Below are 72,089 nucleotides of genomic sequence, written 5' to 3'. Positions count from 1 at the left end.
GTCATTGGATCTAATCCTGGTGTCAACGTCATTGGATCTAATCCTGGTGTCAGCGTCCCCGGATCTAATCCTGGTGTCAGAATCCCTGGATCTATCCCTGGAGTCAACATCCCTGGATCTGATCCTGGTGTCAACGTCCCTGGATCTGATCCTGGTTCCAGGTCCCTGGATCTAATCCTGGTGTCAACGTCTCTGGATCTGATCCTGGTGTCAGTGTCACTGGATCTAATACTTGTGTCAAAGTCCCTGGATCTGATCCTGGAGTCAACGTTTCTGGATCTGATCCTGGTGTCAACGTCCCTGGATCTGATCCTGGTTCCAGGTCCCTGGATCTAATCCTGGTGTCAGCGTCACTGGATCTAATCCTGGTGTCAGCGCCACTGGATCTAATCCTGGTGTCAACATCATTGGATCTAATCCTGGTGTCTGCGTCACTGGATCTAATCCTGGTGTCAGCGTCCCTGGTCTAATCCTGGTGTCAGCGTCATTGTATCTAATCCTGGTGTCAACTTCAATGGATCTAATCCTGGTGTCAACGTCCCTGGATATAATCCTTTTGTCAACGACCCTGGATCTACTGCTTGTGTCAAAGTCACTGGATCTAATCCTGGAGGCATCGTCCCTGGATCTAATCATGGTGTCAACTTCCCTGGATCTAATCCAGGTGTCAACGTCCTGGTGTCAACGTCCCTGGATCTAATCATGTTGTCAGCATCACTGGATCTAATCCTTTTGCAAGGTCCCTGGATCTAATCCTGGTGTCAACGTCCCTTGATCTAATCCTTTTGCAAGGTCCCTGGATCTAATCCTGGTGTCAACGTCCCTTGGTCTAATCCTGGTGTCAACATCACTGGACCTAATCCAGGTGTCAACGTCTCTGGATCTAATCCTGGTGTCAATGTCCCTGGATCTAATCCTGGTTTCAAAGTCCCTGGATCTGATCCTGGTGTCAACGTCCCTGGATCTAATCCTGGTGTCAATGTCCCTGGATCTAACCCTGGTGTCAGCACCACTGGATCTAATCCTGGTGTCAACATATTTGATCTAATCCTGGTGTCATCGTTCCTGGATTTAATCCTGGGGTCAACATCCCTGGATCTAATCCTAGTGTCATGGTCTCTGGATCTAATCCTGGTGTCAACGTCCCTGGATCTAATCTTCGTGTCAACGTCCCTGGATCTAAACCTGGTGTCAAGGTCCCTGGATCTAATCTGGTTTCATGGTCCCTGGATTTATCCTGGTGTCAACGTCACTGGATCTTATCCTGGTGTCAACGTCTCTGGATCTTATCCTGGTGTCAGCGTCACTGGATCTGAACCTGGTTTCAACTTCCCTGGATCTAATCCTGGTGTCAGCGTCACTGGATCTAATCCTGGTGTCAACGTCCCTGGATCTAATCCTGGTGTCAACGTCCCTGGAACTAATCTTGGTGTCATCGTCACTGGATCTAATCCTGGTGTCAACGTCATGGATCTGATCCTGGTGTAATCGTCACTGGATCTAATCCTGGTGTCAACGTCACTGGATCTAATCCTGGTGTCATGGTCCCTCGATCTAATCCTGGTGTCAACATCACTGGATCTTATCCTGGTGTCAACGTCCCTGGATCTAATCTTGGTGTCAACATCCCTGGATCTAATCCTGTTGTCAGCATCACTGGATCTAATCCTTTTGTCAAGGTCCCTGGACCTAATCTTGGTCTCAAAGTCTGGATCTAATCCTGCTGTCAACGTCCCTGGATCTAACCCTGGTTTCAACGTTCCTGGATCTAATCCTGGAGTCAACGCCCATTGGTCTAATCCCAGTGGCAATGTCACTGGATCTAATCCTGGTTTCAACGTCACTGGATCTAATCCTGGTGTCAACGTCCCTGGATCTGACCCTAGTGTCAGCGTCACTGGATCTAATCCTGGTGTCAAAGTCACTGGATCTAATTCTGGAGTCAACGTCCCTGATTCTAATCCTGGTGTCAACGTCACTGGATCTAATCCTGGTTTCAACGTCCCTGGATCTAATCCTGGTGTCAACGTCACAGGATCTGATCCTGTTGTCAACGTCCCTGGATCTGATCCTGGTTTCAACGTCCCTGGATCTGATCCTGTTGTCAGCGTCACTGGATCTAATCCTGGTGTCAACGTCAATGGATCTAATCCTGGTTTCAACGTCCCTGGATCTAAACCTTTTGTCAACGTCCCTGGATCTAATCCTGGTGTCAAAGTCACTGGATCTAATTCTGGAGTCAACGTCCCTGATTCTAATCCTGGTGTCAACGTCACTGGATCTAATCCTGGTGTCAAGGTCCCTGGATCTAATCTTGGTTCAACGTACCTGGAACTAATCTTGGTGTCATCGTCACTGGAGCTAATCCTGGTGTCAACGTCATGGATCTGATCCTGGTGTCAACGTCACTGGATCTAATCCTGGTCATGGTCCCTAGATCTAATCCTGGTGTCAACGTCACTGGATCTTATCCTGGTGTCAACGTCCCTGGATCTAATCCTGGTGTCATCGTCCCTGGATCTAATCCTAGTGTCAACGTCCCTGGATCTAATCTGGTGTCATTGTCCCTGGATCTAATCCTGGTGTCAACGTAACTGGATCTTATCCTGGTGTCAACGTCCCTGGATTTGATCCTGGTGTAAATGTCCCTGGATCTAATCCTGGTGTCAACAGCACTGGATCTAATCCTGGTGTCAACGTCCCTGGATCTAATCCTGGTGTCAACGTCCCTAGATCTAATCCTGGTGTCAACGTCCCTGGTTCTAATTTTGGTGTCAACGTCCCTGGATCTAATCTGGTGTCATGGTCCCTGGATCTAATCCTGGTGTCAACGTCACTGGATCTTATCCTGGTGTCAACGTCCCTGGATCTAATCCTGGTGTCAACGTACCAGGTTCTAATCTTGGTGTCATCGTCACTGGACCTAATCCTGGTTTCAACGTCATGGATCTGATCCTGGTGTCAGCGTCACTGGATCTAATCCTGGTGTCAACGTCACTGGATCTAATCCTGGTCATGGTCCCTAGATCTAATCCTGGTGTCAACGTATCTGGATCTAATCCTTGTGTAAACGTCCCTGGATCTAATCTGGTGTCATGGTCCCTGGATCTAATCCTGGTGTCAACGTCACTGGATCTGATCCTGGTGTCAAGGTCCCTGGATCTAATCTTGGTTCAACGTACCTAGAACTAATCTTGGTGTCATCGTCACTGGACCTAAACCTGGTGTCAACGTCATGGATCTGATCCTGGTGTCAACGTCACTGGATCTAATCCTGGTCATGGTCCCTAGATCTAATCCTGGTGTCAACGTCACTGGATCTTATCCTGGTGTCAACGTCCCTGGATCTAATCCTGGTGTCATCGTCCCTGGATCTAATCCTAGTGTCAACGTCCCTGGATCTAATCTGGTGTCATTGTCCCTGGATCTAATCCTGGTGTCAACGTAACTGGATCTTATCCTGGTGTCAACGTCCCTGGATTTGATCCTGGTGTAAATGTCCCTGGATCTAATCCTGGTGACAACAGCACTGGATCTAATCCTGGTGTCAACGTCCCTGGATCTAATCCTGGTGTCAACGTCCCTAGATCTAATCCTGGTGTCAACGTCCCTGGTTCTAATTTTGGTGTCAACGTCCCTGGATCTAATCTGGTGTCATGGTCCCTGGATCTAATCCTGGTGTCAACGTCACTGGATCTTATCCTGGTGTAAACGTCGCTGGATCTAATCCTGGTGTCAACGTCCCTGGATCTAATTCTGGTGTCCATTTCCCTGGATATAATCCTGGAGTCTACGTCCCTGGGTCTAATCCTGGTGTCAACGTCACTGGATGTTATCCTGGTGTCAACGTCTCTGGATCTGATCCTGGTGTCAGCGTAACTGGATCTGATCCTGGTGTCAAAGTCCCTGGATCTGAAACTGGTGTCAACGTCCCTGGATCTGATCCTGGTTTCAACTTCCCTGGATCTAATCCTGGTTTCATCGTCCCTACATCTAATCCTGGTGTCAACGTCCCAGGATCTGATCTGGTGTCATGGTCCCTGGATCTAATCCTGGTGTCAACGTCACTGGATCTTATCCTGGTGTCAACGTCTCTGGATCTGATCCTGTTATCAGCGTCACTGGATCTGATCCTGGTGTCAACGTCCCTGTATCTAATCCTGGTGTCAACGTCCCTGGATCAAATCCTGGTGTCAACGTCCCTGGATCTAATCTTGGTGTCAACGACCCTGGATCTAATTTTGGTGTCAACGTCCCTGGATCTAATATGGTGTCATGGTCCCTGGATATAATCCTGGTGTCAACGTCACTGGATCTTATCCTGGTGTCAGCGTCACTGGATCTAATCCTGGTGTCAACGTCCCTGGATCTGATCCTGGTGTCAACGTCATGGATCTAATCCTGGTGTCAACGTCATGGATCTGATCCTGGTGTCAGCGTCACTGGATCTAATCCTGGTGTCAACGTCCCTGGATCAAATCCAGGTGTCAACGTCCCTCGATCTAATCTTGGTGTCAACGACCCTGGATCTAATCCTGGTGTCAACATCCCTAGATCTAATCCTGTTGTCAACGTCCCTGGATCTAATCCTCGTGTCATCGTCCCTGGATATAATCTGGTTACATGGTCCCTGGATCTAATGCTGGTGTCAACGTCCCAGGATCTTGTCCTGGTGTCAACGTCACGGATCTGATCCTGGTGTCAACGTCACTGGATCTAATCCTGGTGTCAACGTCCCTGGATCTAATCATGGTGTCAACGTCCCTGGATCTTATCCTGGTGTCAACGTCATGGATCTGATCCTGGTGTCAACGACACTGGATCTGATACTGGTGTCAATGTCATGGATAAGATCCTGGTGTCAGCGTCACTGGATCTAATCTTGTTGTCATGGTCCCTGGATAGAATCATGGTGTCAGCGTCACTGGATCAAATCCTGGTGTCAACGTCCCTGGATATAATCCTGGTGTTATCGTCCCTGGATCTAATCCTGGTGTCAGCATCACTGGATCTAATCCTGGTGTCAGCGCCACTGGATCTAATCCTGGTGTCAACGTCATTGGATCTGATCCTGTGTCTGTGTCACTGGATCTAATCCTGGTGTCAGGGTCCTTGATCTAACCCTGGTGTCATCGTCCCTGGATCTAATCTTGGTGTCAACGTCCCTGGATCTAATCCTGGTGTCAACATCACTGGATCTAATCCTGGTGTCATCGTCAATGGACGTAATCCTGTTGTCAACGTCCCTGGATCTAATCCTGGTGTCGATGTCCCTGGATCTAATCCTGGTTTCAATGTCCCTGGATTAATCCTGGTGTCAACATCAGTGGATTAATCCTGGTATCAACGTCCCTGGATCTAATCCTGGTGTCAACATCACTGGATCTAATCCTGGTGTCATCGTCAATAGACGTAATCCTGGTGTCAACGTCCCTGGATCTAATCCTGGTGTCAATGTCCCTGGATCTAATCATGGTGTCAAGGTCACTGGATCTAATCATGGTGTCAACGTCATTGGATCTAATCCTGGTGTCAACGTCATTGGATCTAATCCTGGTGTCAGCGTCCCCGGATCTAATCCTGGTGTCAGAATCCCTGGATCTATCCCGGGAGTCAACATCCCTGGATCTGATCCTGGTGTCAACGTCCCTGGATCTGATCCTGGTTCCAGGTCCCTGGATCTAATCCTGGTGTCAACGTCTCTGGATCTGATCCTGGTGTCAGTGTCACTGGATCTAATACTTGTGTCAAAGTCCCTGGATCTGATCCTGGAGTCAACGTTTCTGGATCTGATCCTGGTGTCAACGTCCCTGGATCTGATCCTGTTTCCAGGTCCCTGGATCTAATCCTGGTGTCAGCGTCACTGGATCTAATCCTGGTGTCAGCGCCACTGGATCTAATCCTGGTGTCAACATCATTGGATCTAATCCTGGTGTCTGCGTCACTGGATCTAATCCTGGTGTCAGCGTCCCTGGTCTAATCCTGGTGTCAGCGTCATTGTATCTAATCCTGGTGTCAACTTCAATGGATCTAATCCTGGTGTCAACGTCCCTGGATATAATCCTTTTGTCAACGACCCTGGATCTACTGCTTGTGTCAAAGTCACTGGATCTAATCCTGGAGGCATCGTCCCTGGATCTAATCATGGTGTCAACTTCCCTGGATCTAATCCAGGTGTCAACGTCCTGGTGTCAACGTCCCTGGATCTAATCATGTTGTCAGCATCACTGGATCTAATCCTTTTGCAAGGTCCCTGGATCTAATCCTGGTGTCAACGTCCCTTGATCTAATCCTTTTGCAAGGTCCCTGGATCTAATCCTGGTGTCAACGTCCCTTGGTCTAATCCTGGTGTCAACATCACTGGACCTAATCCAGGTGTCAACGTCTCTGGATCTAATCCTGGTGTCAATGTCCCTGGATCTAATCCTGGTTTCAAAGTCCCTGGATCTGATCCTGGTGTCAACGTCCCTGGATCTAATCCTGGTGTCAATGTCCCTGGATCTAACCCTGGTGTCAGCACCACTGGATCTAATCCTGGTGTCAACATATTTGATCTAATCCTGGTGTCATCGTTCCTGGATTTAATCCTGGGGTCAACATCCCTGGATCTAATCCTGGTGTCATGGTCTCTGGATCTAATCCTGGTGTCAACGTCCCTGGATCTAATCTTCGTGTCAACGTCCCTGGATCTAAACCTGGTGTCAAGGTCCCTGGATCTAATCTGGTTTCATGGTCCCTGGATTTATCCTGGTGTCAACGTCACTGGATCTTATCCTGGTGTCAACGTCTCTGGATCTTATCCTGGTGTCAGCGTCACTGGATCTGAACCTGGTTTCAACTTCCCTGGATCTAATCCTGGTGTCAGCGTCACTGGATCTAATCCTGGTGTCAACGTCCCTGGATCTAATCCTGGTGTCAACGTCCCTGGAACTAATCTTGGTGTCATCGTCACTGGATCTAATCCTGGTGTCAACGTCATGGATCTGATCCTGGTGTAATCGTCACTGGATCTAATCCTGGTGTCAACGTCACTGGATATAATCCTGGTGTCATGGTCCCTAGATCTAATCCTGGTGTCAACATCACTGGATCTTATCCTGGTGTCAACGTCCCTGGATCTAATCTTGGTGTCAACATCCCTGGATCTAATCCTGTTGTCAGCATCACTGGATCTAATCCTTTTGTCAAGGTCCCTGGACCTAATCTTGGTCTCAAAGTCTGGATCTAATCCTGCTGTCAACGTCCCTGGATCTAACCCTGGTTTCAACGTTCCTGGATCTAATCCTGGAGTCAACGCCCATTGGTCTAATCCCAGTGGCAATGTCACTGGATCTAATCCTGGTTTCAACGTCACTGGATCTAATCCTGGTGTCAACGTCCCTGGATCTGACCCTAGTGTCAGCGTCACTGGATCTAATCCTGGTGTCAAAGTCACTGGATCTAATTCTGGAGTCAACGTCCCTGATTCTAATCCTGGTGTCAACGTCACTGGATCTAATCCTGGTTTCAACGTCCCTGGATCTAATCCTGGTGTCAACGTCACAGGATCTGATCCTGTTGTCAACGTCCCTGGATCTGATCCTGGTTTCAACGTCCCTGGATCTGATCCTGTTGTCAGCGTCACTGGATCTAATCCTGGTGTCAACGTCAATGGATCTAATCCTGGTTTCAACGTCCCTGGATCTAAACCTTTTGTCAACGTCCCTGGATCTAATCCTGGTGTCAACGTCCCTGGATTAATCCTGGTGTCAACGAAACTGGATCTATTCCTGGTATCAATGTCCCTGGATCTAATCCTGTTGTCAACGTCACTGGATCTAATCCTGGTTCAACGTCCCTGGATCTAATCCTGGTTTCAACTTCCCTGCATCTAATTCTGGTGTCAACGTCCCAGGATCAAATCTAGTGTCATGGTCCCTGTATTTAATCCTGGTGTCAACGTCTCTGGATCTGATCCTGGTGTCAGCGTCACAGTATCTGATCCTGGTGTCAAAGTCCCTGAATCTTATCCTGGTGTCAACGTCCCTGGATCTATTCCTGGCTCAACATCCCTGGATCTAATTCTTTTTCAACGTCCCTGGACCTAATCCTGGTGTCAGCGTCACTGGATCTATTCCTGCTGTCAACGTCCCTGGATATAATCCTGTAGTCAACGTTCCTGGATCTAATCCTGGTGTCAACGTCACTGGATCTTATCGTGGTATCAACGTCTCTGGATCTGATCCTTGTGTCAGCGTCACAGGATCTGATCCTGGTGTCATAGTCCCTGGATCTAATCCTGGTATCAGCGTCACTGGATCTAATTTTGGTGTCAACATCCCTGGAGTTAATCCTGTTGTCAGCATCACTGGATCAGATCCTGGTGTCAAAATCCCTGGATCTGATCCTGGTGTCAACGTCACTGGATCTGAGCCTAGTTTCAACTTCCCTGGATCTAATCCTGGTGTCAGCATCACTGGATCTAATCCTGATGTCAACGTCCCTGGATCTAATCCTGGTGTCAATGTCCCAGGATCTAATCTGGTTTCATGGTCCCTGGATCTAATCCTGGTGTCAACGTCACTGGATCTTTTCCTGGTGTCAACGTCTCTGGATCTTATCCTAGTGTCAGCGTCACTGGATCTGATCCTGGTGTCAACGTCCCTGGATCTAATCCTTATGTCAACGTCCCTGGACCGAATCCTGGTGTCAGCATCACTGGATCTATACCTGCTGTCAACGTTTCTGGATATATTCCTGGAGTCAACGTCCCTGGATCTAATCATGGTGTCAACCTCCCTGGATCTGATCATGGTGTCAACGTCACTGGATCGAATACTGGTGTCAACGTCATGGATCTGATCCTGGTGTCAGCGTCACTGGATCTTATCCTGGTGTCATGGTACCTGGATCCAATCCTGCTACAGAGTCACTGGATCTAATCCTGGTGTCAACGACCCTGGATCTAATCCTGGTGTCAACGTCCCTGGATCTAATCCTGGTGTCAGCGTCACTGGATGTAATCCTGGTTTCAACGTCACTGGATCTAATCCTGGTGTCAGCGCCACTGGATCTAATCCTGGTGTCAACGTCATTGGATCTAATCCTGGTGTCTGCGTCACTGGATCTAATCCTGGTGTCAGCGTCCCTGGTCTAATCCTGGTGTCAGCGTCAATGTATCTAATCCTGGTGTCAACTTCAATGGATCTAATCCTGGTGTCAACGTCCCTGGATATAATACTTTTGTCAACGACCCTGGGTCTACTGCTTGTGTCAAAGTCACTGGATCTAATCCTGGAGGCATCGTCCCTGGATCTAATCATGGTGTCAACTTCCCTGGATCTAATCCGGGTGTCAACGTCCTGGTGTCAACGTCCCTGGATCTAATCCTGTTGTCAGCATCACTGGATCTAATCCTTTTGTCAAGTTCCCTGGATCTAATCCTGGTGTCAAGGTCCCTGGATCTAATCCTGGTGTCATGGTCCCTGGATCTAATCCTGGTGTCAACGTCACTGGTTTTCTCCTGGTGTCAACGTCCCTGGATCAAATCCTGATGTCAACGTCCCTTGGTCTAATCCTGGTGTCAACATCACTGGATCTAATCCAGGTGTCAACGTCCCTGGATCTAATCCTGGTGTCAATGTCCCTGGATCTAATCCTGGTGTCAAAGTCCCTGGATCTGATCCTGGTGTCAACGTCCCTGGATCTAATCCTGGTGTCAACGTCCCTGGATCTAACCCTGGTGTCAGCACCACTGGATCTAATCCTGGTGTCAACATATTTGATCTAATCCTGGTGTCTTCGTTCCTGGATTTAATCGTGGGGTCAACGTCCCTGGATCTAATCCTGGTGTCATTGTCTTTGGATCTAATCCTGGTGTCAACGTCCCTGGATCTAATCTTCGTGTCAACGTCCCTGGATCTAAACCTGGTGTCAATGTCCCTGGATCTAATCCTGGTGTCAACGTCCCTTGATCTAATCTGGTGTCATGGTCCCTGGATCTAATCCTGGTGTCAGTGTCCCTGGATCTAATCCTGGTGTCAGCGTCACTGGATCTAATCCTGGTGTCAACTTCACTGGATGTTATCCTGGTGTCAACGTCTCTGGATCTGATCCTGGTGTCAGCGTCACTGGATCTGATCCTGGTATCAAAGTCCCTGGATCTGATCCTGGTGTCAACATCCCTGGATCTGATCCTGGTTTCAACTTCCCTGGATCTAATCCTGGTGTCAGCGTCACTGGATCTAATCCTGGTGTCAACGTCCCTGGATCTAATCTTGGTGTCATCGTCACTGGATCTAATCCTGGTGTCAACGTCATGGATCTGATCCTGGTGTAAGCGTCACTTGATCTAATCCTGGTGTGAACGTCACTGGAACTAATCCTGGTGTCATGGTCCCTAGATCTAATCCTGGTGTCAACATCACTGGATCTTATCCTGGTGTCAACGTCCCTGGATCTAATCTTGGTGTCAACGTCCCTTGATCTAATCCTGTTCTCAGCATCACTGGATCTAATCCTTTTGTCAAGGTTCCTGGACCTAATCTTGGTCTCAAAGTCTCTGGATCTAATCCTGCTGTCAACGTCCCTGGATCTAAGCCTGGTGTCAACGTCCCTGGATCTAATCCTGGAGTCAACGCTCATTGGTCTAATCCAAGTGGCAACGTCCCTGGATCTGACCCTAGTGTCAGCGTCACTGGATCAAATCCTGGTGTCAAAGTCACTGGATCTAATTCTGGAGTCAACGTCCCTGATTCTAATCCTGGTGTCAACGTCCCTTGGTCTAATCCTGGTGTCAACATCACTGGATCTAATCCAGGTGTCAACGTCCCTGGATCTAATCCTGGTGTCAACCTCCCTGGATTTGATCCTGGTGTCAACGTCATTGGATCTAATCCTGGTGTCAACGTCAATGGATCTAATCGTGGTTTCAACGTCCCTGGATCTAATCCTTGTGTCAACGTCCCTGGATCTAATCCTGGTGTCAACGTCCCTGGATTAATCCTGGTGTCAACGAAACTGGATCTATTCCTGGTATCAATGTCCCTGGATCTAATCCTGTTGTCAACGTCACTGGATCTAATCCTGGTTCAACGTCCCTGGATCTAATCCTGGTTTCAACGTCCCTGCATCTAATTCTAGTGTCAAAATCCCAGGATCTAATCTAGTGTCATGGTCCCTGGATTTAATCCTGGTGTCAACGTCTCTGGATCTGATCCTGGTGTCAGCGTCACAGTATCTGTTCCTGGTGTCAAAGTCCCTGGATCTTATCCTGGTTTCAACGTCGCTGGATCTAGTCCTGGCTCAACGTACCTGGATCTAATTCTTTTTCAACGTCCCTGGACCTAATACTGGTGTCAGTGTCACTGGATCTATTCCTGCTGTCAACGTCCCTGGATATAATCCTGGAGTCAATGTCCCTGGATCTAATCATGGTGTCAACGTCCCTAGATCTGATCATGGTGTCAACGTCACTGGATCTAATACTTGTGTCAACGTCATGGATCTGATCCTGGTGTCAGCGTCACTGGATCTGATCCTGGTTTCATGGTCCCTGGATCTAATCCTGGTATCAGCGTCACTGGGTCTAATCCTGGTGTCAACGTCTCTGGAACTTATCCTGGTGTCAGCGTCACTGGATCTGAACCTGGTTTCAACTTCCCTGGATCTAATCCTGGTGTCAGCGTCACTGGATCTAATCCTGGTGTCAACGTCCCTGGATCTAATCCTGGTGTCAACGTCCCTGGAACTAATCTTGGTGTCATCGTCACTGGATCTAATCCTGGTGTCAACATCATGGATCTGATCCTGGTGTAATCGTCACTGGATCTAATCCTGGTGTCAACGTCACTGGATCTAATCCTGGTGTCATGGTCCCTAGATCTAATCCTGGTGTCAACATCACTGGATCTTATCCTGGTGTCAACGTCCCTGGATCTAATCTTGGTGTCAACGTCCCTGGATCTAATCCTGTTGTCAGCATCACTGGATCTAATCCTTTTGTCAAGGTCCCTGGACCTAATCTTGGTCTCAATGTCTGGATCTAATCCTGCTGTCAACGTCCCTGGATCTAACCCTGGTGTCAACGTTCCTGGATCTAATCCTGGAGTCAACGCCCATTGGTCTAATCCCAGTGCCAATGTCACTGGATCTAATCCTGGTTTCAACGTCACTGGATCTAATCCTGGTGTCAACGTCCCTGGATCTGACCCTAGTGTCAGCGTCACTGGATCTAATCCTGGTGTCAAAGTCACTGGATCTAATTCTGGAGTCAACGTCCCTGATTCTAATCCTGGTGTCAACGTCACTGGATCTAATCCTGGTTTCAACGTCCCTGGATCTAATCCTGGTGTCAACGTCACAGGATCTGATCCTGTTGTCAACGTCCCTGGATCTGATCCTGGTTTCAACGTCCCTGGATCTGATCCTGTTGTCAGCGTCACTGGATCTAATCCTGGTGTCAACGTCAATGGATCTAATCCTGGTTTCAACGTCCCTGGATCTAATCCTTGTGTCAACGTCCCTGGATCTAATCCTGGTGTCAACGTCCCTGGATTAATCCTGGTGTCAACGAAACTGGATCTATTCCTGGTATCAATGTCCCTGGGTCTAATCCTGTTGTCAACGTCACTGGATCTAATCCTGGTTCAACGTCCCTGGATCTAATCCTGGTTTCAACGTCCCTGCATCTAATTCTGGTGTCAACGTCCCAGGATCAAATCTAGTGTCATGGTCCCTGTATTTAATCCTGGTGTCAACGTCTCTGGATCTGATCCTGGTGTCAGCGTCACAGTATCTGATCCTGGTGTCAAGGTCCCTGAATCTTATCCTGGTGTCAACGTCCCTGGATCTATTCCTGGCTCAACATCCCTGGATCTAATTCTTTTTCAACGTCCCTGGACCTAATCCTGGTGTCAGCGTCACTGGATCTATTCCTGCTGTCAACGTCCCTGGATATAATCCTGTAGTCAACGTTCCTGGATCTAATCCTGGTGTCAACGTCACTGGATCTTATCGTGGTGTCAACGTCTCTGGATCTGATCCTTGTGTCAGCGTCACAGGATCTGATCCTGGTGTCATAGTCCCTGGATCTAATCCTGGTATCAGCGTCACTGGATCTAATTTTGGTGTCAACATCCCTGGAGTTAATCCTGTTGTCAGCGTCACTGGATCTGAACCTGGTGTCAAAATCCCTGGATCTGATCCTGGTGTCAACGTCACTGGACCTGAGCCTGGTTTCAACTTCCCTGGATCTAATCCTGGTGTCAGCATCACTGGATCTAATCCTGATGTCAACGTTCCTGGATCTAATCCTGGTGTCAATGTTCCAGGATCTAATCTGGTTTCATGGTCCCTTGATCTAATCCTGGTGTCAACGTCACTGGATCTTTTCCTGGTGTCAACGTCTCTGGATCTTATCCTAGTGTCAGCGTCACTGGATCTGATCCTGGTGTCAACGTCCCTGGATCTAATCCTTATGTCAACGTCCCTGGACTTAATCCTGGTGTCAGCATCACTGGATCTATACCTGCTGTCAACGTTTCTGGATATATTCCTGGAGTCAACGTCCCTGGATCTAATCATGGTGTCAACCTCCCTGGATCTGATCATGGTGTCAACGTCACTGGATCGAATACTGGTGTCAACGTCATGGATCTGATCCTGGTGTCAGCATCACTGGATCTTATCCGGGTGTCATGGTACCTGGATCCAATCCTGCTACAGAGTCACTGGATCTAATCCTGGTGTCAACGACCCTGGATCTAATCCTGGTGTCAACGTCCCTGGATCTAATCCTGGTGTCAGCGTCACTGGATGTAATCCTGGTTTCAACGTCACTGGATCTAATCCTGGTGTCAGCGCCACTGGATCTAATCCTGGTGTCAACGTCATTGGATCTAATCCTGGTGTCTGCGTCACTGGATCTAATCCTGGTGTCAGCGTCCCTGGTCTAATCCTGGTGTCAGCGTCAATGTATCTAATCCTGGTGTCAGCGTCAATGTATCTAATCCTGGTGTCAACTTCAATGGATCTAATCCTGGTGTCAACGTCCCTGGATATAATACTTTTGTCAACGACCCTGGATCTACTGCTTTTGTCAAAGTCACTGGATCTAATCCTGGAGGCATCGTCCCTGGATCTAATCATGGTGTCAACTTCCCTGGATCTAATCCGGGTGTCAACGTCCTGGTGTCAACGTCCCTGGATCTAATCCTGTTGTCAGCATCACTGGATCTAATCCTTTTGTCAAGGTCCCTGGATCTAATCCTGGTGTCAAGGTCCCTGGATCTAATCCTGGTGTCATGGTCCCTGGATCTAATCCTGGTGTCAACGTCACTGGTTTTCTCCTGGTGTCAACGTCCCTGGATCAAATCCTGATGTCAACGTCCCTTGGTCTAATCCTGGTGTCAACATCACTGGATCTAATCCAGGTGTCAACGTCCCTGGATCTAATCCTGGTGTCAATGTCCCTGGATCTAATCCTGGTGTCAAAGTCCCTGGATCTGATCCTGGTGTCAACGTCCCTGGATCTAATCCTGGTGTCAACGTCCCTGGATCTAACCCTGGTGTCAGCACCACTGGATCTAATCCTGGTGTCAACATATTTGATCTAATCCTGGTGTCATCGTTCCTGGATTTAATCCTGGGGTCAACGTCCCTGGATCTAATCCTGGTGTCATTGTCTTTGGATCTAATCCTGGTGTCAACGTCCCTGGATCTAATCTTCGTGTCAACGTCCCTGGATCTAAACCTGGTGTCAATGTCCCTGGATCTAATCCTGGTGTCAACGTCCCTTGATCTAATCTGGTGTCATGGTCCCTGGATCTAATCCTGGTGTCAGTGTCCCTGGATCTAATCCTGGTGTCAGCGTCACTGGATCTAATCCTGGTGTCAACTTCACTGGATGTTATCCTGGTGTCAACGTCTCTGGATCTGATCCTGGTGTCAGCGTCACTGGATCTGATCCTGGTATCAAAGTCCCTTGATCTGATCCTGGTGTCAACATCCCTGGATCTGATCCTGGTTTCAACTTCCCTGGATCTAATCCTGGTGTCAGCGTCACTGGATCTAATCCTGGTGTCAACGTCCCTGGATCTAATCCTGGTGTCAACGTCCCTGGATCTAATCTTGGTGTCATCGTCACTGGATCTAATCCTGGTGTCAACGTCATGGATCTGATCCTGGTGTAAGCGTCACTTGATCTAATCCTGGTGTGAACGTCACTGGATCTAATCCTGGTGTCATGGTCCCTAGATCTAATCCTGGTGTCAACATCCCTGGATTTTATTCTGGTGTCAACGTCCCTGGATCTAATCTTGGTGTCAACGTCCCTTGATCTAATCCTGTTCTCAGCATCACTGGATCTAATCCTTTTGTCAAGGTCCTGGACCTAATCTTGGTCTCAAAGTCTCTGGATCTAATCCTGCTGTCAACGTCCCTGTATCTAAGCCTGGTGTCAACGTCCCTGGATCTAATCCTGGAGTCAACGCCCATTGGTCTAATCCCAGTGGCAATGTCCCTGGATCTAAACCTGGTTTCAACGTCACTGGATCTAATCCTGGTGTCAACGTCCCTGGATCTGACCCTAGTGTCAGCGTCACTGGATCAAATCCTGGTGTCAAAGTCACTGGATCTAATTCTGGAGTCAACGTCCCTGATTCTAATCCTGGTGTCAACGTCACTAAATCTAATCCTGGTTTCAACGTCCCTGGATTAATCCTGGTGTCAACGTCACAGGATCTGATCCTGGTGTCAACGTCATTGGATCTAATCCTGGTGTCAACGTCAATGGATCTAATCGTGGTTTCAACGTCCCTGGATCTAATCCTTTTGTCAACGTCCCTGGATCTAATCCTGGTGTCAACGTCCCTGGATTAATCCTGGTGTCAACGAAACTGGATCTATTCCTGGTATCAATGTCCCTGGATCTAATCCTGTTGTCAACGTCACTGGATCTAATCCTGGTTCAACGTCCCTGGATCTAATCCTGGTTTCAACGTCCCTGCATCTAATTCTAGTGTCAACATCCCAGGATCTAATCTAGTGTCATGGTCCCTGGATTTAATCCTGGTGTCAACGTCTCTGGATCTGATCCTGGTGTCAGCGTCACAGTATCTGATCCTGGTGTCAAAGTCCCTGGATCTTATCCTGGTTTCAACGTCCCTGGATCTAGTCCTGGCTCAACGTTCCTGGATCTAATTCTTTTTCAACGTCCCTGGACCTAATACTGGTGTCAGCGTCACTGGATCTATTCCTGCTGTCAACGTCCCTGGATATAATCCTGGAGTCAATGTCCCTGGATCTAATCATGGTGTCAACGTCCCTAGATCTGATCATGGTGTCAACGTCACTGGATCTAATACTTGTGTCAACGTGATGGATCTGATCCTGGTGTCAGCGTCACTGGATCTGATCCTGGTTTCATGGTCCCTGGATCTAATCCTGGTATCAGCGTCACTGGGTCTAATCCTGGTGTCAACGTCCCTGGAATTAATCCTGGTGTCTGCGTCACTGGATCTGATCCTGGTGTCAACGTCTCTGGATCTGATCCTGGTGTCAGCGTCACAGTATCTGATCCTGGTGTCAAAGTCCCTGGATCTGATCCTGGTGTCAGCATCACAGTATCTGATCCTGGTGTCAAAGTCCCTGGATCTTATCCTGGTGTCAACGTCCCTGGATCTATTCCTGTCTCAACATCCCTGGAACTAATTCATTTTCAACGTCTTTGGACGTTATCCTGGTGTCAGCGTCACTGGATCTATTCCTGCTGTCAACGTCACTGGATCTAATCCTGGTGTCAACGTCCCTGGATTTAATCCTGTTGTCTGCGTCACTGGATCTGATCCTGTTGTCAAAATCCCTGGACCTGATCCTGGTGTCAACGTCCCTGGATCTGATCCTGGTTTCAACTTCCCTGGATCTAATCCTGGTGTCAGCATCACTGGATCTATCCTGGTGTCAACGTCCCTGGATCTAATCCTGGTGTCAATGTCCCATGATCTAATCTGGTGTCATGGTCCCTGGATCTAATCCTTTTGTCAACGTCACTGGAACTTATCCTGGTGTCAACGTCTCTGTATCTGATCCTGGTGTCAGCGTCACTGGATCTGATCCTGGTGTCAAAGTCCCTGGATCTGATCCTGGTGTCAACGTCCCTGTATCTGATCCTGGTGTCAACGTCCCTGGACCTAATCCTGGTGTCAGCGTCACTTGATCTATTCCTGCTGTCAACGTCCCTGGATATAATCCTGTAGTCAACGTCCCTGGATCAAATCCTGGTGTCAACGTCACTGGATCTTATCGTGGTTTCAAGGTCTCTGGATCTGATCCTTGTGTCAGCGTCACAGGATCTGATCCTGGTGTCAGCGTCACTGGATCTGATCCTGGTGTCAACGTCTCTGGATCTGATCCTGGTGTCAGCGTCACAGTATCTGATCCTGGTGTCAAAGTCCCTGGATCTGATCCTGGTGTCAGCGTCACAGTATCTGATCCTGGTGTCAAAGTCCCTGGATCTTATCCTGGTGTCAACGTCCCTGGATCTATTCCTGGCTCAACGTCCCTGGATCTAATTCTTTTTCAACGTCTTTGGACCTTATCCTGGTGTCAGCGTCACTGGATCTATTCCTGCTGTCAACGTCACTGGATCTAATCCTGGTGTCAACGTCCCTGGATTTAATCCTGGTGTCTGCGTCACTGGATCTGATCCAGGTGTCACAATCCCTGGATCTGATCCTGGTGTCAACGTCCCTGGATCTGATCCTGGTTTCAACTTCCCTGGATCTAATCCTGGTGTCAACGTCACTGGATCTGATCCTGGTGTCAACGTCCCTGGACCTAATCCTGGTGTCAGCGTCACTTGATCTATTCCTGCTGTCAACGTCCCTGGATATAATCCTGTAGTCAACGTCCCTGGATCTAATCCTGGTGTCAACGTCACTGGATCTTATCGTGGTTTCAAGGTATCTGGATCTGATCCTTGTGTCAGCGTCACAGGATCTGATCCTGGTGTCATAGTCCCTGGATTTAATCCTGGTATCAGCGTCACTGGATCTAATTTTGGTGTCAACATCCCTGGAGTTAATCCTGTTGTCAGCGTCACTGGATCTGAACCTGGTGTCAAAATCCCTGGATCTGATCCTGGTGTCAACGTCACTGGATCTGAGCCTGGTTTCAACTTCCCTGGATCTAATCCTGGTGTCAGCATCACTGGATCTAATCCTGGTGTCAACGTCCCTGGATCTAATCCTGGTGTCAATGTCCCAGGATTTAATCTGGTTTCATGGTCCGTGGATCTAATCCTGGTGTCAAAGTCACTGGATCTTATCCTGGTGTCAACGTCTCTGGATCTTATCCTGGTGTCAGCGTCACTGGATCTGATCCTGGTGTCAACGTCCCTGGATCTAATCCTTATGTCAACGTCCCTGGACCTAATCCTGGTGTCAGCATCACTGGATCTATTCCTGCTGTCAACGTTTCTGGATATAATCCTGGAGTCAACGTCCCTGGATCTAATCATGGTGTCAACGTCCCTCGATCTGATCATGGTGTCAACGTCACTGGATCTAATACTGGTGTCAACGTCATGGATCTGATCCTGGTGTCAGCGTCACTGGATCTGATCCTGGTGTCATGGTACCTGGATCCAATCCTGGTGTCAGCGTCACTGGATCTAATCCTGGTGTCAACGTCCCTGGATCTAATCCTGGTGTCAACGTCTCTGGATCTAATCCTGGTGTCAACGTCCCTGGATCTAATCCTGGTGTCATGGTCTCTGGATCTAATCCTGGTGTCAACGTCCCTGGATCTAATCTTCGTGTCAACGTCCCTGGATCTAAACCTGGTGTCAAGGTCCCTGGATCTAATCCTGGTGTCAACGTCCCTTGATCTAATCTGGTGTCATGATCCCTGGATCTAATCCTGGTGTCAACGTTACTGGATCTTATCCTGGAGTCAACGTCCCTGGGTCTAATCCTGGTGTCAACTTCACTGGATGTTATCCTGGTGTCAACGTCTCTGGATCTAATCCTGGTGTCAGCATCACTGGATCTATCCTGGTATCAACGTCCCTGGATCTAATCCTGGTGTCAATGTCCCAGGATCTAATCTGGTGTCATGGTCCCTGGATCTAATCCTTTTGTCAACGTCACTGGATCTTATCCTGGTGTCAACGTCTCTGTATCTGATCCTGGTGTCAGCGTCACTGGATCTGATCCTGGTGTCAAAGTCCCTGGATCTGATCCTGGTGTCAACGTCCCTGTATCTGATCCTGGTGTCAACGTCCCTGGACCTAATCCTGGTGTCAGCGTCACTTGATCTATTCCTGCTGTCAACGTCCCTGGATATAATCCTGTAGTCAACGTCCCTGGATCAAATCCTGGTGTCAACGTCACTGGATCTTATCGTGGTTTCAAGGTCTCTGGATCTGATCCTTGTGTCAGCGTCACAGGATCTGATCCTGGTGTCAGCGTCACTGGATCTGATCCTGGTGTCAACGTCTCTGGATCTGATCCTGGTGTCAGCGTCACAGTATCTGATCCTGGTGTCAAAGTCCCTGGATCTGATCCTGGTGTCAGCGTCACAGTATCTGATCCTGGTGTCAAAGTCCCTGGATCTTATCCTGGTGTCAACGTCCCTGGATCTAATTCTTTTTCAACGTCTTTGGACCTTATCCTGGTGTCAGCGTCACTGGATCTATTCCTGCTGTCAACGTCACTGGATCTAATCCTGGTGTCAACGTCCCTGGATTTAATCCTGGTGTCTGCGTCACTGGATCTGATCCTGGTGTCAAAATCCCCGGATCTGATCCTGGTGTCAACGTCCCTGGATCTGATCCTGGTTTCAACTTCCCTGGATCTAATCCTGGTGTCAACGTCACTGGATCTGATCCTGGTGTCAACGTCCCTGGACCTAATCCTGGTGTCAGCGTCACTTGATCTATTCCTGCTGTCAACGTCCCTGGATATAATCCTGTAGTCAACGTCCCTGGATCTAATCCTGGTGTCAACGTCACTGGATCTTATCGTGGTTTCAAGGTCTCTGGATCTGATCCTTGTGTCAGCGTCACAGGATCTGATCCTGGTGTCATAGTCCCTGGATTTAATCCTGCTATCAGCGTCACTGGATCTAATTTTGGTGTCAACATCCCTGGAGTTAATCCTGTTGTCAGCGTCACTGGATCTGATCCTGGTGTCAAAATCCCTGGATCTGATCCTGGTGTCAACGTCACTGGATCTGAGCCTGGTTTCAACTTCCCTGGATCTAATCCTGGTGTCAGCATCACTGGATCTAATCCTGGTGTCAACGTCCCTGGATCTAATCCTGGTGTCAATGTCCCAGGATTTAATCTGGTTTCATGGTCCGTGGATCTAATCCTGGTGTCAAAGTCACTGGATCTTATCCTGGTGTCAACGTCTCTGGATCTTATCCTGGTGTCAGCGTCACTGGATCTGATCCTGGTGTCAACGTCCCTGGATCTAATCCTTATGTCAACGTCCCTGGACCTAATCCTGGTGTCAGCATCACTGGATCTATTCCTGCTGTCAACGTTTCTGGATATAATCCTGGAGTCAACGTCCCTGGATCTAATCCTGGTGTCAGCGTCACTGGATGTAATCCTGGTGTCAACATCACTGGATCTAATCCTGGTGTCAGCGCCACTGGATCTAATCCTGGTGTCAACGTCATTGGATCTAATCCTGGTGTCTGCGTCACTGGATCTAATCCTGGTGTCAGCGTCCCTGGTCTAATCCTGGTGTCAGCGTCATTGTATCTAATCCTGGTGTCAACTTCAATGGATCTAATCTGGTGTCAACGTCCCTGGATATAATCCTTTTATCAACGACCCTGGATCTACAGCTTGTGTCAAAGTCACTGGATCTAATCCTGGAGGCATCGTCCCTGGATCTAATCATGGTGTCAAATTCCCTCGATCTAATCCGGGTGTCAACATCCTGGTGTCAACGTCCCTGGATCTAATCCTGTTGTCAGCATCACTGGATCTAATCCTTTTGACAAGGTCCTGGATCTAATCCTGGTGTCAACGTCCCTGGATCTAATCCTGGTGTCATGGTCCCTGAATCTAATCCTTGTGTCAACGTCACTGGTTTTCTCCTGGTGTCAACGTCCCTGGATCAAATCCTGCTGTCAACGTCCCTTGGTCTAATCCTGGTGTCAACATCACTGGATCTAATCCAGGTGTCAACGTCCCTGGATCTAATCCTGGTGTCAATGTCCCTGGATCTAATCCTGGTGTCAAAGTCCCTGGATCTGATCCTGGTGTCAACGTCCCTGGATCTAATCCTGGTGTCAACGTCCCTGGATCTAACCCTGGTGTCAGCACCACTGGATCTAATCCTAGTGTCAACATATTTGATCTAATCCTGGTGTCATCGTTCCTGGATTTAATCCTGGGGTCTACGTCCCTGGATCTAATCCTGGTGTCATGGTCTCTGGATCTAATCCTGGTGTCAACGTCCCTGGATCTAATCTTCGTGTCAACATCCCTGGATCTAAACCTGGTGTCAAGGTCCCTGGATCTAATCCTGGTGTCAACGTCCCTTGATCTAATCTGGTGTCATGATCCCTGGATCTAATCCTGGTGTCAACGTTACTGGATCTTATCCTGGAGTCAACGTCCCTGGGTCTAATCCTGGTGTCAACTTCACTGGATGTTATCCTGGTGTCAACGTCTCTGGATCTAATCCTGGTGTCAACGTATTGGATCTAATCCTGGTGTCTGCGTCACTGGATCTAATCCTGGTGTCAGCGTCCCTGGTCTAATCCTGGTGTCAGCGTCATTGTATCTAATCCTGGTGTCAACTTCAATGGATCTAATCTGGTGTCAACGTCCCTGGATATAATCCTTTTGTCAACGACCCTGGATCTACTGCTTGTGTCAAAGTCACTGGATCTAATCCTGGAGGCATCGTCCCTGGATCTAATCATGGTGTCAACTTCCCTGGATCTAATCCGGGTGTCAACATCCTGGTGTCAACGTCCCTGGATCTAATCCTGTTGTCAGCATCACTGGATCTAATCCTTTTGTCAAGGTCCTGGATCTAATCGTGGTGTCAACGTCCCTGGATCTAATCCTGGTGTCATGGTCCCTGGATCTAATCCTGGTGTCAACGTCACTGGTTTTCTCCTGGTGTCAACGTCCCTGGATCAAATCCTGCTGTCAACGTCCCTTGGTCTAATCCTGGTGTCAACATCACTGGATCTAATCCAGGTGTCAACGTCCCTGGATCTAATCCTGGTGTCAATGTCCCTGGATCTAATCCTGGTGTCAAAGTCCCTGGATCTGATCCTGGTGTCAACGTCCCTGGAACTAATCCTGGTGTCAACGTCCCTGGATCTAACCCTGGTGTCAGCACCACTGGATCTAATCCTAGTGTCAACATATTTGATCTAATCCTGGTGTCATCGTTCCTGGATTTAATCCTGGGGTCAACGTCCCTGGATCTAATCCTGGTGTCATGGTCTCTGGATCTAATCCTGGTGTCAACGTCCCTGGATCTAATCTTCGTGTCAACGTCCCTGGATCTAAACCTGGTGTCAAGGTCCCTGGATCTAATCCTGGTGTCAACGTCCCTTGATCTAATCTGGTGTCATGATCCCTGGATCTAATCCTGGTGTCAACGTTACTGGATCTTATCCTGGAGTCAACGTCCCTGGGTCTAATCCTGGTGTCAACTTCACTGGATGTTATCCTGGTGTCAACGTCTCTGGATCTGATCCTGGTGTCAGCGTCACTGGATCTGATCCTGGTATCAAAGTCCCTGGATCTGATCCTGGTGTCAACTTCCCTGGATCTGATCCTGGTTGCAACTTCCCTGGATCTAATCCTGGTGTCAGCGTCACTGGATCTAATCCTGGTGTCAACGTCCCTGGATCTAATCCTGGTGTCAACGTCCCTGGATCTAATCTTGGTGTCATCGTGACTGGATCTAATCCTGGTGTCAACATCATGGATCTGATCCTGGTGTAAGCGTCACTGGATCTAATCCTGGTGTCAACGTCACTGGATCTAATCCTGGTGTCATGGTCCCTAGATCTAATCCTGGTGTCAACATCACTGGATCTTATCCTGGTGTCAACGTCCCTGGATCTAATCTTGGTGTCAACGTCCCTGGATCTAATCCTGGTGTCAGTGTCACTGGATCTAATCATGGTCTCAACGTCCCTGTTCTAATCCTGGTGTCAGCGTCATTGTATCTAATCCTGGTGTCAACTTCAATGGATCTAATCCTGGTGTCAACGTCCCTGGTTATAATCCTTTTGTCAACGACCCTGGATCTAATCCTTGTGTCAAAGTCACTGGATCTAATCCTGGAGGCATCGTCCCTGGATCTAATCCTTGTGTCAACTTCCCTGGATCTAATCCGGGTGTCAACGTCCTGGTGTCAACGTCCCTGGATCTAATCCTGTTGTCAGCATCACTGGATCTAATCCTTTTGTCAAGGTCCCTGGATCTAATCCTGGTGTCAACGTCCCTGGATCTAATCCTGGTGTCATGGTCCCTGGATCTAATCCTGGTGTCAACATATTGGATCTAATCCTGGTGTCAACGTCACTGGTTTTGTCCTGGTGTCAACGTCCCTGGATCAAATCCTGCTGTCAATGTCCCTTGGTCTAATCCTGGCGTCAACATCACTGGATCTAATCCAGGTGTCAACGTCCCTGAATCTAATCCTGGTGTCAACATATTGGATCTAATCCTGGTGTCAAAGTCCCTGGATCTGATCCTGGTGTCAACGTCCCTGGATCTAATCCTGGTGTCAACGTCCCTGGATCTAAATCTGGTGTCAGCGTCACTGGATCTAATCCTGGTGTCAACATATTGGATCTAATCCTGGTGTCAACGTCCCTGGATCTAATCCTGGTGTTAACGTCCCAGGAACTAATCTTGGTGTCAACGTCCCTGGATCTAATCCTGTTGTCAACGTCCCTGGATCTAATCCTGTTGTCAACGTCCCAGGATCTAATCCTGGTGTCAACGTCATGGATCTGATCCTGGTGTAAGCGTCACTGGATCTAATCCTGGTGTCAAAGTCACTGGATCTAATCCTGGTGTCATGGTCCCTAGATCTAATCCTGGTGTCAACATCACTGGATCTTATCCTGGTGTCAACGTCCCTGGATCTAATCCTGGTGTCAACGTCCCTGGATCTAATCCTGGTGTCAGCGTCACTGGATCTAATCATGGTGTCAACGTCCCTGGTCTAATCCTGGTGTCAGCGTCATTGTATCTAATCCTGGTGTCAACTTCAATGGATCTAATCCTGGTGTCAACGTCCCTGGATATAATCTTTTTGTCAACGACCCTGGATCTAATCCTTGTTTCAAAGTCACTGGATCTAATCCTGGAGGCATCGTCCCTGGATTTAATCCTTGTGTCAACTTCCCTGGATCTAATCCGGGTGTCAACGACCTGGTGTCAACGTCCCTGGATCTAATCCTGTTGTCAGCATCACTGGACCTAATCCTTTTGTCAAGGTCCCTGGATCTAATCCTGGTGTCAACGTCCCTGGATCTAATCCTGGTGTCATGGTCCCTGGTTCTAATACTGGTGTCAACGTCACTTGTTTTGTCCTGGTGTCAACGTCCTGGATCCAATCCTGCTGTCAATGTCCCTTGGTCTAATCCTGGTGTCAACATCACTGGATCTAATCCAGTTGTCAACGTCCATGGATCTCATCCTGGTGTCAATGTCCCTGGATCTAATCCTGGTGTCAAAGTCACTGGATCTGATCCTGATGTTTACGTCCCTGGATCAAATCCTGGTGTCAACGTCCCTGGATCTAACCCTGGTGTCAGCGTCACTGGATCTAATCCTGGTGTCAACATATTGGATCTAATCCTGCTGTCATCGTTCCTGGTTTAATCCTGGGGTCAACGTCCCTTGATCTAATCTGGTGTCATGGTCGTGTATCTAATCCTGGTGTCAACGTTACTGGATCTTATCCTATAGTCAACGTCCCTGGGTCTAATCCTGGTGTCAACTTCACTGGATATTATCCTGGTGTCAACGTCTCTGGATCTGATCCTGGTGTCAGCGTCACTGAATCTGATCCTGGTATCAAAGTCCATGGATCTGATCCTGGTGTCAACGTCCCTGGATCTGATCCTGGTTTCAACTTCCCTGGATCTATTCCTGGTGTCAGCGTCACTGGATCTAATCCTGGTGTCAACGTCCCTGGATCTAATCCTGGTGTCATCGTCCCAGGATCTAATCTGGTGTCATGGTCCCTGGATCTAATCCTGGTGTCAACGTCACTGGATCTTATCCTGGTGTCAACGTCTCTGGATCTGATCCTGGTGTCAGCGTCACTGGATCTGATCCTGGTGTCAAAGTCCCTGGATCTGATCCTGGTGTCAACGTCCATGGATCTGATCCTGGTGTCAACGTCCCTGGATCTAATCCTTTTGTCAACGTCCCTGGACCTAATCCTGGTGTCAGCGTCACTTGATCTATTCCTGCTGTCAACCTTTCTGGATATAATCCTGGAGTCAACGTCCCTGGATCTAATCATGGTGTCAACGTCACTGGTTGTATACTGCTGTCAACGTCATGGATCTGATCCTGTTGTCAACGTCACTGGATCTAATCCTGGTGTCATGGTCCTTGGATCTAATACTGATATCAGCGTCACAGGATCTAATTCTGGTGTCAACGTCATGGATCTAATCCTGGTGTCTGCATCACGGGATCTAATCCTGGTGTAAGCGTCCCTGGATCTAACCTTAGTGTCAACGTCCCTGGATCTAATCTTGGTGTCAACGTCCCTGGATCTAACCCTGGTGTCAACGTCCCTGGATCTAATTCTGGAGTCAACGTCCCTGATTCTAATCCTGATGTCAACGTCACTGGATATAATCCTGGTTTCAACGTCCCTGGATCTAATCCTGGTGTCAACGTCACTGGATCTGTTCCTGGTGTTACGTCACTGGATCTGATCCTGGTGTCAAAGTCCCTGGATCTGATCCTGGTTTCAATGTCCCTGGAACTGACCCTGGTGTCAACGTCCCTGGATCTGATTCCGGTCTCAACGTCCCTGGATCTAATCCTGGTGTCAACGTCCTGGTGTCAACGTCTCTGGATCTGATCCTGATGTCAGCGTCACTGGATCTGATCCTGGTGTCAAAGTCCTTGGATCTTATCCTGGTGTCAACGTCCCTGGATCTGATCCTGGCTCAATGTCCCTGGATCTAATTCTTTTTCAACGTCTCCTGGACTTAATCCTGGTGTAAGCGTCACTGGATCTATTCCTGCTAAAACGTCCCAGGATATAATCATGGAGTCAACGTCCCTGGATCTAATCATGGTGTCAACGTCCCTGGATCTGATCATGGTGTCTACGTCACTGGATCTAATACTGGTGTCAACGTTATGGATCTGGTCCTGGTGTCAGCGTCACTGGATCTGATCCTGGTGTCATGTTCCCTGGATCTAATCCTGGTATCAGCGTCACTGGATCTAATCCTGGTGTCAACGTCCATGGATTTAATCCTGGTGTCAGCGTCACTGGATCTGATCCTGGTGTCAAAATCCCTGGATCTGATCCTGGTGTCAAAGTCCCTGGATCTGATCCTGGTGTCAAAGTCCCTGGATCTGATCCTGGTTTCAACTTCCCTGGATCTAATCCTGGTGTCAGCATCACTGGATCTAATCCTGGTGTCAACGTCCCTGGATCAAATCCTCGTGTCAATGTCCCAGGATCTAATCTGGTGTCATGGTCCCTGAATCTAATCCTGGTGTCAACGTCACTGGATCTTATCCTGGCGTCAACGTCTCTGGATCTGATCCTGGTGTCAGCGTCACTGGAACTGATCCTGGTGTCAATGTCCCTGGATCTAATCCTGGTGTCAAATTCCCTGGATCTGATCCTGGTGTCAACGTCCCTGGATCTAATCCTGGTGTCAACGTCCATGGATCTAACCCTGGTGTCAGCGTCACTGGATCTAATCCTGGTGTCAACTTATTGGATCTAATCCAGGTGTCATCGTTCCTGGATTTAATCCTGGGGTCAACATCCCTGGATCTAATCCTGGTGTCACGGTCTCTGGATCTAATCCTGGTGTCAACGTCCCTGGATCTAATCCTGGTGTCAACGTCCCAGGATCTAATCCTGGTGTCAACGTCCCTGGATCTAATCCTGGTGTCAACGTCTCTGGATCTAATCCTGGTGTCAACGTCCCTAGATCTAATCCTGGTGTCAACGTCCCTGGATCTAATCTTCGTGTCAACGTCCCGGGATCTAAACCTGGTGTCAAGGTCCCTGGATCTAATCCTGGTGTCAACGTCCCTTGATCTAATCGGGTGTCATGGTCCCTGGATCTAATCCTGGTGTCAACGTTACTGGATCTTATCCTGGAGTCAACGTCCCTGGGTCTAATACTGGTGTAAACTTCACTGGATGTTATCCTGGTGTCAACGTTTCTGGATCTGATCCTGGTGTCAGCATCACTGGATCTGATCCTGGTATCAAAGTCCCTGGATCTGATCCTGGTGTCAACGTCCCAAGATCTGATTCTGGTTTCAACATCCCTGGATCTAATCCTGGTGTCAGCATCACTGGATCTAACCCTGGTGTCAACGTCCCTGGATCTAATCCTGGTGTCAACGTCCCTGGATCTAATCTTGGGGTCATCGTCACTGGATCTAATCCTGGTGTCAACGTCATGGATCTGATCCTGGTGTAAGCGTCACTGGATCTAATCCTGGTGTCAACGTCACTGGATCTAATCCTGGTGTCATGGTCCCTAGATCTAATACTGGTGTCAACGTCACTGGATCTTATCCTGGTGTCAACGTCCCTGGATCTAATCCTGGTGTCAACGTCCCTGGATCTAATCCTGGTGTCAGCGTCACTGGATCTAATCATGGTGTCAACGTCCTTGGTCTAATCCTGGTGTCAGCGTCATTGTATCTAATCCTGGTGTCAACTTCAATGGATCTAATCCTGGTGTCAACGTCCCTGGATATAATCTTTTTGTCAACGACCCTGGATCTAATCCTTGTTTCAAAGTCACTGGATCTAATCCTGGAGGCATCGTCCCTGGATCTAATCCTTGTGTCAACTTCCCTGGATCTAATCCGGGTGTCAACGACCTGGTGTCAACGTCCCTGGATCTAATCCTGTTGTCAGCATCACTGGACCTAATCCTTTTGTCAAGGTCCCTGGATCTAATCCTGGTGTCAACGTCCCTGTATCTAATCCTGGTGTCATGGTCCCTGGTTCTAATACTGGTGTCAACGTCACTGGTTTTGTCCTGGTGTCAACGTCCTGGATCAAATCCTGCTGTCAATGTCCCTTGGTCTAATCCTGGTGTCAACATCACTGGATCTAATCCAGGTGTCAACGTCCATGGATCTCATCCTGGTGTCAATGTCCCTGGATCTAATCCTGGTGTCAAAGTCACTGGATCTGATCCTGATGTTTACGTCCCTGGATCAAATCCTGGTGTCAACGTCCCTGGATCTACCCCTGGTGTCAGCGTCACTGGATCTAATCCTGGTGTCAACATATTGGATCTAATCCTGCTGTCATCGTTCCTGGATTTAATCCTGGGGTCAACGTCCCTGGATCTAATCCTGGTGTCATGGTCACTGGATCTAATCCTGGTGTCAACGTCCCTGGATCTAATCCTGGTGTCAACGTCCCAGGATCTAATCTTGGTGTCAACGTCCCTGGATCTAATCCTGGTGTCAACGTCTCTGGATCTAATCCTGGTGTCAACGTCCCTAGATCTAATTCTGGTGTCAACGTCCCTGGATCTAATCTTCGTGTCAACGTCCCTGGATCTAAACCTGGTGTAAAGGTCCCTGGATCTAATCCTGGTGTCAACGTCCCTTGATCTAATCTGGTGTCATGGTCGTGTATCTAATCCTGGTGTCAACGTTACTGGATCTTATCCTATAGTCAACGTCCCTGGGTCTAATCCTGGTGTCAACTTCACTGGATGTTATCCTGGTGTCAACGTCTCTGGATCTGATCCTGGTGTCAGCGTCACTGAATCTGATCCTGGTATCAAAGTCCATGGATCTGATCCTGGTGTCAACGTCCCTGGATCTGATCCTGGTTCCAACTTCCCTGGATCTATTCCTGGTGTCAACGTCACTGGATCTAATCCTGGTGTCAACGTCCCTGGATCTAATCCTGGTGTCAACGTCCCAGGATCTAATCTGGAGTCATGGTCCCTGGATCTAATCCTGGTGTAAACATCACTGGATCTTATCCTGGTGTCAACGTCTCTGGATCTGATCCTGGTGTCAGCGTCACTGGATCTGATCCTGGTGTCAAAGTCCCTGGATCTGATCCTGGTGTCAACGTCCATGGATCTGATCCTGGTGTCAACGTCCCTGGATCTAATCCTTTTTTCAACGTCCCTGGACCTAATCCTGGTGTCAGCGTCACTTGATCTATTCCTGCTGTCAACGTTTCTGGATATAATCCTGGAGTCAACGTCCCTGGATCTAATCATGGTGTCAACGTCACTGGTTCTAATACTGCTGTCAACGTCATGGATCTGATCCTGGTGTCAGCGTCACTGGATCTAATCCTGGTGTCATGGTCCCTGGATCTAATCCTGGTATCACCGTCACTGGATCTAATCCTGGTGTCAACATCCCTGGAGTTAATCCTGTTGTCAGCGTCACTGGATCTGATCCTGGTGTCAAAATCCCTGGATCTGATCCTGTTGTCAACGTCCCTGGATCTGATCCTGGTTTCAATTCCCTGGACCTAATCCTGGTGTCAGCGTCACTTGATCTATTCCTGTTGTCAACGTCCCTGGATATAATCCTGTAGTCAACGTCCCTGGATCTAATCCTGGTGTCAACGTCACTGGATCTTATCGTGGTTTCAAGGTCTCTGGATCTGATCCTTGTGTCAGCGTCACAGGATCTGATCCTGGTGTCATAGTCCCTGGATTTAATCCTGGTATCAGCGTCACTGGATCTAATTTTGGTGTCAACATCCCTGGAGTTAATCCTGTTGTCAGCGTCACTGGATCTGATCCTGGTGTCAAAATCCCTGGATCTGATCCTGGTGTCAGCGTCACTGGATCTGAGCCTGGTTTCAACTTCCCTGGATCTAATCCTGGTGTCAGCATCACTGGATCTAATCCTGGTGTCAACGTCCCTGGATCTAATCCTGGTGTCAATGTCCCAGGATTTAATCTGGTTTCATGGTCTGTGGATCTAATCCTGGTGTCAAGGTCACTGGATCTTATCCTGGTGTCAACGTCTCTGGATCTTATCCTGGTGTCAGCGTCACTGGATCTGATCCTGGTGTCAACGTCCCTGGATCTAATCCTTATGTCAACGTCCCTGGACTTAATCCTGGTGTCAGCATCACTGGATCTATTCCTGCTGTCAACGTTTCTGGATATAATCCTGGAGTCAACGTCCCTGGATCTAATCATGGTGTCAACGTCCCTCGATCTGATCATGGTGTCAACGTCACTGGATCTAATACTGGTGTCAACGTCATGGATCTGATCCTGGTGTCAGCGTCACTGGATCTGATCCTGGTGTCATGGTATCTGGATCCAATCCTGGTGTCAGAGTCACTGGATCTAATCCTGGTGTCAACGTCCCTGGATCTATTCCTGCTGTCAACGTCCCTGGATCTAATCCTGGTGTCAGCGTCACTGGATGTAATCCTGGTGTCAACGTCCCTGGATCTAATCCTGGTGTCAGCGTCACTGGATCTAATCATGGTGTCAACGTCCTTGGTCTAATCCTGGTGTCAGCGTCATTGTATCTAATCCTGGTGTCAACTTCAATGGATCTAATCCTGGTGTCAACGTCCCTGGATATAATCTTTTTGTCAACGACCCTGGATCTAATCCTTGTTTCAAAGTCACTGGATCTAATCCTGGAGGCATCGTCCCTGGATCTAATCCTTGTGTCAACTTCCCTGGATCTAATCCGGGTGTCAACGACCTGGTGTCAACGTCCCTGGATCTAATCCTGTTGTCAGCATCACTGGACCTAATCCTTTTGTCAAGGTCCCTGGATCTAATCCTGGTGTCAACGTCCCTGTATCTAATCCTGGTGTCATGGTCCCTGGTTCTAATACTGGTGTCAACGTCACTGGTTTTGTCCTGGTGTCAACGTCCTGGATCAAATCCTGCTGTCAATGTCCCTTGGTCTAATCCTGGTGTCAACATCACTGGATCTAATCCAGGTGTCAACGTCCATGGATCTCATCCTGGTGTCAATGTCCCTGGATCTAATCCTGGTGTCAAAGTCACTGGATCTGATCCTGATGTTTACGTCCCTGGATCAAATCCTGGTGTCAACGTCCCTGGATCTACCCCTGGTGTCAGCGTCACTGGATCTAATCCTGGTGTCAACATATTGGATCTAATCCTGCTGTCATCGTTCCTGGATTTAATCCTGGGGTCAACGTCCCTGGATCTAATCCTGGTGTCATGGTCACTGGATCTAATCCTGGTGTCAACGTCCCTGGATCTAATCCTGGTGTCAACGTCCCAGGATCTAATCTTGGTGTCAACGTCCCTGGATCTAATCCTGGTGTCAACGTCTCTGGATCTAATCCTGGTGTCAACGTCCCTAGATCTAATTCTGGTGTCAACGTCCCTGGATCTAATCTTCGTGTCAACGTCCCTGGATCTAAACCTGGTGTAAAGGTCCCTGGATCTAATCCTGGTGTCAACGTCCCTTGATCTAATCTGGTGTCATGGTCGTGTATCTAATCCTGGTGTCAACGTTACTGGATCTTATCCTATAGTCAACGTCCCTGGGTCTAATCCTGGTGTCAACTTCACTGGATGTTATCCTGGTGTCAACGTCTCTGGATCTGATCCTTGTGTCAGCGTCACTGAATCTGATCCTGGTATCAAAGTCCATGGATCTGATCCTGGTGTCAACGTCCCTGGATCTGATCCTGGTTCCAACTTCCCTGGATCTATTCCTGGTGTCAACGTCACTGGATCTAATCCTGGTGTCAACGTCCCTGGATCTAATCCTGGTGTCAACGTCCCAGGATCTAATCTGGAGTCATGGTCCCTGGATCTAATCCTGGTGTAAACATCACTGGATCTTATCCTGGTGTCAACGTCTCTGGATCTGATCCTGGTGTCAGCGTCACTGGATCTGATCCTGGTGTCAAAGTCCCTGGATCTGATCCTGGTGTCAACGTCCATGGATCTGATCCTGGTGTCAACGTCCCTGGATCTAATCCTTTTTTCAACGTCCCTGGACCTAATCCTGGTGTCAGCGTCACTTGATCTATTCCTGCTGTCAACGTTTCTGGATATAATCCTGGAGTCAACGTCCCTGGATCTAATCATGGTGTCAACGTCACTGGTTCTAATACTGCTGTCAACGTCATGGATCTGATCCTGGTGTCAGCGTCACTGGATCTAATCCTGGTGTCATGGTCCCTGGATCTAATCCTGGTATCACCGTCACTGGATCTAATCCTGGTGTCAACATCCCTGGAGTTAATCCTGTTGTCAGCGTCACTGGATCTGATCCTGGTGTCAAAATCCCTGGATCTGATCCTGTTGTCAACGTCCCTGGATCTGATCCTGGTTTCAATTCCCTGGACCTAATCCTGGTGTCAGCGTCACTTGATCTATTCCTGTTGTCAACGTCCCTGGATATAATCCTGTAGTCAACGTCCCTGGATCTAATCCTGGTGTCAACGTCACTGGATCTTATCGTGGTTTCAAGGTCTCTGGATCTGATCCTTGTGTCAGCGTCACAGGATCTGATCCTGGTGTCATAGTCCCTGGATTTAATCCTGGTATCAGCGTCACTGGATCTAATTTTGGTGTCAACATCCCTGGAGTTAATCCTGTTGTCAGCGTCACTGGATCTGATCCTGGTGTCAAAATCCCTGGATCTGATCCTGGTGTCAACGTCACTGGATCTGAGCCTGGTTTCAACTTCCCTGGATCTAATCCTGGTGTCAGCATCACTGGATCTAATCCTGGTGTCAACGTCCCTGGATCTAATCCTGGTGTCAATGTCCCAGGATTTAATCTGGTTTCATGGTCTGTGGATCTAATCCTGGTGTCAAGGTCACTGGATCTTATCCTGGTGTCAACGTCTCTGGATCTTATCCTGGTGTCAGCGTCACTGGATCTGATCCTGGTGTCAACGTCCCTGGATCTAATCCTTATGTCAACGTCCCTGGACTTAATCCTGGTGTCAGCATCACTGGATCTATTCCTGCTGTCAACGTTTCTGGATATAATCCTGGAGTCAACGTCCCTGGATCTAATCATGGTGTCAACGTCCCTCGATCTGATCATGGTGTCAACGTCACTGGATCTAATACTGGTGTCAACGTCATGGATCTGATCCTGGTGTCAGCGTCACTGGATCTGATCCTGGTGTCATGGTATCTGGATCCAATCCTGGTGTCAGCGTCACTGGATCTAATCCTGGTGTCAACGTCCCTGGATCTAATCCTGCTGTCAACGTCCCTGGATCTAATCCTGGTGTCAGCGTCACTGGATGTAATCCTGGTGTCAACGTCACTGGATCTAATCCTGGTGTCAGCGCCAATGGATCTAATCCTGGTGTCAACGTCATTGGATCTAATCCTGGTGTCTGCGTCACTGGATCTAATCCTGGTGTCAGCGTCACTGGATCTAATCCTGGTGTCAACGTCCCTGGATCTAATCCTGCTGTCAACGTCCCTGGATCTAATCCTGGTGTCAGCTCCAATGGATCTAATCCTGGTGTCAACGTCATTGGATCTAATCCTGGTGTCTGCGTCACTGGATCTAATCCTGGTGTCAGCGTCCCTGGTCTAATCCTGGTGTCAGCGTCATTGTATCTAATCCTGGTGTCAAGTTCAATGGATCTAATCTGGTGTCAACGTCCCTGGATATAAACCTTTTGTCAACGACCCTGGATCTACTGCTTGTGTCAAAGTCACTGGATCTAATCCTGGAGGCATCGTTCCTGGATCTAATCATGGTGTCAACTTCCCTGGATCTAATCCGGGTGTCAACGTCCTGGTGTCAACGTCCCTGGATCTAATCCTGTTGTCAGCATCACTGGATCTAATCCTTTTGTCAAGGTCCTGGATCTAATCCTGGTGTCAACGTCCCTGGATCTAATCCTGGTGTCATGGTCCCTGGATCTAATCCTGGTGTCAACGTCACTGGTTTTCTCCTGGTGTCAACGTCCCTGGATCAAATCCTGTTGTCAACGTCCCTTGGTCTAATCCTGGTGTCAACATCACTGGATCTAATCCAGGTCTCAACGTCCCTGGATCTAATCCTGGTGTCAATGTCCCTGGATCTAATCCTGGTGTCAAAGTCCCTGGATCTGATCCTGGTGTCAACGTCCCTGGATCTAATCCTGGTGTCAACGTCCGTGGATCTAACCCTGGTGTCAGCACCACTTGATCTAATCCTAGTGTCAACATATTTGATCTAATCCTGGTGTCATCGTTCCTGGATTTAATCCTGGGGTCAACGTCCCTGGATCTAATCCTGGTGTAATGGTCTCTGGATCTAATCCTGGTGTCAACGTCCCTGGATCTAATCTTCGTGTCAACGTCCCTGGATCTAAACCTGGTGTCAAGGTCCCTGGATCTAATCCTGGTGTCAACGTCCCTTGATCTAATCGGGTGTAATGATCCCTGGATCTAATCCTGGTGTCAACGTTACTGGATCTTATCCTGGAGTCAACGTCCCTGGGTCTAATCCTGGTGTCAACTTCACTGGATGTTATCCTGGTGTCAACGTCTCTGGATCTAATCCTGGTGTCAACGTATTGGATCTAATCCTGGTGTCTGCGTCACTGGATCTAATCCTGGTGTCAGCGTCACTGGATCTAATCCTGGGTCAACGTCCCTGGATCTAATCCTGGTGTCAACGTCCCTGGATCTAATCTTGGTGTCATCGTCACTGGATCTAATCCTGGTGTCAACGTCATGAATCTGATCCTGGTGTAAGTGTCACTGGATCTAATCCTGGTGTCATGGTCCCTAGATCTAATCCTGGTGTCAACATCACTGGATCTTATCCTGGTGTCAACGTCCCTGGATCTAATCTTGGTGTCAACGTCCCTGGATCTAATCCTGGTGTCAGTGTCACTGGATCTAATCATGGTCTCAACGTCCCTGGTCTAATCCTGGTGTCAGCGTCATTGTATCTAATCCTGGTGTCAACTTCAATGCATCTAATCCTGGTGTCAACGTCCCTGGATATAATCCTTTTGTCAACGACCCTGGATCTAATCCTTGTGTCAAAGTCACTGGATCTAATCCTGGAGGCATCGTCCCTGGATCTAATCCTTGTGTCAACCTCCCTGGATCTAATCCGGGTGTCAACGTCCTGGTGTCAACGTCCCTGGATCTAATCCTGTTGTCAGCATCACTGGATCTAATCCTTTTGTCAAGGTCCCTGGATCTAATCCTGGTGTCAACGTCCCTGGATCTAATCCTGGTGTCATGGTCCCTGGATCTAATCCTGGTGTCAACGTCACTGGTTTTGTCCTGGTGTCAACGTCCCTGGGTCAAATCCTGCTGTCAATGTCCCTTGGTCTAATCTTTGTGTCAACGTCCCTGGATTTAATCCTGGTGTCAACGTCCTTGGATCTAATCCTGTTGTCAATGTCCCAGGATCTAATCTTGGTGTCAACGTCCCTGGATCTAATCCTGGTGTCAACGTCCCTGGATCTAATCTTCGTGTCAACGTCCCTGGATCTAAACCTGGTGTAAAGGTCCCTGGATCTAATCCTGGTGTCAACGTCCCTTGATCTAATCTGGTGTCATGGTCCCTGTATCTAATCCTGGTGTCAACGTTAATGGATCTTATCCTGGAGTCAACGTCCCTGGGTCTAATCCTGGTATCAACTTCACTGGATGTTATCCTGGTGTCAACGTCTCTGGATCTGATCCTGGTGTCAGCGTCACTGAATCTGATCCTGGTATCAAAGTCCATGGATCTGATCCTGGTGTCAACGTCCCTGGATCTGATCCTGGTTCCAACTTCCCTGGATCTATTCCTGGTGTCAGCGTCACTGGATCTAATCCTGGTGTCAACGTCCCTGGATCTAATCCTGGTGTCAACGTCCCAGGATCTAATCTGGAGTCATGGTCCCTGGATCTAATCCTGGTGTAAACATCACTGGATCTTATCCTGGTGTCAACGTCTCTGGATCTGATCCTGGTGTCAGCGTCACTGGATCTGATCCTGGTGTCAAAGTCCCTGGATCTGATCCTGGTGTCAACGTCCATGGATCTGATCCTGGTGTCAACGTCCCTGGATCTAATCCTTTTTTCAACGTCCCTGGACCTAATCCTGGTGTCAGCGTCACTTGATCTATTCCTGCTGTCAACGTTTCTGGATATAATCCTGGAGTCAACGTCCCTGGATCTAATCATGGTGTCAACGTCACTGGTTCTAATACTGCTGTCAACGTCATGGATCTGATCCTGGTGTCAGCGTCACTGGATCTAATCCTGGTGTCATGGTCCCTGGATCTAATCCTGGTATCAGCGTCACTGGATCTAATCCTGGTGTCAACATCCCTGGAGTTAATCCTGTTGTCAGCGTCCTTGGATATGATCCTGGTGTCAAAATCCCTGGATCTGATCCTGTTGTCAACGTCCCTGGATCTGATCCTGGTGTCAACGTCCCAGGATCTAATCTGGTTTCATGGTCCCTGGATCTAATCCTGGTGTCAACGTCACTGGATCTTATCCTGGTGTCAACGTCTCTGGATCTTATCCTGGTGTCAGCGTCACTGGATCTGATCCTGGTGTCAACGTCCCTAGATCTAATCCTTATTTCAACGTCCCTGGACCTAATCCTGGTGTCAGCGTCACTGGATCTATTCCTGCTGTCAACGTTTCTAGATATAATCCTGGAGTCAACGTCCCTGGATCTAATCATGGTGGCAACGTCCCTGGATCTGATCATGGTGTCAATGTCACTGGATCTAATACTGGTGTCAACGTCATGGATCTGATCCTGGTGTCAGCGTCACTGGATCTGATCCTGGTGTCATGATACCTGGATCCAATCCTGGTGTCAGCGTCACTGGATCTAATCCTGGTGTAAACGTCCCTGGATCTAATCCTGGTGTCAGCGCCACTGGATCTAATCCTGGTGTCAACGTCATTGGATCTAATCCTGGTGTCTGCATCACTGGATCTAATCCTGGTGTCATCGTCCCTGGTCTAATCCTGGTGTCAGCGTCATTGTATCTAATCGTGGTGTCAACTTCAATGGATCTGATCCTGGTGTCAACATCCCTGAATCAAATCCTGCTGTCAATGTCCCTAGGTCTAATCCTGGCTCAACATCACTGGATCTAATCCAGGTGTCAACGTGCCTGGATCTAATCCTGGTGTCAATGTCCCTGGATCTAATCCTGGTGTCAAAGTCCCTGGATCTGATCCTGGTGTCAACGTCCCTGGATCTAATCCTGGTGTCAACGTCCCTGGATCTAACTCTGGTGTCAGCGTCACTGGATCTAATCCTGGTGTCAACATATTGGATCTATTCCTGGTGTCAACGTCCCTGGATCTAATCCTGCTGTCAACGTCCCAGGAACTAATCTTGGTTTCAAAGTCCCTGGATCTAATCCTGGTGTCAAAGTCCCTGGATCTAATCCTGGTGTCAACGTCCCAGGATCTAATCTTGGTTTCAACGTCCCTGGATCTAATCCTGGTGTCAACGTCCCTGGATCTAATCTTCGTGTCAACGTCCCTGGATCTAAACCTGGTGTAAAGGTCCCTGGATCTAATCCTGGTGTCAACGTCCCTTGATCTAATCTGGTGTCATGGTCCCTGTATCTAATCCTGGTGTCAACGTTAATGGATCTTATCCTGGAGTCAACGTCCCTGGATCTAAACCTGGTGTCAACTTCACTGGATGTTATCCTGGTGTCAACGTCTCTGGATCTGATCCTGGTGTCAGCGTCACTGAATCTGATCCTGGTATCAAAGTCCATGGATCTAATCCTGGTGTCAACGTTCCAGGATCTAATCTGGTGTCATGGTCCCTGGATCTAATCCTGGTGTAAACATCACTGGATCTTATCCTGGTGTCAACGTCTCTGGATCTGATCCTGGTGTCAGCGTCACTGGATCTGATCCTGGTGTCAAAGTCCCTGGATCTGATCCTGGTGTCAACGTCCATGGATCTGATCCTGGTGTCAACGTCCCTGGATCTAATCCTTTTGTCAACGTCCCTGGACCAAATCCTGGTGTCAGCATCACTTGATCTATTCCTGCTGTCAAAGTTTCTGGATATAATCCTTGAGTCAACGTCCCTGGATCTAATCATGTTGTCAACGTCACTGGTTCTAATACTGCTGTCAACGTCATGGATCTGATCCTGGTGTCAGCGTCACTGGATCTAATCCTGGTGTCATGGTCCCTGGATCTAATCCTGGTATCAGCGTCACTGGATCTAATCCTGGTGTCAACATCCCTGGAGTTAATCCTGTTGTCAGCGTCACTGGATCTGATCCTGGTGTCAAAATCCCTGGATCTGATCCTGTTGTCAACATCCCTGGATCTGATCCTGGTTTCAACCTCCCTGGATCTAATCCTGGTGTCAGCATCACTGATCTAATCCTGGTGTCAATGTCCCAGGATCTAATCTGGTTTCATGGTCCCTGGATCTAATCCTGGTGTCAACGTCACTGGATCTTATCCTGGTGTCAAGGTCTCTGGAACTTATTCTGGTGTCAGCGTCACTGGGTCTGATCCTGGTGTCAACGTCTCTGGATCTAATCCTTATTTCAACGTCCCTGGACCTAATCCTGGTGTCAGCGTCACTGGATCTATTCCTGCTGTCAACGTCACTGGATCTAATCCTGGTGTCATGGTCCCTGGATCTAATCCTGGTGTCAACGTCACTGGTTTTGTCCTGGTGTCAACGTCCCTGGATCAAATCCTGCTGTCAACGTCCCTTGGTCTAATACAGGTGTCAACATCACTGGATCTAATCTAGGTGTCAACGTCCCTGGATCTAATCCTGGTGTCAATGTCCCTGGATCTAATCCTGGTGGCAAATTCCCTGTATCTGATCCTGGTGTCAACGTCCCTGGATCTAATCCTGGTGTCAACGTCCCTGGATCTAACCCTTGTGTCAGCGTCACTGGATCTAATCCTGGTGTCAACTTATTGGATCTAATCCTGGTGTCATCGTTCCTGGATTTAATCCTGGGGTCAACGTCCCTATATCTAATCCTGGTGTCATGGTCTCTGGATCTAATCCTGGTGTCAACGTCCCTGGATCTAATCCTGGTGTCAACGTCCCAGGATCTAATCTTGGTGTCAACGTCCCTGGATCTAATCCTGGTGTCAACGTCTCTGGATCTAATCCTGGTGTCAACGTCCCTAGATCTAATCCTGGTGTCAACGTCCCTGGATCTAATCTTCGTGTCAACGTCCCGGGATCTAAACTTGGTGTCAAGGTCCCTGGATCTAATCCTGGTGTCAACGTCCCTTGATCTAATCTGGTATCATGGTCCCTGGATCTAATCCTGGTGTCAACGTTACTGGATCTTATCCTGGAGTCAACGTCCCTGGGTCTAATACTGGTGTAAACTTCACTGGATGTTATCCTGGTGTCAACGTCTCTGGATCTGATCCTGGTGTCAGCATCACTGGATCTGATCCTGGTATCAAAGTCCCTGGATCTGATCCTGGTGTCAACGTCCCAAGATCTGATTCTGGTTTCAACATCCCTGGATCTAATCCTGGTGTCAGCATCACTGGATCTAACCCTGGTGTCAACGTCCCTGGATCTAATCCTAGTGTCAACGTCCCTGGATCTAATCTTGGGGTCATCGTCACTGGATCTAATCCTGGTGTCAACGTCATGGATCTGATCCTGGTGTAAGCGTCACTGGATCTAATCCTGGTGTCAACGTCACTGGATCTAATCCTGGTGTCATGGTCCCTAGATCTAATCCTGGTGTCAACATCACTGGATCTTATCCTGGTGTCAACGTCCCTGGATCTAATCCTGGTGTCAACGTCCCTGGATCTAATCCTGGTGTCAGCATCACTGGATCTAATCATGGTGTCAACGTCCCTGGTCTAATCCTGGTGTCAGCGTCATTGTATCTAATCGTGGTGTCAACTTCAATGGATCTAATCCTGGTGTCAACGTCCCTGGATATAATCTTTTTGTCAACGACCCTGGATCTAATCCTTGTTTCAAAGTCACTGGATCTAATCCTGGAGGCATCGTCCCTGGATCTAATCCTTTTGTCAACTTCCCTGGATCTAATCCGGGTGTCAACGACCTGGTGTCAACGTCCCTGGATCTAATCCTGTTGTCAGCATCACTGGACCAAATCCTTTTGTCAAGGTCCCTGGATCTAATCCTGGTGTAAACGTCCCTGGATCTAATCCTGGTGTCATGGTCCCTGGTTCTAATACTGGTGTCAACGTCACTGGTTTTGTCCTGGTGTCAACGTCCTGGATCAAATCCTGCTGTCAATGTCCCTTGGTCTAATCCTGGTGTCAACATCACTGGATCTAATCCAGGTGTCAACGTCCATGGATCTCATCCTGGTGTCAATGTCCCTGGATCTAATCCTGGTGTCAAAGTCACTGGATCTGATCCTGATGTTTACGTCCCTGGATCAAATCCTGGTGTCAACGTCCCTGGATCTAACCCTGGTGTCAGCGTCACTGGATCTAATCCTGGTGTCAACATATTGGATCTAATCCTGCTGTCATCGTTCCTGGATTTAATCCTGGGGTCAACGTCCCTGGATCTAATCCTGGTGTCATGGTCACTGGATCTAATCCTGGTGTCAACGTCCCAGGATCTAATCTTGGTGTCAACGTCCCTGGATCTAATCCTGGTGTCAACGTCTCTGGATCTAATCCTGGTGTCAACGTCCCTAGATCTAATTCTGGTGTCAACGTCCCTGGATCTAATCTTCGTGTCAACGTCCCTGGATCTAAACCTGGTGTAAAGGTCCCTGGATCTAATCCTGGTGTCAACGTCCCTTGATCTAATCTGGTGTCATGGTCGTGTATCTAATCCTGGTGTCAACGTTACTGGATCTTATCCTATAGTCAACGTCCCTGGGTCTAATCCTGGTGTCAACTTCACTGGATGTTATCCTTGTGTCAACGTCTCTGGATCTGATCCTGGTGTCAGCGTCACTGAATCTGATCCTGGTATCAAAGTCCATGGATCTGATCCTGGTGTCAACGTCCCTGGATCTGATCCTGGTTTCAACTTCCCTGGATCTATTCCTGGTGTCAGCGTCACTGGATCTAATCCTGGTGTCAACGTCCCTGGATCTAATCCTGGTGTCATCGTCCCAGGATCTAATCTGGTGTCATGGTCCCTGGATCTAATCCTGGTGTCAACGTCACTGGATCTTATCCTGGTGTCAACGTCTCTGGATCTGATCCTGGTGTCAGCGTCACTGGATCTGATCCTGGTGTCAAAGTCCTTGGATCTGATCCTGGTGTCAACGTCCATGGATCTGATCCTGGTGTCAACGTCCCTGGATCTAATCCTTTTGTCAACGTCCCTGGACCTAATCCTGGTGTCAGCGTCACTTGATTAATTCCTGCTATCAAAGTTTCTGGATATAATCCTGGAGTCAACGTCCCTGGATCTAATCATGGTGTCAACGTCACTGGTTGTAATACTGCTGTCAACGTCATGGATCTGATCCTGGTGTCAACGTCACTGGATCTAATCCTGGTTTCATGGTCCCTGGATCTAATACTGATATCAGCGTAACAGGATCTAATTCTGGTGTCAACGTCATTGGATCTAATCCTGGTGTCTGCATCACGGGATTTAATCCTGGTGTAAGCGTCCCTGGATCTAACCTTAGTGTCAACGTCCCTGGATCTAATCTTGGTGTCAACGTCCCTGGATCTAACCCTTGTGTCAACGTCCCTGGATCTAATTCTGGAGTCAACGTCCCTGATTCTAATCCTGATGTCAACGTCACAGGATATAATCCTGGTTTCAACGTCCCTGGATCTAATCCTGGTGTCAACGTCACTGGATATAATCCTGGTTTCAACGTCCCTGGATCTAATCCTGGTGTCAAAGTCCCTGGATCTGATCCTGGTGTCAAAGTCCTTGGATCTTATCCTGGTGTCAACGTCCCTGGATCTGATCCTGGCTCAATGTCCCTGGATCTAATTCTTTTTCAACGTCTCCTGGACTTAATCCTGGTGTAAGCGTCACTGGATCTATTCCTGCTAAAACGTCCCAGGATATAATCCTGGAGTCAACGTCCCTGGATCTAATCCTGGTGTCAACGTCCCTGGATGTGATCATGGTGTCTACGTCACTGGATCTAATACTGGTGTCAACGTTATGGATCTGGTCCTGGTGTCAGCGTCACTGGATCTGATCCTGGTGTCATGTTCCCTGGATCTAATCCTGGTATCAGCGTCACTGGATCTAATCCTGGTGTCAACGTCCCTGGATTTAATCCTGGTGTCAGCGTCACTGGATCTTATCCTGGTGTCAAAATCCCTGGATCTGATCCTGGTGTCAAAGTCCCTGGATCTGATCCTGGTTTCAACTTCCCTGGATCTAATCCTGGTGTCAGCATCACTGGATCTAATCCTGGTGTCAACGTACCTGGATCAAATCCTCGTGTCAATGTCCCAGGATCTAATCTGGTGTCATGGTCCCTGAATGTAATCCTGGTGTCAACGTCACTGGATCTTATCCTGGTGTCAACGTCTCTGGATCTGATCCTGGTGTCAGCGTCACTGGAACTGATCCTGGTGTCAAAGTCCCAGGATCTAATCCTGGTGTCAACGTCCCCGGATCTGATCCTGGTGTCAACGTCCCTGTATCTAATCCTTTTGTCAACGTCCCTGGACCTAATCCTGGTGTCAGCGTCACTCGATCTATTCCTGCTGTCAATGTTTCTGGATATAATCCTGGAGTCAACGTCCCTGGATCTAATCATGGTGTCAACGTCCCTGGATCTGATCATGGTGTCAACGTCACTGGATCTAATACTGGTGTCAACGTTATGGATCTGGTCCTGGTGTCAGTCACTGGATCTGATCCTGGTCTCATGTTCCCTGGATCAAATCCTGGTATCAGCGTCACTGGATCTAATCCTGGTGTCAACGTCCCTGGATTTAATCCTGGTGTCAGCGTCACTGGATCTGATCCTGGTGTCTAAATCCCTGGATCTGATCCTGGTTTCAACGTCCCTGGATCTGATCCTGGTGTCAGCGTCACTGGATCTAATCCTGGTGTCAACGTCAATGGATCTAATCCTGGTGTCAACGTCCCTGGATCTAATCCTTCTGTCAACGTCCCTGGATCTAATCCTGGTGTCAACGTCCCTGGATTAATCCTGGTGTAAACGAAACTGGATCTATTCCTGGTATCAATGTCCCTGGATCTAATCCTGTTGTCAACGTCACTGGATCTAATCCTGGTTCAACGTACCTGGATATAATCCTGGTTTCAATGTCCCTGGATCTAATCCTGATGTCAACGTCCCTGGATCTAATCTTGGAGTCAACGTCCCTGGATCTAATCCTGGTGTCAAAGTCCCTGGATCTAATCCTGGTGTCAACGTCATGATCTAATCCTGGTGTCAACGTCCCTGGATCTAATCTTGGTGTCATCGTGACTGGATCTAATCCTGGTGTCAACGTCATGGATCTGATCCTGGTGTCAGCGTCACTGGATCTAATCCTGGTGTCAACGTCACTGGATCTAATCCTGGTGTCATGGTCCCTAGATCTAATCCTGGTGTAACGTCACTGGATATTATCCTGGTGTCAAAGTCCATGGATCTAATCCTGGTGTCAACGTCCCTGGATCTAATCCTGGTGTCAGCGTCACTGGATCTAATCCTGGTGTCAACGTCCCTGGATCTAATCCTGGTGTCAGCATCATTTTATCTAATCCTGGTGTCAACTTCAATGGATCTAATCCTGGTGTCAACATCCCTGGATGTAATCATGGTGTCAACTTCCCTGGATCTAATCCGGGTGTCAACGTCCTTGTGTCAACGTCCCTGTATCTAATCCTGTTGTCAGCATGACTGGATCTAATCCTTTTGTCAAGGACCCTGGATCTAATCCTGGTATCAACATCCCTGGGTCTAATACTGGTGTCATGGTCCCTGGATCTAATCCTGGTGTCAACGTCACTGGTTTTGTCCTGGTGTCAACGTCCCTGGATCAAATCCTGCTGTCAACGTCCCTTGGTCTAATCCTGGTGTCAACATCACTGGATCTAATCCAGGTGTCAACGTCCAGGATCTAATCCTGGTGTCAATGTCCCTGGATCTAATCCTGGTGTCAATGTCCCTGGATCTAATCCTGGTGTCAACATACTGGATCTAATCCTGGTGTCATCGTTCCTGGATTTAATCCTGTGGTAAACGTCCCTGGATCTAATGCTGGTGTCATGGTCTCTGGATCTAATCCTGGTGGCAACGTCCCTGGATCTAATCCTGGTGTCAAAGTCCCAGGACCTAATCTTGGATTCAACGTCCCTGGATCTATTCCTGGTGTCAAGGTCCCTGGATATAATCCTGGTGTCAACGTCACTGGATGTTATCCTGGTGTCAACGTCTCTGGATCTGATCCTGGTGTTAGCGTCACTGTATCTGATCCTGGTATCAAAGTCCCTGGATCTGATCCTGGTGTCAACATCCCTGGATCTGATCCTGGTTTCAACTTCCCTGGATCAAATCCTGGTGTCAGCGTCACTGGATCTAATCCTGGTGTCAACGTACCAGGATCTAATCTGGTGTATTTGTCCCTGGATTTAATCTTGGTGTCAACGTCACTGTATCTGATCCTGGTGTCAGCGTCACTGGATCTGATCCTGGTGTCAAAGTCCCTGGATCTGATCCTGGTGTCAACGTCCCTGGATCTGATCCTGGTGTCAACGTTCCTGGATCTAATTCTTTTGTCAACGTCCCTGGACTTAATCCTGGTGTCAGCGTCCCTGGATCTAATCCTGGTGTCTACGTCCCTGGATTAATCCTGGGGTCAACGAAACTGGATCTAATCATGGTGTCAATATCCCTGGATCTAATCCTGGTATCAACGTCCCTGGATCTAATCCTGTTGTCAACGTCACTGGATCTGATCCTGGTGTCACCGTCCATGGATCTGATCCTGGTGTCACGTCCCTGGATCTAATCCTGGTTTCGACGTCCGTGGATCTAATCCTGGTGTCAACGTCCCTGGATCTAATATTGGTGTCATCGTCACTGGATCTAATCCTGGTGTCAACGTCATGGATCTGATCCTGGTGTCAGCGTCACTGGATCTAATCCTGGTGTCAACGTCACTGGATCTAATCCTGATGTCAACGTCCCTGGATCTAATTGGTGTCATCGTCACTGGATCTAATCCTGGTGTCAACGTCATGGATCTGATCCTGGTGTCAACGTCATAGATCTGATCTTGGTGTCAACGACAATAGATCTAATCCTGGTGTCATGGTCCCTTGATCTAATCCTGGTGTCAACGTCCCTGGATCTAATCCTGGTGTCAGCGTCACTGGATCTAATCATGGTGTCAACGTCCCTGGATCTAATCCTTGTGTCAGCGCCACTGGATCTAATCCTGGTGTCAACATTATTGGATCTAATCCTGGTTACTGCGTCACTGCATCTAATCCTGGTGTCAGCGTCCCTGGATCTAACCTTGGTCTCAACGTCCCTGGATCTAATCTTAGTGTCAACGTCCCTGGACCTAATCTTGGTGTCAACATCAATGGATCTAATCCTGGTGTCAAATGTCTCTGGATCTTATCCTGGTGTCAACGTTCCTGGATCTAATCCTTTTGTCAATGTCCCTGGACCTAATCTTGGTGTTAAAATCTCTGGATCTAATCCTTCTGTCAACGTCCCTGGATCTAACCCAGGTGTCAACGTCCCTTGATCTAATTCTGGTGTCAACGCCCCTGGATCTAATTGGAGTCAATGCCCATTGGTCTAATTCCGGTGGCAATGTCCCTGGATCTAATCCTGGTGTCAACGTCACTGGTTGTAATCCTGGTGTCAGCGTCACTGGTTGTAATCCTGGTGTCAGCATCACTGGATCTAATCCTTTTGTCAAGGTCCCTGGATCTAATCCTGGAGGCATCGTCCCTGGATCTAATCCTTGTGTCAACTTCCCTTGATCTAATCCGGGTGTCAACGACCTGGTGTCAACATCCATGTATCTAATCCTGTTGTCAGCATCACTGGATCTAATCCTTTTGTCAAGGTCCCTGGATCTAATCCTGGTGTCAACGTCCCTGGATCTAATCCTGGTGTCATGGTCCCTTGATCTAATCCTGGTGTCAACGTCACTGGTTTTGTCCTGGTGTCAACTTCCCTGGATCAAATCCTGCGGTCAATGTCCCTTGGTCTAATCCTGGTGTCAACATCACTGGATCTAATCCAGGTGTCAACGTCCATGGATCTAATCCTGGTGTCAATGTCCCTGGATCTAATCCTGGTGTCAAAGTCACTGGATCTGATCCTGGTGTCAACGTCCCTGGATCAAATCCTGGTGTCAACGTCCCTGGATCTAACCCTGGTGTCAGCGTCACTGGATCTAATCCTGGTGTCAACATATTGGATCTAATCCTGCTGTCATCGTTCCTGGATTTAATCCTGGGGTCAACGTCCCTGGATCTAATCCTGGTGTCATGGTCTCTGGATCTAATCCTGGTGTCAACGTCCCTGGATCTAATCCTGGAGTCAACGTCCCAGGATCTAATCTTGGTGTCAACGTCCCTGGATCTAATCCTGGTGTCAACGTCTCTGGATCTAATCCTGGTGTCAACGTCCCTAGATCTAATTCTGGTGTCAACGTCCCTGGATCTAATCTTCGTGTCAACGTCCCTGGATCTAAACCTGGTGTAAATGTCCCTTGATCTAATCCTGGTGTCAACGTCCCTTGATCTAATCTGGTGTCATGGTCGTGTATCTAATCCTGGTGTCAACGTCATGGATCTGATCCTGGTGTCAACGTCATAGATCTGATCTTGGTGTCAACGACAATAGATCTAATCCTGGTGTCATGGTCCCTTGATCTAATCCTGGTGTCAACGTCCCTGGATCTAATCCTGGTGTCAGCGTCACTGGATCTAATCATGGTGTCAACGTCCCTGGATCTAATCCTTGTGTCAGCGCCACTGGATCTAATCCTGGTGTCAACATTATTGGATCTAATCCTGGTTACTGCGTCACTGCATCTAATCCTGGTGTCAGCGTCCCTGGATCTAACCTTGGTCTCAACGTCCCTGGATCTAATCTTAGTGTCAACGTCCCTGGACCTAATCTTGGTGTCAACATCAATGGATCTAATCCTGGTGTCAAATGTCTCTGGATCTTATCCTGGTGTCAACGTTCCTGGATCTAATCCTTTTGTCAATGTCCCTGGACCTAATCTTGGTGTTAAAATCTCTGGATCTAATCCTTCTGTCAACGTCCCTGGATCTAACCCAGGTGTCAACGTCCCTTGATCTAATTCTGGTGTCAACGCCCCTGGATCTAATTGGAGTCAATGCCCATTGGTCTAATTCCGGTGGCAATGTCCCTGGATCTAATCCTGGTGTCAACGTCACTGGTTGTAATCCTGGTGTCAGCGTCACTGGTTGTAATCCTGGTGTCAGCATCACTGGATCTAATCCTTTTGTCAAGGTCCCTGGATCTAATCCTGGAGGCATCGTCCCTGGATCTAATCCTTGTGTCAACTTCCCTTGATCTAATCCGGGTGTCAACGACCTGGTGTCAACATCCATGTATCTAATCCTGTTGTCAGCATCACTGGATCTAATCCTTTTGTCAAGGTCCCTGGATCTAATCCTGGTGTCAACGTCCCTGGATCTAATCCTGGTGTCATGGTCCCTTGATCTAATCCTGGTGTCAACGTCACTGGTTTTGTCCTGGTGTCAACTTCCCTGGATCAAATCCTGCGGTCAATGTCCCTTGGTCTAATCCTGGTGTCAACATCACTGGATCTAATCCAGGTGTCAACGTCCATGGATCTAATCCTGGTGTCAATGTCCCTGGATCTAATCCTGGTGTCAAAGTCACTGGATCTGATCCTGGTGTCAACGTCCCTGGATCAAATCCTGGTGTCAACGTCCCTGGATCTAACCCTGGTGTCAGCGTCACTGGATCTAATCCTGGTGTCAACATATTGGATCTAATCCTGCTGTCATCGTTCCTGGATTTAATCCTGGGGTCAACGTCCCTGGATCTAATCCTGGTGTCATGGTCTCTGGATCTAATCCTGGTGTCAACGTCCCTGGATCTAATCCTGGAGTCAACGTCCCAGGATCTAATCTTGGTGTCAACGTCCCTGGATCTAATCCTGGTGTCAACGTCTCTGGATCTAATCCTGGTGTCAACGTCCCTAGATCTAATTCTGGTGTCAACGTCCCTGGATCTAATCTTCGTGTCAACGTCCCTGGATCTAAACCTGGTGTAAATGTCCCTTGATCTAATCCTGGTGTCAACGTCCCTTGATCTAATCTGGTGTCATGGTCGTGTATCTAATCCTGGTGTCAACGTCATGGATCTGATCCTGGTGTCAACGTCATAGATCTGATCTTGGTGTCAACGACAATAGATCTAATCCTGGTGTCATGGTCCCTTGATCTAATCCTGGTGTCAACGTCCCTGGATCTAATCCTGGTGTCAGCGTCACTGGATCTAATCATGGTGTCAACGTCCCTGGATCTAATCCTTGTGTCAGCGCCACTGGATCTAATCCTGGTGTCAACATTATTGGATCTAATCCTGGTTACTGCGTCACTGCATCTAATCCTGGTGTCAGCGTCCCTGGATCTAACCTTGGTCTCAACGTCCCTGGATCTAATCTTAGTGTCAACGTCCCTGGACCTAATCTTGGTGTCAACATCAATGGATCTAATCCTGGTGTCAAATGTCTCTGGATCTTATCCTGGTGTCAACGTTCCTGGATCTAATCCTTTTGTCAATGTCCCTGGACCTAATCTTGGTGTTAAAATCTCTGGATCTAATCCTTCTGTCAACGTCCCTGGATCTAACCCAGGTGTCAACGTCCCTTGATCTAATTCTGGTGTCAACGCCCCTGGATCTAATTGGAGTCAATGCCCATTGGTCTAATTCCGGTGGCAATGTCCCTGGATCTAATCCTGGTGTCAACGTCACTGGTTGTAATCCTGGTGTCAGCGTCACTGGTTGTAATCCTGGTGTCAGCATCACTGGATCTAATCCTTTTGTCAAGGTCCCTGGATCTAATCCTGGAGGCATCGTCCCTGGATCTAATCCTTGTGTCAACTTCCCTTGATCTAATCCGGGTGTCAACGACCTGGTGTCAACATCCATGTATCTAATCCTGTTGTCAGCATCACTGGATCTAATCCTTTTGTCAAGGTCCCTGGATCTAATCCTGGTGTCAACGTCCCTGGATCTAATCCTGGTGTCATGGTCCCTTGATCTAATCCTGGTGTCAACGTCACTGGTTTTGTCCTGGTGTCAACTTCCCTGGATCAAATCCTGCGGTCAATGTCCCTTGGTCTAATCCTGGTGTCAACATCACTGGATCTAATCCAGGTGTCAACGTCCATGGATCTAATCCTGGTGTCAATGTCCCTGGATCTAATCCTGGTGTCAAAGTCACTGGATCTGATCCTGGTGTCAACGTCCCTGGATCAAATCCTGGTGTCAACGTCCCTGGATCTAACCCTGGTGTCAGCGTCACTGGATCTAATCCTGGTGTCAACATATTGGATCTAATCCTGCTGTCATCGTTCCTGGATTTAATCCTGGGGTCAACGTCCCTGGATCTAATCCTGGTGTCATGGTCTCTGGATCTAATCCTGGTGTCAACGTCCCTGGATCTAATCCTGGAGTCAACGTCCCAGGATCTAATCTTGGTGTCAACGTCCCTGGATCTAATCCTGGTGTCAACGTCTCTGGATCTAATCCTGGTGTCAACGTCCCTAGATCTAATTCTGGTGTCAACGTCCCTGGATCTAATCTTCGTGTCAACGTCCCTGGATCTAAACCTGGTGTAAATGTCCCTTGATCTAATCCTGGTGTCAACGTCCCTTGATCTAATCTGGTGTCATGGTCGTGTATCTAATCCTGGTGTCAACGTTACTGGATCTTATCCTATAGTCAACGTCCCTGGGTCTAATCCTGGTGTCAACTTCACTGGATGTTATCCTGGTGTCAACGTCTCTGGATCTGATCCTGGTGTCAGCGTCACTGAATCTGATCCTGGTATCAAAGTCCATGGATCTGATCCTGGTGTCAACGTCCCTGGATCTGATCCTGGTTTCAACTTCCCTGGATCTATTCCTGGTGTCAGCGTCACTGGATCTAATCCTGGTGTCAACGTCCCTGGATCTAATCCTGGTGTCAACGTCCCAGGATCTAATCTGGTGTCATGGTCCCTGGATCTAATCCTGGTGTCAACGTCACTGGATCTTATCCTGGTGTCAACGTCTCTGGATCAGATCCTGGTATCAGCGTCACTGGATCTGATTCTGGTGTCAAAGTTTCTGGATATAATCCTGGAGTCAACGTCCCTGGATCTAATCATGGTGTCAACGTCACTGGTTGTAATACTGCTGTCAACGTCATGGATCTGATCCTGGTGTCAGCGTCACTGGATCTAATCCTGGGTCATGGTCCCTGGATCTAATACTGATATCAGCGTCAAAGGATCTAATTCTGGTGTCAACGTCATTGGATCTGATCCTGGTGTCTGCATCACGGGATCCAATCCTGGTGTCAGCGTCCCTGGATCTAACCTTGGTGTCAACGTCCCTGGATCTAATCCTGGTGTCAACATCACTGGATCTAATCCTGGTGTCATGTCACTGGATCTTATCCTCGTGTCAACATCCCTGGATCTAATGCTTTTGTCAATGTCCATGGACCTAATCTTGGTGTCAAAGTCTCTGGATCTAATCCTGCTGTCAACGTCCCTGGATCTAACCCTGGTGTCAACGTCCCTGGATCTAATTCTGGAGTCAACGTCCCTGATTCTAATCCTGATGTCAACGTCACTGGATATAATCCTGGTTTCAACGTCCCTGGATCTAATCCTGGTGTCAACGTCACTGGATCTGATCCTGGTGTCAAAGTCCCTGGATCTGATCCTGGTTTCAATGTCCCTGGAACTGACCCTGGTGTCAACGTCCCTGGATCTGATTCTGGTCTCAACGTCCCTGGATCTAATCCTGGTGTCAACGTCCTGGTGTCAACGTCTCTGGATCTGATCCTGATGTCAGCGTCACTGGATCTGATCCTGGTGTCAAAGTCCTTGGATCTTATCCTGGTGTCAACGTCCCTGGATCTGATCCTGGCTCAATGTCCCTGGATCTAATTCTTTTTCAACGTCTCCTGGACCTAATCCTGGTGTCAGCATCACTGGATCTATTCCTGCTGAAAACGTCCCTGGATATAATCCTGGAGTCAACGTCCCTGGATCTAATCATGGTGTCAACGTCCCTGGATCTGATAATGGTGTCTACGTCACTGGATCTAATCCTGGTGTCAACGTCCCTGGATTTAATCCTGGTGTCAGCGTCACTGGATCTTATCCTGGTGTCAACGTCTCTGGATCTGATCCTGGTGTCAGCGTCACTGGAACTGATCCTGGTGTCAAAGTCCCTGGATGTGATCCTGGTGTCAACGTCCCTGGATCTGATCCTGGTGTCAACATCCCTGGATCTAATCCTTTGGTCAACGTACCTGGACCTAATCCTGGTGTCAGCGTCACTGGATCTATTCCTGCTGTCAATGTTTCTGGATATAATCCTGGAGTCAACGTCCCTGGATCTAATCATGGTGTCAACGTCCCTGGATCTGATCATGGTGTCAACGTCACTGGATCTAATACTGGTGTCAACGTTATGGATCTGGTCCTGGTGTCAGTCACTGGATCTGATCCTGCTGTCATCTTCCCTGGATCAAATCCTGGTATCAGCGTCACTGGATCTAATCCTGGTGTCAACGTCCCTGGATTTAATCCTGGTGTCAGCGTCACTGGATCTGATCCTGGTGTCAAAATCCCTGGATCTGATCCTGGTTTCAACGTCCCTGGATCTGATCCTGGTGTCAGCGTCACTGGATCTAATCCTGGTGTCAACGTCAATGGATCTAATCCTGGTGTCAACGTCCCTGGATCTAATCCTTGTGTCAACGTCCCTGGATCTAATTCTGGTGTCAACGTCCCTGGATTAATCCTGGTGTCAACGAAACTGGATCTATTCCTGGTATCAATGTCCCTGGATCTAATCCTGTTGTCAACGTCACTGGATCTAATCCTGGTTCAACGTACCTGGATCTAATCCTGGTTTCAACGTCCCTGGATCTGATACTGGTGTCAACGTCACTGGATCTGATCCTGGTGTTACGTCACTGGATCTCATCCTGGTGTCAAAGTCCCTGGATCTGATCCTGGTTTCAATGTCCCTGGAACTGACCCTGGTGTCAACGTCCCTGGATCTGATTCCGGTCTCAACGTCCCCGGATCTAATCCTGGTGTCAACGTCCTGGTGTCAACGTCTCTGGATCTGATCCTGATGTCAGCGTCACTGGATCTGATCCTGGTGTCAAAGTCCTTGGATCTTATCCTGGTGTCAACGTCCCTGGATCTGATCCTGGCTCAATGTCCCTGGATCTAATTCTTTTTCAACGTCTCCTGGACTTAATCCTGGTGTAAGCGTCACTGGATCTCTTCCTGCTAAAACGTCCCAGGATATAATCCTGGAGTCAACGTCCCTGGATCTAATCATGGTGTCAACGTCCCTGGATCTGATCATGGTGTCTACGTCACTGGATCTAATACTGGTGTCAACGTTATGGATCTGGTCCTGGTGTCACATCCCAGGATCTAATCCTGGTTTCAACGTCCCTGGATCTAATCCTGATGTCAACGTCCCTGGATCTAATCTTGGAGTCAACGTCCCTGGATCTAATCCTGGTGTCAAAGTCCCTGGATCTAAACCTGGTGTCAACGTCATGGATCTAATCCTGGTGTCAATGTCCCTGGATCTAATCTTGGTGTCATCGTGACTGGATCTAATCCTGGTGTCAACGTCATGGATCTGATCCTGGTGTCAGCGTCACTGGATCTAATCCTGGTGTCAACGTCACTGGATCTAATCCTGGTGTCATGGTCCCTAGATCTAATCCTGGTGTAACGTCACTGGATATTATCCTGGTGTCAAAGTCCATGGATCTAATCCTGGTGTCAACGTCCCTGGATCTAATCCTGGTGTCAGCGTCACTGGATCTAATCCTGGTGTCAACCTCCCTGGATCTAATCCTGGTGTCAGCGTCATTTTATCTAATCCTGGTGTCAACTTCAATGGATCTAATCCTGGTGTCAACATCCCTGGATATAATCCTTTAGTCAACGACCCTGGATCTATTCCTGGTGTCAAAGTCACTGGATCTAATGCTGGAGGCATCGTCCCTGGATGTAATCATGGTGTCAACTTCCCTGGATCTAATCCGGGTGTCAACGTCCTTGTGTCAACGTCCCTGTAGCTAATCCTGTTGTCAGCATCACTGGATCTAATCCTTTTGTCAAGGACCCTGGATCTAATCCTGGTATCAACATCCCTGGATCTAATACTGGTGTCATGGTCCCTGGATCTAATCCTGGTGTCAACGTCACTGGTTTTGTCCTGGTGTCAACGTCCCTGGATCAAATCCTGCTGTCAACGTCCCTTGGTCTAATCCTGGTGTCAACGTCCCTGGATCAAATCCTGCTGTCAACGTCCCTGGATCTAATCCAGGTGTCAACGTCCAGGATCTAATCCTGGTGTCAATGTCCCTGGATCTAATCCTGGTGTCAATGTCCCTGGATCTAATCCTGGTGTCAACATACTGGATCTAATCCTGGTGTCATCGTTCCTATATTTAATCCTGGGGTCAACATCCCTGGATCTAATCCTGGTGTCATGTTCTCTGGATCTAATCCTGGTGGCAACGTCCCTGGATCTAATCCTGGTGTCAAAGTCCCAGGATCTAATCTTGGATTCAACGTCCCTGGATCTATTCCTGGTGTCAAGGTCCCAGGATATAATCCTGGTGTCAACGTTACTGGATGTTATCCTGGTGTCAACGTCTCTGGATCTGATCCTGGTGTCAGCGTCACTGGATCTGATCCTGGTATCAAAGTCCCTGGATCTGATCCTGGTGTCAACATCCCTGGATCTGATCTTGGTTTCAACTTCCCTGGATCAAATCCTGGTGTCAGCGTCAGTGGATCTAACCCTGGTGTCAACGTACCAGGATCTAATCTGGTGTCATTGTCCCTGGATTTAATCTTGGTGTCAACCTCACTGGATCTTATCCTGGTGTCAACGTCTCTGGATCTGATCCTGGTGTCAACGTCTCTGGATCTGATCCTGGTGTCAGCGTCACTGGATCTGATCCTGGTGTCAAAGTCCCTGGATCTGATCCTGGTTTCAACGTCCCTGGATCTGATCCTGGTGTCAACGTTCCTGGATCTAATTCTTTTGTCAACGTCCCTGGACTTAATCCTGGTGTCAGCGTCCCGGGATCTAATCCTGGTGTCTACGTCCCTGGATTAATCCTGGGGTCAACGAAACTGGATCTAATCATGGTGTCAATATCCCTGGATCTAATCCTGGTATCAACGTCCCTGGATCTAATCCTGTTGTCAACGTCACTGGATCTGATCCTGGTGTCACCGTCCATGGATCTGATCCTGGTGTCACGTCCCTGGATCTAATCCTGGTTTCGACATCCCTGGATCTAATCCTGGTGTCAACGTCCCTGGATCTAATATTGGTGTCATTGTCACTGGATCTAATCCTGGTGTCAACGTCATGGATCTGATCCTGGTATCAGCGTCACTGGATCTAACCTGGTGTCAACGTCACTGGATCTAATCCTGGTGTCAACGTCCCTGGATCTAATTGGTGTCATCGTCACTGGATCTAATCCTGGTGTCAACGTCATGGATCTGATCCTGGTGTCAACGTCATGGATCTGATCTTGGTGTCAACGACAATAGATCTAATCCTGGTGTCATGGTCCCTTGATCTAATCCTGGTGTCAACATCACTGGATCTTATCCTGGTGTCAACATCCCTGGATCTAATCCTGGTGTCAACGTCCCTGGATCTAATCCTGGTGTCAGCGTCACTGGATCTAATCATGGTGTCAACGTCCCTGGATCTAATCCTGGTGTCAGCGCCACTGGATCTAATCCTGGTGTCAACGTTATTGGATCTAATCCTGGTTACTGCATCATTGCATCTAATCCTGGTGTCAGCGTCCCTGGATCTAACCTTGGTGTCAACGTCCCTGGATCTAATCCTAGTGTCAACGTCCCTGGACCTAATCCTGGTGTCAACATCAATGGATCTAATCCTGGTGTCAAATGTCTCTGGATCTTATCCTGGTGTCAACGTTCCTGGATCTATTCCTTTTGTCAATGTCCCTGGAACTAATCTTGGTGTTAAAATCTCTGGATCTAATCCTTCTGTCAACGTCCCTGGATCTAACCCAGGTGTCAACGTCCCTTGATCTAATTCTGGTGTCAACGCCCCTGGATCTAATTGGAGTCAACGCCCATTGGTCTAATTCCGGTGGCAATGTCCCTGGATCTAATCCTGGTGTCAACGTCACTGGTTGTAATCCTGGTGTCAGCGTCACTGGTTGTAATCCTGGTGTCAGCATCACTGGATCTAATCCTTTTGTCAAGGTCCCTGGATCTAATCCTGGAGGCATCGTCCCTGGATCTAATCCTTGTGTCAACTTCCCTGGATCTAATCCGGGTGTCAACGACCTGGTGTCAACGTCCCTGTATCTAATCCTGTTGTCAGCATCACTGGATCTAATCCTTTTGTCAAGGTCCCTGGATCTAATCCTGGTGTCAACGTCCCTGGATCTAATCCTGGTGTCATGGTCCCTTGATCTAATCCTGGTGTCAACGTCACTGGTTTTGTCCTGGTGTCAACTTCCCTGGATCAAATCCTGCGGTCAATGTCCCTTGGTCTAATCCTGGTGTCAACATCACTGGATCTAATCCAGGTGTCAACGTCCATGGATCTAATCCTGGTGTCAATGTCCCTGGATCTAATCCTGGTGTCAAAGTCACTGGATCTGATCCTGGTGTCAACGTCCCTGGATCAAATCCTGGTGTCAACGTCCCTGGATCTAACCCTGGTGTCAGCGTCACTGGATCTAATCCTGGTGTCAACATATTGGATCTAATCCTGCTGTCATCGTTCCTGGATTTAATCCTGGGGTCAACGTCCCTGGATCTAATCCTGGTGTCATGGTCTCTGGATCTAATCCTGGTGTCAACGTCCCTGGATCTAATCCTGGAGTCAACGTCCCAGGATCTAATCTTGGTGTCAACGTCCCTGGATCTAATCCTGGTGTCAACGTCTCTGGATCTAATCCTGGTGTCAACGTCCCTAGATCTAATTCTGGTGTCAACGTCCCTGGATCTAATCTTCGTGTCAACGTCCCTGGATCTAACCTGGTGTAAATGTCCCTGGATCTAATCCTGGTGTCAACGTCCCTTGATCTAATCTGGTGTCATGGTCGTGTATCTAATCCTGGTGTCAACGTTACTGGATCTTATCCTATAGTCAACGTCCCTGGGTCTAATCCTGGTGTCAACTTCACTGGATGTTATCCTGGTGTCAACGTCTCTGGATCTGATCCTGGTGTCAGCGTCACTGAATCTGATCCTGGTATCAAAGTCCATGGATCTGATCCTGGTGTCAACGTCCCTGGATCTGATCCTGGTTTCAACTTCCCTGGATCTATTCCTGGTGTCAGCGTCACTGGATCTAATCCTGGTGTCAACGTCCCTGGATCTAATCCTGGTGTCAACGTCCCAGGATCTAATCTGGTGTCATGGTCCCTGGATCTAATCCTGGTGTCAACGTCACTGGATCTTATCCTTGTGTCAACGTCTCTGGATCAGATCCTGGTGTCAGCGTCACTGGATCTGATTCTGGTGTCAAAGTTTCTGGATATAATCCTGGAGTCAACGTCCCTGGATCTAATCATGGTGTCAACGTCACTGGTTGTAATACTGCTGTCAACGTCATGGATCTGATCCTGGTGTCAGCGTCACTGGATCTAATCCTGGGTCATGGTCCCTGGATCTAATACTGATATCAGCGTCACAGGATCTAATTCTGGTGTCAACGTCATTGGATCTGATCCTGGTGTCTGCATCACGGGATCCAATCCTGGTGTCAGCGTCCCTGGATCTAACCTTGGTGTCAACGTCCCTGGATCTAATCCTGGTGTCAACATCACTGGATCTAATCCTGGTGTCATGTCACTGGATCTTATCCTCGTGTCAACATCCCTGGATCTAATCCTTTTGTCAATGTCCATGGACCTAATCTTGGTGTCAAAGTCTCTGGATCTAATCCTGCTGTCAACGTCCCTGGATCTAACCCTGGTGTCAAGGTCCCTGGATCTAATTCTGGAGTCAACGTCCCTGATTCTAATCCTGATGTCAACGTCACTGGATATAATCCTGGTTTCAACGTCCCTGGATGTAATCCTGGTGTCAACGTCACTGGATCTGATCCTGGTGTCAAAGTCCCTGGATCTGATCCTGGTTTCAATGTCCCTGGAACTGACCCTGGTGTCAACGTCCCTGGATCTGATTCTGGTCTCAACGTCCCTGGATCTAATCCTGGTGTCAACGTCCTGGTGTCAACGTCTCTGGATCTGATCCTGATGTCAGCGTCACTGGATCTGATCCTGGTGTCAAAATCCCTGGATCTGATCCTGGTTTCAACGTCCCTGGATCTGATCCTGGTGTCAGCGTCACTGGATCTAATCCTGGTGTCAACGTCAATGGATCTAATCCTGGTGTCAACGTCCCTGGATCTAATCCTTGTGTCAACGTCCCTGGATCTAATCCTGGTGTCAACGTCCCTGGATTAATCCTGGTGTCAACGAAACTGGATCTATTCCTGGTATCAATGTCCCTGGATCTAATCCTGTTGTCAACGTCACTGGATCTAATCCTGGTTCAACGTACCTGGATCTAATCCTGGTTTCAACGTCCCTGGATCTGATACTGGTGTCAACGTCACTGGATCTGATCCTGGTGTTACGTCACTGGATCTCATCCTGGTGTCAAAGTCCCTGGATCTGATCCTGGTTTCAATGTCCCTGGAACTGACCCTGGTGTCAACGTCCCTGGATCTGATTCCGGTCTCAACGTCCCTGGATCTAATCCTGGTGTCAACGTCCTGGTCTCAACGTCTCTGGATCTGATCCTGATGTCAGCGTCACTGGATCTGATCCTGGTTTCAAAGTCCTTGGATCTTATCCTGGTGTCAACGTCCCTGGATCTGATCCTGGCTCAATGTCCCTGGATCTAATTCTTTTTCAACGTCTCCTGGACTTAATCCTGGTGTAAGCGTCACTGGATCTCTTCCTGCAAAAACGTCCCAGGATATAATCCTGGAGTCAACGTCCCTGGATCTAATCATGGTGTCAACGTCCCTGGATCTGATCATGGTGTCTACGTCACTGGATCTAATACTGGTGTCAACGTTATGGATCTGGTCCTGGTGTCACATCCCAGGATCTAATCCTGGTTTCAACGTCCCTGGATCTAATCCTGATGTCAACGTTCCTGGATCTAATCTTGGAGTCAACGTCCCTGGATCTAATCCTGGTGTCAAAGTCCCTGGATCTAATCCTGGTGTCATTGTCATGGATCTAATCCTGGTGTCAATGTCCCTGGATCTAATCTTGGTGTCATCGTGACTGGATCTAATCCTGGTGTCAACGTCATGGATCTGATCCTGGTGTCAGCGTCACTGGATCTAATTCTGGTGTCAACGTCACTGGATCTAATCCTGGTGTCATGGTCCCTAGATCTAATCCTGGTGTAACGTCACTGGATATTATCCTGGTGTCAAAGTCCATGGATCTAATCCTGGTGTCAACGTCCCTGGATCTAATCCTGGTGTCAGCGTCACTGGATCTAATCCTGGTGTCAACGTCCCTGGATCTAATCCTGGTGTCAGCGTCATTTTATCTAATCCTGGTGTCAACTTCAATGGATCTAATCCTGGTGTCAACATCCCTGGATATAATCCTTTAGTCAACGACCCTGGATCTATTCCTGGTGTCAAAGTCACTGGATCTAATCCTGGAGGCATCGTCCCTGGATGTAATCATGGTGTCAACTTCCCTGGATCTAATCCGGGTGTCAACGTCCTTGTGTCAACGTCCCTGTATCTAATCCTGTTGTCAGCATCACTGGATCTAATCCTTTTGTCCAAGACCCTGGGTCTAATCCTGGTATCAACATCCCTGGATCTAATACTGGTGTCATGGTCCCTGGATCTAATCCTGGTGTCAACGTCACTGGTTTTGTCCTGGTGTCAACGTCCCTGGATCAAATCCTGCTGTCAACGTCCCTTGGTCTAATCCTGGTGTCAACGTCACTGGATCTGATCCTGGTGTCACCATCCATGGATCTGATCCTGGTGTCACGTCCCTGGATCTAATCCTGGCTTCGACGTCCCTGGATCTAATCCTGGTATCAAAGTCCCTGGATCTGATCCTGGTGTCAACGTCCCTGGATCTGATCCTGGTTGCAACTTCCCTGGATCTGATCCTGGTGTCAGCGTCCCTGGATCTAACCTGGTGTCAACGTCACTGGATCTAATCTTGGTGTCAACGTCCCTTGATCTAATTGGTGTCATCGTCACTGGATCTAATCCTGGTGTCAACGTCATGGATCTGATCCTGGTGTCAACGTCATGGATCTGATCTTGGTGTCAACGACAATAGATCTAATCCTGGTGTCATGGTCCCTTGATCTAATCCTGGTGTCAACATCACTGGATCTTATCCTGGTGTCAACGTCCCTGGATCTAATCCTGGTGTCAACGTCCCTGGATTACTCCTGGTGTCAGCGTCACTGGATCTAATCATGGTGTCAACGTCCCTGGATCTAATCCTGGTGTCAGCGCCACTGGATCTAATCCTGGTGTCAACCTTATTGGATCTAATCCTGGTTACTGCGTCACTGCATCTAATCCTGGTGTCAGCGTCCCTGGATCTAACCTTGGTTCAACGTCCCTGGATCTAATCTTAGTGTCAACGTCCCTGGACCTAATCCTGGTGTCAACATCAATGGATCTAATCCTGGTGTCAAATGTCTCTGGATCTTATCCTGGTGTCAACGTTCCTGGATCTAATCCTTTTGTCAATGTCCCTGGACCTAATCTTGGTGTTACAATCTCTGGATCTAATCCTTCTGTCAACGTCCCTGGATCTAACCCAGGTGTCAACGTCCCTTGATCTAATTCTGGTGTCAACGCCCCTGGATCTAATTGGAGTCAACGCCCATTGGTCTAATTCCTTTGGCAATGTCCCTGGATCTAATCCTGGTGTCAACGTCACTGGTTGTAATCCTGGTGTCAGCGTCACTGGTTGTAATCCTGGTGTCAGCATCACTGGATCAAATCCTTTTGTCAAGGTCCCTGGATCTAATCCTGGAGGCATCGTCCCTGGATCTAATCCTTGTGTCAACTTCCCTGGATCTAATCCGGGTGTCAACGACCTGGTGTCAACGTCCCTGTATCTACTCCTGTTGTCAGCATCACTGGATCTAATCCTTTTTTCAAGGTCCCTGGATCTAATCCTGGTGTCAACGTCCCTGGATCTAATCCTGGTGTTATGGTCCCTTGATCTAATCCTGGTGTCAACGTCACTGGTTTTGTCCTGGTGTCAACTTCCCTGGATCAAATCCTGCGGTCAATGTCCCTTGGTCTAATCCTAGTGTCAACATCACTGGATCTAATCCAGGTGTCAACGTCCATGGATCTAATCCTGGTGTCAATGTCCCTGGATCTAATCCTGGTGTCAAAGTCACTGGATCTGATCCTGGTGTCAACGTCCCTGGATCAAATCCTGGTGTCAACGTACCTGGATCTAACCCTGGTGTCAGCGTCACTGGATCTAATCCTGGTGTCAACATATTGGATCTAATCCTGCTGTCATCGTTCCTGGATTTAATCCTGGGGTCAACGTCCCTGGATCTAATCCTGGTGTCATGGTCTCTGGATCTAATCCTGGTGTCAACGTCCCTGGATCTAATCCTGGAGTCAACGTCCCAGGATCTAATCTTGGTGTCAACGTCCCTGGATCTAATCCTGGTGTCAACGTCTCTGGATCTAATCCTGGTGTCAACGTCCCTAGATCTAATTCTGGTGTCAACGTCCCAGGATCTAATCTTCGTGTCAACGTCCCTGGATCTAAACCTGGTGTAAAGGTCCCTGGATCTAATCCTGGTGTCAACGTCCCTTGATCTAATCTGGTGTCATGGTCGTGTATCTAATCCTGGTGTCAACGTTACTAGATCTTATCCTATAGTCAACGTCCCTGGGTCTAATCCTGGTGTCAACTTCACTGGATGTTATCCTGGTGTCAACGTCTCTGGATCTGATCCTGGTGTCAGCGTCACTGAATCTGATCCTGGTATCAAAGTCCATGGATCTGATCCTGGTGTCAACGTCCCTGGATCTGATCCTGGTTTCAACTTCCCTGGATCTATTCCTGGTGTCAGCGTCACTGGATATAATCCTGGTGTCAACGTCCCTGGATCTAATCCTGGTGTCAACGTCCCAGGATCTAATCTGGTGTCATGGTCCCTGGATCTAATCCTGGTGTCAACGTCACTGGATCTTATCCTGGTGTCAACGTCTCTGGATCAGATCCTGGTGTCAGCGTCACTGGATCTGATCCTGTTGTCAAAGTCCCTGGATCTGATCCTGGTGTCAACGTCCATGGATCTGAACCTGTTGTCAACGTCCCTGGATCTAATCCTTTTGTCAACGTCCCTGGACCTAATCCTGGTGTCAGCGTCACTTGATCTATTCCTGCTGTCAAAGTTTCTGGATATAATCCTGGAGTCAACGTCCCTGGATCTAATCATGGTGTCAACGTCACTGGTTGTAATACTGCTGTCAACGTCATGGATCTGATCCTGGTGTCAGCAGACTGGATCTAATCCTGGTGTCATGGTCCCTGGATCTAATACTGATATCAGCGTCACAGGATCTAATTCTGGTGTCAACGTCATTGGATCTGATCCTGGTGTCTGCATCACGGGATCTAATCCTGGTGTCAGCGTCCCTGGTCTAACCTTGGTGTCAATGTCCCTGGATCTAATCTTGGTGTCAACGTCCCTGGATCTAAACCTGGTGTCAACATCACTGGATCTAATCCTGGTGTCATGTCACTGGATCTTATCCTCGTGTCAACGATCCTGGATCTAATCATTTTGTCAATGTCCATGGACCTAATCTTGGTGTCAAAGTCTCTGGATCTAATCCTGCTGTCAACGTCCCTGGATCTAACCTGGTGTCAACGTCCCTGGATCTAATTCTGGAGTCAACGTCCCTGATTCTAATCCTGATGTCAACGTCACTGGATATAATCCTGGTTTCAACGTCCCTGGATCTAATCCTGGTGTCAACGTCACTGGATCTGATCCTGGTGTCAAAGTCCCTGGATCTGATCCTGGTTTCAATGTCCCTGGAACTGACCCTGGTGTCAACGTCCCTGGATCTGATTCTGGTCTCAACGTCCCTGGATCTAATCCTGGTGTCAACGTCCTGGTGTCAACGTCTCTGAATCTGATCCTGATGTCAGCGTCACTGGATCTGATCCTGGTGTCAAAGTCCTTGGAACTTATCCTGGTGTCAACGTCCCTGGATCTGATCCTGGCTCAATGTCCCTGGATCTAATTCTTTTTCAACGTCTCCTGGACCTATTCCTGGTGTCAGCGTCACTGGATCTATTCCTGCTGAAAACGTCCCTGGATATAATCCTGGAGTCAACGTCCCTGGATCTAATCATGGTGTCAACGTCCCTGGATCTGATCATGGTGTCTACGTCACTGGATCTAATACTGGTGTCAACGTTATGGATCTGGTCCTGGTGTCAGCTTCACTGGATCTGATCCTGGTGTCATGTTCCATGGATCTAATCCTGGTATCAGCGTCACTGGATCTAATCCTGGTGTCAACGTCCCTGGATTTAATCCTGGTGTCAGCGTCACTGGATCTGATCCTGGTGTCAAAATCCCTGGATCTGATCCTGGTGTCAAAGTCCCTGGATCTGATCCTGGTTTCAACTTCCCTGGATCTAATCCTGGTGTCAGCATCACTGGATCTAATCCTGGTGTCAACGTCCCTGGATCTAATCCTGGTGTCAATGTCCCAGGATCAAATCTGGTGTCATGGTCCCTGAATCTAATGCTGGTGTCAACATCACTGGATCTTATCCTGGTGTCAACGTCTCTGAATCTGATCTTGGTGTCAGCGTCACTGGAACTGATCCTGGTGTCAAAGTCCCTGGATCTGATCCTGGTGTCAACGTCCCTGGATCTGATCCTGGTGTCAACGTCCCTGGATCTAATCCTTTTGTCAACGTACCTGGACCTAATCCTGGTGTCAGCGTCACTGGATCTATTCCTGCTGTCAATGTTTCTGGATATAATCCTGGAGTCAACGTCCCTGGATCTAATCATGGTGTCAACCTCCCTGGATCTGATCATGGTGTCAACGTCACTGGATCTAATACTGGTGTCAACGTTATGGATCTGGTCCTGGTGTCAGTCACTGGATCTGATCCTGGTTTCATGTTCCCTGGATCAAATCCTGGTATCAGCGTCACTGGATCTAATCCTGGTGTCAACGTCCCTGGATTTAATCCTGGTGTCAGCGTCACTGGATTTGATCCTGGTGTCAAAATCCCTGGATCTGATCCTGGTTTCAACGTCCCTGGATCTGATCCTGGTGTCAGCGTCACTGGATCTAATCCTGGTGTCAACGTCCCTGGATCTAATCCTGGTGTCAGCGTCATTTTATCTAATCCTGGTGTCAACTTCAATGGATCTAATCCTGGTGTCAACATCCCTGGATATAATCCTTTAGTCAACGACCCTGGATCTATTCCTGGTGTCAAAGTCACTGGATCTAATCCTGGAGGCATCGTCCCTGGATCTAATCATGGTGTCAACTTCCCTGGATCTAATCCGGGTGTCAACGTCCTTGTGTCAACGTCCCTGTATCTAATCCTGTTGTCAGCATAACTGGATCTAATCCTTTTGTCAAGGTCCCTGGATCTAATCCTGGTATCAACATCCCTGGATCTAATACTGGTGTCATGGTCCCTGGATCTAATCCTGGTGTCAACGTCACTGGTTTTGTCCTGGTTTCAACGTCCCTGGATCAAATCCTGCTGTCAACGTCCCTTGGTCTAATCCTGGTGTCAACATCACTGGATCTAATCCAGGTGTCAACGTCCAGGATCTAATCCTGGTGTCAATGTCCCTGGATCTAATCCTGGTGTCAACGTCCCTGGATCTAATCCTGGTGTCAACATACTGGATCTAATCCTGGTGTCATCGTTCCTGGATTTAATCCTGGGGTCAACGTCCCTTTATCTAATCCTGGTGTCATGGTCTCTGGATCTAATCCTGGTGTCAACGTCCCTGGATCTAATCCTGGTGTCAAAGTCCCAGGATCTAATCTTGGATTCAACGTCCCTGGATCTATTCCTGGTGTCAAGGTCCCTGGATATAATCCTGGTGTCAACGTCACTGGATGGTATCCTGGTGTCCACGTCTCTGGATCTGATCCTGGTGTCAGCGTCACTGGATCTGATCCTGGTATCAAAGTCCCTGGATCTGATCCTGGTGTCAACATCCCTGGATCTGATCCTGGTTTCAACTTCCCTGGATCAAATCCTTGTGTCAGCATCACTGGATCTAATCCTGGTGTTAACGTCCCTGGATCTAATCCTGGTGTCAACGTACCAGGATCTAATCTGGTGTCATGGTCCCTGGATTTAATCTTGGTGTCAACGTCCCTGGATCTTATCCTGGTGTCAACGTCTCTGGATCTGATCCTGGTGTCAGCGTCACTGGATCTGATCCTGGTGTCAAAGTCCCTGGATCTGATCCTGGTGTCAACGTCCCTGGATCTGATCCTGGTGTCAACGTTCCTGGATGTAATTCTTTTGTCAACGTCCCTGGACTTAATCCTGGTGTCAGCGTCCCTGGATCTAATCCTGGTGTCTACGTCCCTGGATTAATCCTGGGGTCAACAAAACTGGATCTAATCATGGTGTCAATATCCCTGGATCTAATCCTGGTGTCAACGTCCCTGGATCTAATATTGGTGTCATCGTCACTGGATCTAATCCTGGTGTCAACGTCATGGATCTGATCCTGGTGTCAGCGTCACTGGATCTAATCCTGTTGTCAACGTCACTGGGTCTAATCCTGGTGTCAACGTCCCTGGATCTAATCTTGGTGTCATCGTCACTGGATCTAATCCTGGTGTCAACGTCATGGATCTGATCCTGGTGTCAACGTCATGGATCTGATCTTGGTGTCAATGACAATGGTTCTAATCCTGGTGTCATGGTCCCTGGATCTAATCCTGGTGTCAACATCACTGGATCTTATCCTGGTGTCAACGTCCCTGGATCTAATCCTGGTGTCAACGTCCCTGGATCTAATCCTGGTGTCAGCGTCACTGGATCTAATCATGGTGTCAACGTCCCTGGATCTAATCCTGGTGTCAACGTCATTGGATCTAATCCTGTTTACAGCGTCACTGCATTTAATCCTGGTGTCAGCGTCCCTAGATCTAACCTTGGTGTCAACGTCCCTGGATCTAATCTTGGTGTCAACGTCCCTGGACCTAATCCTGGTGTTAACATCAATGGATCTAATCCTGGTGTCAAATGTCTCTGGATCTTATCCTGGTGTCAACGTTCCTGGATCTAATCCTTTTGTCAATGTCCCTGGTTCTAATCTTGGTGTTAAAATCTCTGGATCTAATCCTTCTGTCAACGTCCCTGGATCTAACCCAGGTGTCAACGTCCCTTGATCTAATTCTGGTGTCAACGCCCCTGGATCTAATTGGAGTCAACGCCCATTGGTCTAATTCCGGTGGCAATGTCCCTGGATCTAATCCTGGTGTCAACGTCACTGGTTGTAATCCTGGTGTCAACGTTCCTGGATCTAATTCTTTTTTCAAATTCCCTGGACTTATTCCTGGTGTCAGCGTCCCTGGATCTAATCCTGGTGTCTACGTACCTGGATTAATCCTGGGGTCAACGAAACTGGATCTAATCATGGTGTCAATATCCCTGGATCTAATCCTGGTATCAACGTCCCTGGATCTAATCCTGTTGTCAACGTCACTGGATCTGATCCTGGTGTCACCGTCCATGGATCTGATCCTGGTGTCACGTCCCTGGATCTAATCCTGGTTTCGACGTCCCTGGATCTAATCCTGGTGTCAACGTCCCTGGATCTAATATTGGTGTCATCGTCACTGGATCTAATCCTGGTGTCAACGTCATGGATCTGATCCTGGTGTCAGCGTCACTGGATCTAATCCTGTTGTCAACGTCACTGGATCTAATCCTGGTGTCAACGTCCCTGGATCTAATCTTGGTGTCATCGTCACTGGATCTAATCCTGGTGTCAACGTCATGGATTTGATCCTGGTGTCAACGTCATGGATCTGATCTTGGTGTCAACGACAATGGATCTAATCCTGGTGTCATGGTCCCTGGATTTAATCTTGGTGTCAACGTCACTGGATCTTATCCTGGTGTCAACGTCTCTGGATCTGATCCTGGTGTCAACGTCCCTGGATCTAATCCTTTTGTCAACGTTCCTGGACCTAATCCTGGTGTCAGCGTCACTGGATCTATTCCTGCTGTCAATGTTTCTGGATATAATCCTGGAGTCAACGTCCCTGGATCTAATCATGGTGTCAAAGTCCCTGGATCTGATCATGGTGTCAACGTCACTGGATCTAATACTGGTGTCAACGTTATGGATCTGGTCCTGGTGTCAGTCACTGGATCTGATCCTGGTGTCATGTTCCCTGGATCAAATCCTGGTATCAGCGTCACTGGATCTAATCCTGGTGTCAACGTCCCTGGATTTAATCCTGGTGTCAGCGTCACTGGATCTAATCCTGGTGTCATGGTCCCTAGATCTAATCCTGGTGTCAACGTCACTGGATATTATCCTGGTGTCAAAGTCCATGGATCTAATCCTGGTGTCAACGTCCCTGGATCTAATCTTGGTGTCATCGTGACTGGATCTAATCCTGGTGTCAACGTCATGGATCTGATCCTTGTGTCAGCGTCACTGGATCTAATCCTGGTGTCAACGTCACTGGATCTAATCCTGGTGTCATGGTCCCTAGATCTAATCCTGGTGTCAACGTCACTGGATATTATCCTGGTGTCAAAGTCCATGGATCTAATCCTGGTGTCAACGTCCCTGGATCTAATCCTGGTGTCAGCGTCACTGGATCTAATCCTGGTGTCAACGTCCCTGTATCTAATCCTGGTGTCAGCGTCATTTTATCTAATCCTGGTGTCAACTTCAATGGATCTAATCCTGGTGTCAACATCCCTGGATATAATCCTTTAGTCAACGACCCTGGATCTATTCCTGGTGTCAATGTCACTGGATCTAATCCTGGAGGCATCGTCCCTGGATGTAATCATGGTGTCAACTTCCCTGGATCTAATCCGGGTGTCAACGTCCTTGTGTCAACGTCCCTGTATCTAATCCTGTTGTCAGCATAACTGGATCTAATCCTTTTGTCAAGGTCCCTGGATCTAATCCTGGTATCAACATCCCTGGATCTAATACTGGTGTCATGGTCCCTGGATCTAATCCTGGTGTCAACGTCACTGGTTTTGTCCTGGTTTCAACGTCCCTGGATCATATCCTGCTGTCAACGTCCCTTGGTCTAATCCTGGTGTCAACATCACTGGATCTAATCCAGGTGTCAACGTCCAGGATCTAATCCTGGTGTCAATGTCCCTGGATCTAATCCTGGTGTCAACGTCCCTGGATCTAATCCTGGTGTCAATATACTGGATCTAATCCTGGTGTCATCGTTCCTGGATTTAATCCTGGGGTCAACGTCCCTTTATCTAATCCTGGTGTCATGGTCTCTGGATCTAATCCTGGTGTCAACGTCCCTGGATCTAATCCTGGTGTCAAAGTCCCAGGATCTAATCTTGGATTCAACGTCCCTGGATCTATTCCTGGTGTCAAGGTCCCTGGATATAATCCTGGTGTCAACGTCACTGGATGGTATCCTGGTGTCCACGTCTCTGGATCTGATCCTGGTGTCAGCGTCACTGGATCTGATCCAGGTATCAAAGTCCCTGGATCTGATCCTGGTGTCAACATCCCTGGATCTGATCCTGGTTTCAACTTCCCTGGATCAAATCCTTGTGTCAGCATCACTGGATCTAATCCTGGTGTCAACGTCCCTGGATCTAATCCTGGTGTCAACGTACCAGGATCTAATCTGGTGTCATGGTCCCTGGATTTAATCTTGGTGTCAACGTCCCTGGATCTTATCCTGGTGTCAACGTCTCTGGATCTGATCCTGGTGTCAGCGTCACTGGATCTGATCCTGGTGTCAAAGTCCCTGGATCTGATCCTGGTATCAACGTCCCTGGATCTGATCCTGGTGTCAACGTTCCTGGATCTAATTCTTTTGTCAACGTCCCTGGACTTAATCCTGGTGTCAGCGTCCCTGGATCTAATCCTGGTGTCTACGTCCCTGGATTAATCCTGGGGTCAACAAAACTGGATCTAATCATGGTGTCAATATCCCTGGATCTAATCCTGGTGTCAACGTCCCTGGATCTAATATTGGTGTCATCGTCACTGGATCTAATCCTGGTGTCAACGTCATGGATCTGATCCTGGTGTCAGCGTCACTGGATCTAATCCTGTTGTCAACGTCACTGGATCTAATCCTGGTGTCAACGTCCCTGGATCTAATCTTGGTGTCATCGTCACTGGATCTAATCCTGGTGTCAACGTCATGGATCTGATCCTGGTGTCAACGTCATGGATCTGATCTTGGTGTCAACGACAATGGTTCTAATCCTGGTGTCATGGTCCCTGGATCTAATCCTGGTGTCAACATCACTGGATCTTATCCTGGTGTCAACGTCCCTGGATCTAATCCTGGTGTCAACGTCCCTGGATCTAATCCTGGTGTCAGCGTCACTGGATCTAATCATGGTGTCAACGTCCCTGGATCTAATCCTGGTGTCAACGTCATTGGATCTAATCCTGTTTACAGCGTCACTGCATCTAATCCTGGTGTCAGCGTCCCTGGATCTAACCTTGGTGTCAACGTCCCTGGATCTAATCTTGGTGTCAACGTCCCTGGACCTAATCCTGGTGTCAACATCAATGGATCTAATCCTGGTGTCAAATGTCTCTGGATCTTATCCTGGTGTCAACGTTCCTGGATCTAATCCTTTTGTCAATGTCCCTGGACCTAATCTTGGTGTTAAAATCTCTGGATCTAATCCTTCTGTCAACGTCCCTGGATCTAACCCAGGTGTCAACGTCCCTTGATCTAATTCTGGTGTCAACGCCCCTGGATCTAATTGGAGTCAACGCCCATTGGTCTAATTCCGGTGGCAATGTCCCTGGATCTAATCCTGGTGTCAACGTCACTGTTTGTAATCCTGGTGTCAACGTCACTGGATCTAATCCTGGTGTCAGCGTCACTGGTTGTAATCCTGGTGTCAACGTCCCTGGATCTGATCATGGTGTCAACGTCACTGGATCTAATACTGGTGTCAACGTTATGGATCTGGTCCTGGTGTCAGTCACTGGATCTGATCCTGGTGTCATGTTCCCTGGATCAAATCCTGGTATCAGCGTCACTGGATCTAATCCTGGTGTCAACGTCCCTGGATTTAATCCTGGTGTCAGCGTCACTGGATCTAATCCTGGTGTCATGGTCCCTAGATCTAATCCTGGTGTCAACGTCACTGGATATTATCCTGGTGTCAAAGTCCATGGATCTAATCCTGGTGTCAACGTCCCTGGATCTAATCTTGGTGTCATCGTGACTGGATCTAATCCTGGTGTCAACGTCATGGATCTGATCCTGGTGTCAGCGTCACTGGATCTAATCCTGGTGTCAACGTCACTGGATCTAATCCTGGTGTCATGGTCCCTAGATCTAATCCTGGTGTCAACGTCACTGGATATTATCCTGGTGTCAAAGTCCATGGATCTAATCCTGGTGTCAACGTCCCTGGATCTAATCCTGGTGTCAGCGTCACTGGATCTAATCCTGGTGTCAACGTCCCTGGATCTAATCCTGGTGTCAGCGTCATTTTATCTAATCCTGGTGTCAACTTCAATGGATCTAATCCTGGTGTCAACATCCCTGGATATAATCCTTTAGTCAACGACCCTGGATCTATTCCTGGTGTCAAAGTCACTGGATCTAATCCTGGAGGCATCGTCCCTGGATCTAATCATGGTGTCAACTTCCCTGGATCTAATCCGGGTGTCAACGTCCTTGTGTCAACGTCCCTGTATCTAATCCTGTTGTCAGCATAACTGGATCTAATCCTTTTGTCAAGGTCCCTGGATCTAATCCTGGTATCAACATCCCTGGATCTAATACTGGTGTCATGGTCCCTGGATCTAATCCTGGTGTCAACGTCACTGGTTTTGTCCTGGTTTCAACGTCCCTGGATCAAATCCTGCTGTCAACGTCCCTTGGTCTAATCCTGGTGTCAATATCACTGGATCTAATCCAGGTGTCAACGTCCAGGATCTAATCCTGGTGTCAATGTCCCTGGATCTAATCCTGGTGTCAACGTCCCTGGATCTAATCCTGGTGTCAACATACTGGATCTAATCCTGGTGTCATCGTTCCTGGATTTAATCCTGGGGTCAACGTCCCTTTATCTAATCCTGGTGTCATGGTCTCTGGATCTAATCCTGGTGTCAACGTCCCTGGATCTAATCCTGGTGTCAAAGTCCCAGTATCTAATCTTGGATTCAACGTCCCTGGATCTATTCCTGGTGTCAAGGTCCCTGGATATAATCCTGGTGTCAACGTCACTGGATGGTATCCTGGTGTCCACGTCTCTGGATCTGATCCTGGTGTCAGCGTCACTGGATCTGATCCTGGTATCAAAGTCCCTGGATCTGATCCTGGTGTCAACATCCCTGGATCTGATCCTGGTTTCAACTTCCCTGGATCAAATCCTTGTGTCAGCATCACTGGATCTAATCCTGGTGTCAACGTCGCTGGATCTAATCCTGGTGTCAACGTACCAGGATCTAATCTGGTGTCATGGTCCCTGGATTTAATCTTGGTGTCAACGTCCCTGGATCTTATCCTGGTGTCAACGTCTCTGGATCTGATCCTGGTGTCAGCGTCACTGGATCTGATCCTGGTGTCAAAGTCCCTGGATCTGATCCTGGTGTCAACGTCCCTGGATCTGATCCTGGTGTCAACGTTCCTGGATCTAATTCTTTTGTCAACGTCCCTGGACTTAATCCTGGTGTCAGCGTCCCTGGATCTAATCCTGGTGTCTACGTCCCTGGATTAATCCTGGGGTCAACAAAACTGGATCTAATCATGGTGTCAATATCCCTGGATCTAATCCTGGTGTCAACGTCCCTGGATCTAATATTGGTGTCATCGTCACTGGATCTAATCCTGGTGTCAACGTCATGGATCTGATCCTGGTGTCAGCGTCACTGGATCTAATCCTGTTGTCAACGTCACTGGGTCTAATCCTGGTGTCAACGTCCCTGGATCTAATCTTGGTGTCATCGTCACTGGATCTAATCCTGGTGTCAACGTCATGGATCTGATCCTGGTGTCAACGTCATGGATCTGATCTTGGTGTCAACGACAATGGTTCTAATCCTGGTGTCATGGTCCCTGGATCTAATCCTGGTGTCAACATCACTGGATCTTATCCTGGTGTCAACGTCCCTGGATCTAATCCTGGTGTCAACGTCCCTGGATCTAATCCTGGTGTCAGCGTCACTGGATCTAATCATGGTGTCAACGTCCCTGGATCTAATCCTGGTGTCAACGTCATTGGATCTAATCCTGTTTACAGCGTCACTGCATCTAATCCTGGTGTCAGCGTCCCTGGATCTAACCTTGGTGTCAACGTCCCTGGATCTAATCTTGGTGTCAACGTCCCTGGACCTAATCCTGGTGTCAACATCAATGGATCTAATCCTGGTGTCAAATGTCTCTGGATCTTATCCTGG

Source organism: Rattus norvegicus, chromosome Y (assembly GCF_021556685.1).
Source record: "Rattus norvegicus strain SHRSP/BbbUtx chromosome Y, alternate assembly SHRSP_T2T, whole genome shotgun sequence".
Lineage (NCBI taxonomy): Eukaryota > Metazoa > Chordata > Mammalia > Rodentia > Muridae > Rattus > Rattus norvegicus.
The sequence above is the reverse complement of the archived record's forward strand: the minus strand, read 5'-3'. Positions refer to the sequence as shown.